At 40.2% G+C, this 57,290-nt stretch overlaps 2 protein-coding genes across 2 annotated transcripts; one reads left to right on the forward strand and one right to left on the reverse strand.

Annotated features, from left to right (window-relative positions):
• Nucleotides 1-339: 339 nt before the first annotated feature.
• On the reverse strand, nucleotides 340-13,915 carry MFSD9 (major facilitator superfamily domain containing 9). Its single transcript, XM_074859107.1, has 6 exons — nucleotides 11,732-13,915; nucleotides 9,088-9,175; nucleotides 7,707-7,750; nucleotides 6,305-6,434; nucleotides 4,814-5,023; nucleotides 340-4,241 (listed from the first exon to the last, which is right to left on the reverse strand). The coding sequence occupies exons 1-6, from the start codon at nucleotides 12,002-12,004 to the stop codon at nucleotides 3,451-3,453; spliced, it is 1,536 nt and encodes a 511-aa protein (XP_074715208.1). The 5' UTR covers nucleotides 12,005-13,915; the 3' UTR covers nucleotides 340-3,450.
• A 9,072-nt stretch (nucleotides 13,916-22,987) lies between these two features.
• Nucleotides 22,988-44,312, forward strand: TMEM182 (transmembrane protein 182). The gene is made up of 5 exons (XM_074860960.1): nucleotides 22,988-23,299; nucleotides 23,665-23,764; nucleotides 25,170-25,268; nucleotides 33,907-34,044; nucleotides 43,315-44,312. Exons 1-5 carry the CDS (start codon nucleotides 23,159-23,161, stop codon nucleotides 43,536-43,538), a joined length of 702 nt encoding a protein of 233 aa, XP_074717061.1. The 5' UTR covers nucleotides 22,988-23,158; the 3' UTR covers nucleotides 43,539-44,312.
• The last annotated feature ends 12,978 nt before the right edge of the window (nucleotides 44,313-57,290 follow it).

Consider the following 57,290-nt stretch of genomic DNA (forward strand, 5'->3'; position numbering starts at 1 on the left):
AATTATAGCAATAACAGCACAGTCGAGTCTTGGGTTTTCAAATCCCAGAGCGCTGAGCTAAAAAGCCTCACTTACCCAGGGGTATTCCACAGCACCCATAACCAAATAGGGGCTGGCAGCACCTGAACATACTCACAGAGGTTCCCATCAGCTAGAATGCGATGGCATTACAGTGCTTGAAGTAGTGAGCAAACCAGTTACTAAGCAACCCTTGTCCTGTTTTGTTGCTGCATTATCTGCTCAATAATCAACCCATTCTCAGAAAATGAGAATGGTACTGACCTCTGTGACAGTGCTGCGGTGAGTAAATTCAGAGAAAAGCAGGACAAGAAACTGAAATCCACGGAACAGGTAAGTTTATAAAGGACCTCTTCAAATGTATGCAGCATACACGACATGGAATAAAACAGATTTGCTTCATCATTTAAAACCAACAAAATCAGTACATATCATATGCTACCAGCTGTTTTACAGAAATAAATTACTATATTGTATACACAGCCTCTTCAACATCATCTGATCATAATGGGCAGAAGAGTAGCCACTGTTAAAAAAGTGGAAGTTTCAAAAGGCAAAACCACCCCCAACGCTGCCTACAAGCCCAAGAAAAACAACCCCAAACTAAAGTAACAGCAAGCAAGAGGAAAATCTTAAATTTTCAGTAATTTGCAGGTAGAAACTTTTTTCTTTAGCTCATATTCAGATCTGTTTTGTTACAGTCTTCAGATACCACAATTGGATTAAAGAATCTGCTGAATAATTCAGTAAAGCCCAGTAGACTGAAGCCAAAGATAGCTGCAACTGCTCCTCCCTCAACTTAAAAAGGGGAGTCACATCTCATCTCCAGGGATGTCATTTACTCATCACCCTCTGAACTTGCACGGTTATGGCAACTAAGAGACAACACAAGGGATTCAAACATCGTCTCCAGGCACTAAAACAGTAGCTTTTAGCATTCCATCTCCAAACTGCTAAGTTCTCTATTGCCATTTATTTCTTCTGTTTCATTCACTGTCAAGCTACTTCTTGGTTGAATCCTTGGCTCTTGTGCCTTTTATGTGAAAGGTAGGCAGATTCAAATGATCACTTTAAGAAACAGCTTGAAGGAAAAAAAATAAAACTGCACTTCATATTGATGCGAACACCTCTATTCCGTGCTGTAGTTTTAGCAGGGGAAAACACACACCGACAAAATGATAGACATGGAATGTCACTTCATTTTACTTCTATTGCTTAAAAAATAAAAAAAAAAAAATAGTGGAATTTTTCTGTAACTGAGGCTTTACAAAGAAGAAATGTTTCTGCAGCACTTCAGAAATCATTTTGGCCTACAGGTAAAAAACTTTTTTCTGTAACATCAGTTGCAACGTGTCCCTGAGACCACAGCCTTCTGCAGAATTCTCAATTTGATTATTTAATTTTTATTTAGCTTATATGGAGAATTATTTTTCAAAATAAAAATATTTGGCGACTGTGGAAAGCACATTTTTCACTTATGTATAAACAAAACCAGTGAAGTTTTGAAGTTTTTATAAGCAATATTCAGGCAGCTGTTAATGTTAGTATATACTGAATTTTATGGTATTTACAGAATTCAGCTTTAATCAGTGCGGAAACTTAGAAGGGAAAATGTTATGTTAGCTCATATAACAAACAAGTATGTGAAAAATTACTAATATATATTAATTTTTGAGGGTTTTTTTCCTACCCTTTTCCTTTACCCCTTGATATAGTTGCAAAACAGAAGTCCCTGACTTACAGAGAGGTGGTTTTAAGTAAAAAAAAAAAATTTACAAGGTGGAAAGAAAGAAAGAAAATAGGAAATTTTGGGCAACAATGTTTTGGGGCATCTACCAAGCAAGGCAAGAGTAGATAAGATACCTGAAAATGCCTCAAGTTCTAGGGAGAAATGAAACACATATTATTACAACAAGGAACTCTGAGGATATGTATTGAAATCATAGCAGCAATAAGACACATAGTCATTATGTCGATATATAAAATTAAAACAACTCAGAGTTCTATACATATGCCCATAGTGCTGCCACTGGAATCACTGACGTTTCAACAAGGATTAAAATGATAACAGGCACTGGAAAATATAAAGAAGAAAATAAAAAATGCAAAATACCATCTATGAGTCTCCTGAAGCAGCAACAGTATTTGCACAGATGTGTTCAAGGGGATAACTAAATTGTTTCTAATCAAAAAAACCCAAACCTCAACAATTATATATTGTTGACTTTGTACTTTCATCAAGTACTACTAGGAAAAGCATACGGAACATTATCAGTGCAAAATATATTTTTCGTATGTTTCAAATGAAATGCAAACAGTGGTGACTGGCAAGTATATGAGTTTGAACAATAAATAGCACAGGAGAGTGCTACAACTCCCAGTATAGCTCTGAGAGTAACCTCTCATTAGTTAAGGACTGCAGATAAATGAAGACTAAGATACCAACAAATAAAGTTTTTCTCTTGTCACTGAAATGTCACTTACGCCTCCAGAGATGAGAAAGAATGCACTACTCCAGATCCATGAGCTACTGCTACTTGCTCCAGCACACCTTTAACAATCATTCAAAAGAATTAAGAAACAAATTTATTCTTAAAATGAAGGTAGAAAAAATGCGCAGGAAATATTAACAAGTAATTTATGACAAAGTTGCTCAGTAGAAGTTATTACTAAACAGGAACCACCAGTTCAAGTTTCAATAAAGCTTACATCCAGTCTCAGTTTCACTCTGAATGACCCTGTATTATTCTAAAATTGTCCATTTTAGGTCTTTTAATACACGAAGTTAGAATATAGCCAATTCTGTTACCTGGGAAAGACCAGGAATCAGCAGGGGTCAGATGGCTACCCCAAGGTGCCTAATCATGCTGTGCAGCAAGTTTTGTAGACAAAGTATGCTTAACAAAATCACATAAGCAAACACTCTGTTAGTTAAGCTACTGTCAGAGCAGACAAATGGCAGCAGACCACAGCATAAGAAATTAAGGCTAACGAGCTATATTGCAAATCCTCCTTTTGATTAAATCATGAAAATTCAACTCTGATTAAATAATAAGAATCAATTTCTTTTAACAATTTAACAATCTAAACACCATTTCAAATGTAAGCTACAAGCAGGATTTGTGTATTTCATGTCATTCTTTTTTTCCCTCCAAAAAAGTTAAAAATTCATTAAAAAATCCCAGCCAGTAGTATACAGCAACACCAGTCCCTCTCACAAGTGTTCTAGTGGTACCAGTTAGAGTAACATTTGTCTAGGAGTTAACATCCCTGCAGCAGAAATACTTGTATGTACTTGCCTCTATATGAACATAACGTGCCCTCTTAAAAGATCCCATTACTACTGAACAAGCCTGGCAGGTGTAAGCATCACCCCAGGCTGATTCACTTTGCCTCTCCTGTAAGATACACCTATGCAATCCAAATTTGCAGCTATTGATTTTTTAACTTAACATTTCCATGGCTACAGTATTTTTGTTTGTTTGCATTCATTATCAGAATCGCTACTAAAGCTAGTCCAACCCCTAGACTTGGCGGGCCACAAGGACTGAACTCCTGAGCAATTCCAGAAAGGAGAGGGGCAACTATACGTCCCACTGATGTCACAGACTGTCCAACACCTAGGAGCGTTCCACTGGCCTCATTCCCACCAATGGTCAATTCAAGATCAATGATACAAGTACGACCTATAGTAGTTGAAAAGGCTAAGAATGTGGAAGACAAAATGACCATCCATATACTCAGCGCTGATGCATACAGGAAAATCAACGTGCAGGTAAGAGTGCTGGAGTGCAACAAAAGTCTGTAAGTGTTGTGCTGATAGAGTCTCGTTATTGGTCCGAGCAGACAACCAGCCAGGACTCCAAGTGCACTGCTGTAGCTCAATAGGTATCCAGAGAACAAGGCTTTCACCCCAAATCTCTCCTCCAAGGCCAGACTAAAATTACTATAGTACAGCAGTATAGCAACAGACATCAACAACCGCACTAAAAATACATCCCACAGATCAGAGCAGGCAATTCCTTTAATCCTCTTCAGCACTGTTGCAACTTGGATCCACGGAGACTGGAAAAGACTATCGCTTGCCACAGCTCCATTAGTTCCTGATTTCAAGTGCAGGTCATGATTTGCTTTTGCCGAGAAGCTGTCTGTTCCTTTGTTGCCTTGTTGATGTTCCCTATTGCCAGTGTTTTCTTCACTCCAGGGTAACATCCAGACAAGACCTAAATAGGGCAAGAAATTAGCTGATTTCATTCAATTACATGAACTTTACATGGAAGACATTAGTTTGATTGGAAGTTTACTTAAAAAAATAAAAAAAATTTGATTAAAAATTTTACTGTAAAAATCAAAATTTAAAAAAGGACTTCAACAATCATTCCACTTTAAAAAATTACAAAGATTATGTCTAGTGTAACAGTATCAGTTCAACTTTAAATGCGGTAAAAGCAAGGAAAACACTGAGCTGCTGCACTCGCAACATATAAACGTATCTGAAGGCTAAAGCCAAAATTCTAATTTCTGGTCTTCATCTTTGGGCACATTAAAACTTCCCATTCCTGTGTCTGAATGTAAAAGTGATATATACAATACAAAGGAGAAGCATCTGGAGGTTATCTGTTTCAAAATTCCCTCTCTTCCACACAGGTTCAAATTCAAAAGATAGTATCAGTATACAGAACACGTATGCCATAGATGATAAATGCATCATGAATTCAAGGTATTACAAATAGCATAAAAACACAAAAGTGAGGAATGAAGGGCTCAAAGATGCAAAATAGGACATGCAACTTACCAGCGTTCAGAAGGAAGATAGAGGCACAGATGAAGGATGCTTGATAAAAGCCATCTTCCAACTCTGCAAGGTAGCCGCCGACTACAGGCCCCAAAATGAAGCCCACACTAGAGGCTGCATTGAAGCGCCCCATTACTAACGGGCGGTCTCTCTCAGAAACCAAGTCAGAAAGCAGAGCTTTAGAGATGGAGAGTGTGTGTTTGAAAATACCTGCAACATAATATAGGCAAAATAATAAACATGTATTGCTCAGTCCAAAAGATTAAAAGAAGCTATCTGAAATATCAGTGGTCAAAATCTCTAGAATTGATAATTTTTTAAGATTCCATTAACAACAAATTTTTCAATGCTAGAGTCATGCAGCACATTGGGCCATGACCATCATCCTGACTGTTCAAAGATTTGGACTTGGAAATCAAAATTGTTCAGTCATCTGTGTCGAAGGACTGCTCCTGCAGCCTTGCTGAAAGAAGTAACTAAGCTCAGTGCTGAAGCACACTAGGAATAAAATAGCTGCTAAAATAGGAACTTGTGGGTGGGTTTGGGAACATGGGGTAGGAATGGCTTGTCTGTTTATGAACATAGCTCTGTACCAACTTTGCTGAGTATGAAGATTTCCAGCACTGTAACACACCAAATTCATATGGGAAACTGGTGGGTGGCAAAAGAAGAGCACAGAAGGGTAAACATACTGCAGGAATACTAATAATGCAATCTTTTATGTTCCTTCCCTCTGATCAGGGCAATGCTGCCACAGTGCTGTTAGCATTGAAAAGTATTACCTCTACTGAGTAATAAATATCAACCAAATAATTCATTAGCAAATTGTATTCAAATTAGGAAACAATATTAACAGTTCCTAAATCAAAACTATTGGCCATAAAAGTGCCCTTTAGTAGATGTGTTCATAGTAACAGCAACGCTTACATCAGAATATATGCAATAGGTGTTCAGCTATTTTACGAACTCTGATACCAACCCTGGCAGAAACTTAGCTTCAGTGCTGCAAACATATGTGCTTTCACACAACTTAAATATTCTGTTGAAGCAGTGACCTAAAATTTCAGCCAAATTTTGTTGTATCACTTTGAGGTATATTTTCAGCATGAGAAAAAACAGTAACACACATATCATTCCATTCTCCATTGCAAGTGTAGGCCAAGATTTCCAGCAGTGACCTGGTGTATTGTGTACCTGTTATAACCTTACAATAGCCTTTCAAGGAATTGCTGCACTCCTGTTCTCACAAAATTTAGCCATTCAAGGTGGCATAAAACTTGTGACAGTTGTTGACTATACATTTCAAATTATTTCCAGAAAAAAAGTAACAAGAACATTTGATTTGTAGAGATTTTTCCATTACTAGGGTTCAGCTGGTGCTGCTGGGTGATGATGCTATGTAGCTATCCACATACCATGACTTCTCTAGTAGTAATTCTCAAGCTGAGACTACAGCGAATTTAAACTGCAAAATGCCAAGTCTTTACTCACCTACAGGGACTCTAGAAATGGCAAACAGGAGAACAGTGGTGGATGTTCCAAGAAGGAAGTAACCCAGTGCACTGAGAAGAATACATGCAAGCAAGGAATACCGTCTTCCTACTATATCACTCCAGCAGCCCTTTCACAAAACCGGAAATTAAGATTAGCTTTTTATAACATTTAACTATGTACAGTGAACAACCAGTAATTCTAAATTAAATTGAGAAAAAGAGATCAAAGGACTGTCAATGAAAGCTTAATAAGCTTATTACACAATATTCCTAAGTGCTCAAAATCTGGAAGACATAAGCAGAGTTCTGCCCTGCTGGCAGTGCACTTGCTGAAAGTACGATTCCATTTAATGTCATGCACAGAGCTTTTTAAAAAATAATTTATCTTTTTAAAAAATAAATTCCTGCAATAAACACCATGAAATATTAGTAGTAGGAGCCCTCTGAAAATGTGACCACAATCAACCACAAGTATTTGTTTGCATCAATGGTCACTATGTACTTAGACACTTGTTGAGCATCCTAAAAGGAATGATCTTAGCTACAAGGAGCCTGTCATCCCAGAGCAGACAAGTAGCAAGTAGTTATGAGAAGGGCAAACAGTAAACTTGCATGTCACATGTTTATAAATCAGCTTGATTCCAAACAGGAAGTAGGTTTTTAAGACAGTAGGCAGTGGACTTCCAGTTCAAAGAAAATACCACAGGATTATAGAAGCAAATAATCCCAGGTGGCCTGCATAACAAACCCTGAAACAGTTTTTTCATGAGACACTCCAAATCTGCTCTCTTGAAAGCTAGGAGGTACCAGGGTAATATTAAAGGTGCTCCTGGCTAAATATAGGGATTGATAGGTAAAGCATGCATTCAAGAGATTTAGTCTTTGCACTCTTGCTTAGATTAGGATATAAAAAATCAAAAGCTAATAGAAAACAAACCCAAACAAAGCTCAAAGATGTAACACATTCATTTAGGCCATATGTCAAATTACAAGGCACTGTCCATTGAGCAGGGAAAGCAAACTCTAGGTGACAGGCTTACGAGGCGCTGGCTCGTGAGACTGCTTTTTGGACAGGCTACTGCACTGAAGGTAACTGCTTTTACTAGCACCAACACTGAAGACAGACTGTGTGACTGCGACATGCTCAGTAATGTATCTGGATTCTAGTTTTTGTCTAAAGACTGTATTCTGTTTAGTTCTGAAAAAAATGGCAATTTCCTATAAACAGAACAAACACTTTCCACACAAACTAAAAACTGGATCCTCCAACCAAAAATGCTTATATGAACACTATAAACATTTTCAAAATGTCAAGAAACACTATTATTAACCTCATCCTTTTCGCCCCCTAAACCCCACAGAAATACCAACATACTCAGGAACGCAGTGTTAGAACTCACCACAAATGTGCTGGAAAACAGTTGCATTATACCATAAAGAGATCCTAAAACAAACAAGTAAAATACCAATGTTAAAAATTAAACTCACTTTTTATGTGAAAGTGAAAACTGCACAAAATTTTAAATGAGGAAACATGAGAGAAATTCTAGGAATAATTTACTAGAAGGATAGGAAGCGGGAGCAGGACAAACCAAGGGTGGAATTTAGCACATAACCAAGGAAACAGTTTCAGAAATGACAAAAAAAAACAAATGCTGAAAACTTATAAAACTATGTAATGTAGAAGGATGTTGCTTCATATGGTGTATTAAACAAAACAGACCTTGGCATTTATAATCGCTTTCTCAGAATCAGGAGAGAATTTCATTACTGGGAGGCACTAATTGCTTTCCACTTGGCACTTCAACCTATAACAAGGCACCACAGAAGCCCTGAAGAAACCACAGACCCTGCTCCTTTGTTTTGGAGGCTAAAAGTTTAGCAGCAGTTAGTGACAGAAGAGAAGCACAAAGAGAAGCATCTGCCAGGCTCTTTCATTTATAAGAATACACCTCAAAACCCAGTTTCTTTTAAAGTTAAAAATCAAAGCAGACTGTTGAAATGAAAACATATTTTTGATGAATTGCTGCTTAAAATACTACCTTGTCAACTCAGAGCAGAACTGTCAACTCAGAGCAGAACCAGAACTATTTCATGAAAAGTGCTAAATTTCATCCAAAATAAAAAGCAAGGTAATGAAAAACTGAGTAACAGAGCCCATGTCAACCACACATAGCTATAAAGAATATCATGCTTGTATCATTACAAACCATAAACAGTACTGTAAAATATAAATAAGAACTTTAGAACCACAGAATTTATCTTACTACTTCATTTTTTAAGATAAAATTCCACACCTTCAGAATTTACTTGCAAACATTCCTTAAAAATGTGCCAAAAGGCAGCTCCAAGGAATTTAACCAAACTGGGAGCAATCATAGGCATTGGAAGGCTCAGGAGAACCAGCTGCAGAATTACTGTTTGCAAAGTCTGTAACAATAAAAATAAAAGCAACACCTCTGACTCCCCAGGTTGCTGAGCTGTGAATTCTTGGATGCTGGAGAAGCATCTGCACAACTGTTACTGCAAGACTTCCTTATTCTTTCCAAGAATGCTCTTTCCCAAGCACCTGCTTTTGTCTACTGTCAGTATGCAAGGCTGGACAGCTCTTTGGGTCTAACACAGTATGGCTGCCCTCACAGTTTCACTTGGAAATTGGCCTGAATTTTTATTATGCTACTAGCAAGGAAGAGTTATATTACACTGTCCAACTTGCAGTAAGGCATAATCCAGTTTACATTACCTTATTCTTTGGTAAATCAATTGAGTACTGCAACTCACCTATTATTCCAGCAACTGTATGACTTGCTCCCAGAGATTTGATATGGAGGTTCATTAAAGGAACAACCATGCTCACACCAAATAAATCCTGAAAAGAAGGCAGGAAAAGTTTTAATAACTAACCATTTCTACAAAGATGGTGGCAACCTGGCTTAATAACAGTCAATATTTAAAAAAAAAAAAAAATTCCATATCAATGCAAGATTAAAAGAAAATTTTTCATGGCCAATGTGGTATGTTGTAACCTCTACAATGCATCCTGTATGTACAAAATTACAAAACCACATAAACTGAAACATAAATAATTGCCTCACAGAAGAGTGAAAACTATGATAACAGCAGTTCTCTTCCCCCTCCAAATACAATCATTCTGAAGATATATATTTAAACAGTTAATATTCTTTAATATATATTAAACTTTATCTGTTTAACAAGAAAAGTACTTGGTACTATTATTTTGAATGTAAAGTGATCTGTAATTTCAATCACCCAAAAATACTTTTTACTTATGCGAAGAGAGTATATTTGGAAAGTCTACGGTATTTTAACTTTCAACCACAATGGGGAAGAAGCTATGGTAGATCTAAACCTACCTAAAAACTGCTTTTGTGTATAACTAAAGAAATGCGGCGAAAAGACAGAAACATGAAAAAAAAAGAAAAAAAGCAAAGCATAAGTGAAAAATGTTTTGCAAGAGGAGGCGAAAGGACACTGCCCATCCTGAACAGTGTAAGGATCTCCTACTCATTCCTTTTGATTTTTTATCTTTTGTTAAGATAACCACATTGACCCAATAGTTCTTTCACTACCTACTATCTGGCAAGCCTTCAGTGTTCTGTATCAGAGCAGAATCTTACAGAAGATCTATTGGAGCAAGATCACCTTTTATCAGTGACTGAGCTGAAACAGACTAGACATTCATTGTACGCCCAAAGACTGAATAACTGTAACAATGGGTATCATTAAGTAAATTCTCACAGTCTGTCATTATAAGAATCTTTTGATGGTTGAAATTGAGACTTACAAGGTTAGAATCATTATTAAATACATTAGCATGAGCAAAGAGATCACACGACTTATGAAGATCTTCAATAACACAATCTTAAGTGTCATCTGCAAACCTGAAGAGAGGTTCAATGACCTCATCCAGGTCCTCGATAGAGACATTAAAAACGACAAGTCTCAGAATATACCCTGGTAGTACTGGACTTGTCATGGGCATGCAGGTAGAGCAAGACCCATTAACTGCTATCCTCTTATGGGTAGTTATTTCTCATTTCACCTATAATTTCTTATGTCAAATAATAAGTATGCTGTATTTGCTTCGTTAGAGGAAGCTTGCATCGCAGGCAACAGCTCATTATTACAATATTTCACCACACTCTACACGCTCTAAAAGGACACTCACTTGGGCTGATTTCAGTGTGTACTCCAGCTTGGTGTCAGCAAGGTACTACAGGGTTGGAGAACCACAGTGTTTAAAAGTGAGCTAAGAAGTAAAGCTTGTTCCAACACATCTTTTCCTGGAATATTTGCTCCAGGACACAAACCAACCAGACTGTTTCTATTGCCCAACCTAAAGGTAGGTAAGAGAATATATCTACATTTTGCTGTGCAAATTTGTACTAATTTTGTATTAATTTTCCAAGTTATCCCTTTTAATTTTAAATTAATTAAATGACTTTTTCCCAAGGCTCATGAATCACTACAGAATACAAATCTTTTATAAAGTACAGAAAGAACTCTATGTTCTTTCAGTAAGGGTCTTTTCTCTAGAAAAAGCATGGATTTTTTTTTTTTTGTTTTGTTTACACCGACCACTGGTATTTCAAAGAAACAAGGACCAGCTCTCTAGTAAGAATAAGGCAAAACTTTAAGGGCGCTGCGCTATTCTATCTCACCCACGGGATAAAAATGATCCCTTTGTATCAAACTGCAGGACTGCTTGCACGGATAAAACAATACAGCCGCGACAAGCCACTATCGCCACAAACATTCCAACTCCAGAAAAGCAGCTGGAGTGATGTACCTCAAAACCCGGCAGCTTTATCTGGGGCGTGACGGGGGGAGCCCGCTATGAGCTGGGACGCTGAGGTGCCCACCAGGCACCGGGGGCCGTGGGGGGTGTGTGTGTGGGGGGGGGGGGAGGGGTGTGGGGGGGGTGTTTGGGGGGGTGTGTGTGTGGGGGGTGTGTGTGTGGGGGGGGGTGTTTGGGGGTGTGTGTGTGGGGTGTGTGTGTGTGTGGGGGGGGGGTGTTTGGGGGTGTGTGGGTGGGGGGGGTGTTTGGGGGTGTGTGTGTGGGGTGTGTGTGTGTGTGGGGGGGTGTTTGGGGATGTGTGTGTGTGTGGGGTGTGTATGGGGGGGGGGTGTGGGGGGGGGGGGGTGTGGGGGGGTGTGCCTGCCCGACTTCGCGCTTTGCAGCACCTCCTGACAACCCCGCGGGCATCTCACAGCTCCGGAGCCGCCTGCGGGGCCGTCCCCCTCTTCTGCCTCCAGCACGGCCTCTCCAGCGGCTGCCCCGGAGCCGTGGGGCCGGGCAGCGGCTCGTGTGGGGCGGGGAGAACTCCCCTCCCCAGGCACGGCCGCCAGTCCCAGGCCGCGCCGGAAGGGCCCGCGCGCCACCGCTCGCCGCCTCCCCGCTTACCAGGAAGCCGACCGCGTAAAGGCACCGCACGAAGCGGCCGGACGCCGCCACCGCCGGGCTCCCCGCCGTTGCCTGCCCTCCATCTTCCTCCTCCTCCTCCTCCTCCGCCATCCGGCCGGCGGCAGCGAGCCCGCGCCCCGTGGCGGGCGGCGGCGCGGCGGCGGCGCCGGGCATGCGCAGTGCCAGCGGCGCGGCGGGAACGTGGAGGCGGAGGGGCAGGCAGCGGGGCAAGCCCCGGTGTGTGGTGTTCGCGTTCACGACTGTGTTCTTCATGTTGTCTTTTTTTTTTTTTTTTTTTTCAGGCGAGGAGGAGTAAGGATCTCTGCGGGTTTTGGAGGCCGTCGGGATCCCTGCCCGCCCGCTCGTGCCCCCACCTGTGGGACTTTGCCCTTCCTGCCTCTTCTGGCGTGTTGACCCCTGGAGAGTTTTGCAGCTCAGGCCCGAGGCGCTATAGAGAGCAGGGAGGGCTAGATAGTTGAAGGGGCTTTGGAGGCAGAAATACGCCCTACGAACGAGCTAACAGCCCCCTTGCACCGCTCCCTCGGTTGCTGTAGGATGGCTTTTGAACCCGGGCACCTCCGAAACTGCCTCCTTCCTTGGGAAAAGAGGCCCTGTCCCACCACTGCTGCTGTTGCTCGGCCCTCGCGGGGCTCAGCCCAGTGCCTTCATCAAGTGTTTCTGATGGCGAAGTGTTTTTGTGCCTTGTTACATGGCTGGCAGTTGTGGTACTGAGCCAGAGAAGAAGGGCATCCATCCCTCTTCCTGATTCGTGCATACACTGCTGTGCTGCGTTTCCATTAAAATCCGGGATAGATGGAATGGTGGATAGCTATTATGTTATAACGTATTTGCATCCAGAGAAGTAAAACTGCATTCTTAAATCTCTGAGATGCACGGGTGGAAGGGACTGTCACGTGCAAAATAGCTTTACGCTGGAGACAGAGGGAATTTTTTTATACAGCTGCTGGGCCAGAGGTCAATGAAAGGGCTGCAGTGTTGAATACTTCAAAAAAATCCAAAAATGCACAAGGGAACAGGAGACAGTCTAACTTGTTCTTAATTATCGGTAAGAAGAAGCTTTTGAAAAATGATGATGACTTTTAAATTTTAAAAGTTAGCACCAGTTGATAAAGTTTGAGAACAATCAGTAACTGACAGTAGGATAACTTTAGTTCTATCTTTGTGTTTTCAGAAGAAATAAATATCACAGGATTGGGGGTCTTCAACAGATCTAGGTCACAGAAAAGAAGAAGGGAATGTGGTTTTCCTTGTGGTTATGAAGAATTAAAAAAACAAACCCCCCAAACTGAAAAGCAAGATGTATTTCTAGATACACAGCTTATTTATAAGATACCAAGGCAAAGCTTAGCCTAGCAGGTGTGTAGGGACAAAGACGTTATCAAGAGTCTCCAGAATAACTCAGTTGTTTAATATCCCAGTGGCTGTGATGCTTTATAGTTGGCTTAACCAATACATCCTATTAATTTAGCTCTGAGGCCACTTTGAATAACAAATCCTCTCAGTGAGATTTTAAAAATTCTGGATATAACATTAATGGAGATCATGGTTGCATACAATTCCTCTGAAATGAACAAAATGGTTACAAGAAATTGAAATATTAGAGCATCATGGGAATTGACACTACATTGTCTGCTCAATATTGCACTAATTTTACCCTTAGTAATTTTAACTCTGGAAGAAATGGAAAAGGCCTGAAAATTCATGAGAGGAAACTATTAAAGTGGTGGATGATTAAAAGATGTTGCAAGAGTTTGGGTACTATTCCTGGGGTACAAGGCAGATTGACTTTTGTGCAAACACTGAGCCCAAGTGAAATTTTTGAGGTTCTATGTAAATGTCAGTCTCTGCTCTAAGAAACCAGAGTTAGCAAATCTGTATTCTTAGATTTTGAAGACCAAAATGTTCTAATATAATGGGGACAAAATATTGTAGGCAGGAATATTGAATTCCCTGACAATGAAAACTCTTTCTTAGTTTTGTCTGTTATTTCAAGCTATCTCCGTGCAGAATGGCTTGTAAAGCAGAGACTAACTGAACTTTTCGATGCTCCAATAACATTGTCAATGCAAACTGTTTACAGAGAAAAAAAATATTTGGAAAACATACGTGTCTTCCTTTAACAGATCTCTTACTGCTTTTGTAATGGGAAACTTGATTAGATTATTAAAGAATTGTGCATATTACATGTTTACTTTTGCATAATATATATAAAAAGGGCATTATTATATAGTAATGTGGCAAATATCTCTATTTACCTTTGAACTGAAGGCAGTTCCTGCTACCTCAGAGGTTCCCACTTACGTTCTGTCATTGCAATTACAAAATAATTGCAATAATCCCAAATAAAGAAATCTTAAGCTAATGTTCCCAAATAAAGTGATGGTATGATTGATAATGGAATGAACTAACAAAGGAATGAAGTACAATGAAGACCATTTATCATGGTCTTAAGGAAAATAGAACCAGTGTAATATCTTTGGGGGAGAATTACATAGTTGGTTGATTAAAATGATACTATAAATATAGTATACTTACATTACTTTAAGATATTTGACTTGTTGGTACTTTAAGGTGTCCGACTTGTTACTGGATGATTCTTAAAGACAGTAGAGCAACACATACTCAGAAATGGCAAACAGCATGTAGGTTCAGAATTGTTTGATATGTCTCCAGACTGTATTTGTGAATGGATAATCTTCCCTGAAGAAAGGGTATGTCTAGATGTTCCTCTCATTTCTAACCCTTTTTCCATGACCTGGAAAAAGAGATAGAATCAAAATTACTGATTTTATGGGTAATGCTAGGGCCAGGAAAATTATGCAGACTACTGACACAACACAATCTGAGTACTCGGCTTTCCTGATATATGAGTATTCTAAGTGTAAAGGAACAGCTAGAAACAAAGCCTGATGCACCTTTAAGGGGGTGCACATCTCTGTTGTGGCAGTCAGTGATTACAAGATGAACTTGGTAATCATAGTAAATAACCGGTGACCATAAGTTTTTATTGCTATTCTGTAGCCCAAAAATCGAACTTCATCTTCTGGTAAGAAAGAGAGGAGCCTAAAGTAGAAAAGCAGGAAAACAGTTATTTGTTCTGAATACTAATGCAACATTGTGTCTAGTTCTGCTGTCCTAATTGAAGAGCAGTGTTGCATAAAGGGAGAGGGTTAAAAAAAAAAAAAAAAAAAAAAAGAAAAGTTACTTTAATGACAGAAGGAACATTTCTTACAGTGTTGGTCTGCTGGAGATTGGACTGTCCTCAGCCTTGCTTAGTAGGCTGCTCTTGCCTCAAATTTTGTGTGGGAGGAGAACTGGTCTGGGGGAGAACGTCTGAGGTTCAGTTTGCTAATGCGAAGGGGTGAGGGATCCGCAGCCCTTTACTAAAAACATCCACTGTGGTAAATGCTTGGTGTTACCTGCCAAGCAAGGGGTTGAGATGGTCTGCAGCTGCCCTTCCTCAGCCAGCTCAGTGGCTGTGTGTGCTCCAAGCCATGACAAAGTGAAAGCACTGATGGAAGTCATCTGAAATCTAACAAAGTTTTGAAAAAAAAAATGCTTTCATTCCTTCAACAGGGAGAACATTTTAAACCTTATAAATTCTTAAATAAAGTTTGTAAAATACCTTTGTAAGACAGATCTAAGACAACTACAGCAATTTATTGCAGTAAATGGAACATACTCTTGGATTCCCATATTACAAATAGGTAAGGTCAAGACCCCCAAATGTACAATTTGTAATCAAATTTAGCGAATCTAACAATGACTTATTCCATTCTGGTTTACCGCTTCAGATCATTAGGGTAACATTCAACAGTCATTTCAACTTTTCAACTTTCCAGTGGTCCAGAACATTTTAAGAGATACTGTAAATGAGTCTGATTAACTGCTGTTAATCTTAAAGACATTTAAAGTGTAATGTCTCTGAAAAGATCTGCAGATTTAAGGAATGTGGAAAGAAACCTTTTGACTCCACCCTCAAAGCTGTAAGTGTTGGTGGGCTTAGTGACTTAGAAAACATTTCTGAAAATCTTGTTAAAGGAAGGAATTAGGCATTGGGCCTGGTTCTCCCCTTCTGGAGTTTTCTATGGTAGCATAACTAAGACTACGTAGCTTTCCTTTTATCTTTCAATTAATGTTTAACAGATAAAATAAATATGCCAGGAATGGTTTAGATACTATTGATCCTGCTCTGGAGCAGAGGATGGCCTCTATGACTGCTTTTGACTCCAGTCTATTTCCTGTTATACTACAGTGCCCTCATTTCACCCCACCCCACACCCCCCCCCCACACCTCCAGCCCCCCGCCCTATGATTTATTCCTCCTGAAAAAAATCCAAAAATATGTGCCAAAAAGTGTCTGTGCAGTAGATAGAAGGAGTTACTGCCTCAGAGTGAGATCCATAAAAGCTCCCTGCTGTGGAAGGGCCCATGTAAGACAGCAATTAAAATGGTGAAGAAGGGTGCAGCTCTTAATTTCTGACTACTTGGGGTGCAGGCGCATAACTATTTCCATGGGAAACTGCCTGGAACACCTCCTAAGATTAGGCAACTCATTCATTTCTGTGAAAATTGCATGTTGGGTGAGACACTTGTTTAAAGCACTGCAGGAAACATTAATGCTATTGGCCTGGCTTTCCTATAATTGTAAGAAAAGTTTAGAGTGCTCACCAAGGATGTGAGGAACTTGGATGCACCTTCTTGTACCTCTGATAGTTCTATTTATCTTACCCAACTTGCAGGGACATGGATTCATCACACTTTGAATCAGTGTTATGACTCAATTAAAAAAATGTGCCTTCCCATATTTTTACTTATTTTATCCAATGTAGATTTGATGTAAGATATAATGAAGAATGGGATACATGAAACAGTCACCCACTCACAGTCATACTAAAGTTTTCTCTTCCTTTCTGTGACTGAATAAATCTGTGACGTTTTGTAGAGTGTCAGAGTCCTGAGCACAGAGAGGTTATGAGGCAGGGTCCAAATGCGATATGCACCCTGCAGCTTTGTTCATCTGGGTGGCTGCAAGTCTATCACATTTTCCTGCAGATGCTTAACAATGGATCCTGGATACATAAAAATGTGTAGATATAATGCCTCATAAAGAAGATTGTTCTTGGTGGTTTATTAGAGTTCCTGTTGAAGCTGTTGCTGGGATAGGGGCTGTTTCTGTCCTTAGGTCAGAAGGAGGGTACTTACCACTGTCTGTCTCTTCATGAGCTTGGTATAGCTTATGCGGAATGAATGACTCAGTGATACCTATGTTCAGAATGGCTTGATTTCATCCACGTGGAGGACTCGTCTACAATCTCTACTCAGGTTTTACATGAACCAACAATGTGCCCTTGCTGCAAGAAGGTGAATGGTATCCTGATCTGTATTAGGCAAAACATTACCAGCAAGTTGAGGGAGATGATCCTTCCTCACTACTGAGCACTGGTAAGGCCACACTGGGAGTGCTGGGTGCAATTCGGGGCTCCCCAGTACAAAAGAGACATGCACATACTGAGGAGAGTCCAGTGTAGGGCCACTAAGATGATGAATGGGCTAGAGCATCTGTCCTATGGGGAAACACTGAGAGAGCTGGGACTGTTCAGCCTGGAGAAGAGAAGACTCAGGAGGATCTTTTAAATATATATATAAATACCTGAAGGGAGGGTATAAAGAGGTGTTGTGGTTTAAACCCAACCAGCACCTAGGTACCAGGCAGTTGCTCACCCACTCCTCCCCCCTCCCAGTGGGATGGGGAGAAGAATCAAAAAAAGGAAAAAACTCATGGGTTGAGATAAGAACAGTTTAATAACTAAGATAAAATGTAACAGTAATAATAATAAAATATAATAATAATAATTATTATTATAATGAAAAGGAATATAACAAAAAGAGAGAGAAATAAAGTCCAGGAAAAAACAAGTGATGCACAGTGCAATTGCTCACTACCTACTGACCGATGCCCAGACAGTCCCTGAGCAGCAATCTGCCCCTCCTGGCCAACTCCCCCCAGTTTATATACTGAGCATGAAGTCCTATGGTATGGAATATCCCTTTGGCCAGTTCGGGTCAGCTGTCCTGGTCAGGCTCCCTCCCTGCTTCTTGTGCACCTCCTCACTGGCAGAGCATGGGAAACTGAAAAATCCTTAATTTTAAATAAGTGCTACTTAGCAGCAACTAAAACGTCAGTGCGTTATCAACATTATTCTCACACTAAATCCAAAACACAGAACTGTACCAGTTACTAGGAAGAAAATTAACTCTATCCCATCTGAAACCAGGACAAAAGGACAGAGCCAGGCTCTTTTCAGTGGTGTCAAGTGACAGGACCAGAGGCAATGGGCACAAACTGAAACACAGGAGGTTCCATCTGAACATCAGGAAACACTTTATTACTGTGAGGATGTCTGAGCATTTGCACAGGTTGCCCGGAAAGGTTCTGGAGTCTCCAGCCTTGGAGATATTCAAAAGCCGCCTGGACATGGTCCTGGGCAACCAGTTCTAGGTGGTCCTGCTTGAGCAGGGAGGTTGAACAAGGTGACCTCCAGAGGTCCCTTCCAACCTCAATGTGATTTGTGGCCTGATTTACTGTAGTATTAAGATTAAAGTGGTCATATCTCAAACTAGTTAATCCAGCCCCCATTTTTGTCAGTGGAGAGAAAAAAGCAATTGCGCTTTTAGGACATGATTCATTGCACATTGAAGTAGTCATCCAAAAATAGGTCAGATGGACTGTGCTGTAAAAGTGCCGATATGACTGTAAAGGAAACCTGAGGTGACCAGCTTAATTGGAGACAGCTACCCTGCAGCTGTCTAGTGTTAGGTAAGATGAATTCCAGCCAAAGATTTAATGGACAAAGTGTACTATACCCTGTATGTTTGCCCAGCACGCTGCTGACAATTGATTGTGTAGGTGCAATAGATAACATACTGCCCAGCTGGGGACGATGGACAGGATGAGGATCTGAATCAGCGGGTGAGATACTCCATTGGTGTTCAGAATTTTTTTCTTCAACAGGAAATGGTCACTGAGATCTCAGAAGGACTCAGCTCTGAGGCAGCTGCTGAAATTGTTTCTTGGTGTATAGTGAGACATGCAGCCAGTTGTAAAAGGCTGTTTTTAGATCATGGACATATCTGCCAGCACAGATAAGGAGCTGCCTGCCAATTCCAAGCACACACACAGGACATTTACTCAATCACACACAAACATAAACAAATAAACAAATACCCTCCCCCTCCCATAAACTAATCAAGCTTTTTTTTCCTTCAGATGGAAAAGGAAGAAAGAAACAGCCTGCTATTGTTTTGATTTGTTTTTTTCTTCTTTTCTATTTTTAAATACAAGGAGGGGCTCAGATACTATATTGAAGCTGAAGCTATTTAGACACATAAATAAAATATGCAGACATAGGAGTTAGTTTAGTCCCATCTATCTGGAAAATATACAGAAACAAAATCATAAAACTTTTGCCAGCTTTGTTAAATGAGATTGGAAACCATCCATTATGTGGGGGCCTTCTATCTTCACACTATGAATCAACAAAATCAATGAATGTTGGGCTTAATTAGCCAAATTGATTGTATATTAAAACGGATTTATTTACTTCATTGTCATTATAGTAGAGATAAATTTGGCTAAGTCATTTTGGTTTAAAATGCCTGTCTTTCTGTAGAAATTTAGGAGTTTTGGAAAGAGTTGGGGAATGACCTTATTTAAGATTCAGAATAATGATTGTTTTGGCTTGATAAACCTGGCCCTGTTTTCTCTGCCTTGAAACTTTCTCTCTTCTATTGAGAAACACTCAGAATTGAATTTATTTGAATAGAAAGTGCCCTGAGACTTTCTGTGAGTATTCAAGTAGTGGATAACATGAATTTTTAAGCTGACATAACAAGTCTTAACATGGCTTCTGATTCATTCCTGACATAGTGGGGCATAATACTGGAGATGTTAAAGTATTTGGAAGATAGCACTGCCAAAGAATGTGCCATAAATATAAAAGAGAATAATTAAATTAGATCCTCTCAGGATGAACATGCTAAACTGACACCAGAGTGTATGTACAGTATATTAAAAATAAATACTTGTACGACACAGGCAGTGATTCAGCTGTCATTTGAATTCAGTGAAACTTTTCACGCAAATTAATCTCAGTGAGGCTACCCATGACAGTAAGTTACTGATATATTTCTGACCTGAAGCCAGGTAGGTGCAATAAGACTGAAATCAGTAATTTTATTTATTTTATTATTTGTGGTTCAGTGGCTGAGTCAGGTGGCTGGAGTTCTCTTTTTACTGCGGATGTAACGTTGAAAAAGTCATTTCACCATTGTGTGCCGCAGTTTCCTTAGTTACAGGTATGAATAGCAGTGCATAACCATCTGTGAAAAAAGCTTTGAGAATTGTAGAGTAAAGCATAAGAGTGAAAAGTATTTGTATTATTTTCACTGTCAGAATTCACGAACTTTGGGTTTGTTCCCTTTTGCAGTACTCATACATAGCTCTGTCCAACTGGTATTTTGAAGGTTATAAACATATATCCTGTAACACTGAAAAATATCATTATTTAAGATGAGCCACATGGCATAATGTTAAACAGCACACCAGAATTAATTCAATTTTATCTGTTGGTTTTGTTTTTTTTTTTTTTAATGGATATCATGAAGAACTTTGTGTCATTGATTTTGTTTATGTTGTGACTATCTACATCTCTGGATTTCACTGAATAAAATTTCTTGAGCTTTGGGCCAATGCTTTGTAAGGCCACCCATACAAGAGCAAAATGGTTGGGAACTCCAGCCCACTGACTGGGATTCAGTTCCAGATTAAGACCTTTGTGTTCAGATGTCTCTGTGTGAAATAGGGATCTGTGCTGCCGTTAAGAGTCGAGGTCTGGTTAAAACACTTGGTAGTGCCTCCAGAATGACCTGACTAGCTAATGGAGACTGGTTTCAGCCATCTAAACAGAGGTATCTATCATCACTTTTGGATGGTGTGAACCTGGCCTGTAGTTGTCATTCGAGAAAGGTATGAGTCTCATCCAAGTCCCTTGTCATACCTGGCTACCAAATGTAGATGCCTTAGACATCCTCTAAGCATCTGATAGTGGGACATGACAATAAGGCGACTGTATCCCTCTGTCCAGGTTTGATTCAGTCACCATCACGTAGGGTCCTAGTGTCATTTGAGGTGAAAGAGGGTACCCAAGACCCCTGTGGGGGGCTGGCAGATATGGTTAAAACTGAGAGAGAAATATGCCCTTCTGGAGTGACAGCTGAGAGCCAGCAGGATACCCTGGGAACTAGCTAGAGCTAGGTGTCTGCCTGAGTGATTGAACTGAGCTGAGTCTAATGTAGGTTGTGCTGAATCACTCTCCAGGCTCCACTGACTGCATTGACTGGATTGGTATTGATTGTAATGGAAAGACATCTGGCTTTTGTGAAATTGTCTATATTTGGGCATGTTAGTCCTGAACTGGATCCTACCTTTTTTTTTCTTTTTCTTTTTTTCAGTTTTGGACACTAGAATAGAATTAGAATTAGAATTAGAATTAGAATTAGAATAGAATAGAATAGAATAGAATAGAATAGAATAGAATAGAATAGAATAGAATAGAATAGAATAGAATAGAATAGAATAGAATATTTGAGCTGGTAGGGACCTACAACAGTCTTCTAATGCACCTGCCTGACCACTTTAGGGCTGATGAAAAGTTAAAGCATTATTCTAACCTGCAAGTAATCCATTTTTAAAATATGCCTTATTTGCTTTTATAGCACATTCTGTGTGTTCTTTTTCCTGAAAATTTTTTTTCTCTGATAAACTACAATAAAACGTTGCTTTCCAAAGTGATGTTTCCAAATATCACTTTCTGCTATAGCAAGTGAACTTCATCAGTGGCTGTCAGGGAAAGCAAATATGGCAAAAAGAGTCTGTTTGACTTAAAATTCATTTACTGTTTTGCATACACTGAAACTGCAGTGCAAAAAGGCCACAAAATATCAGATATGCTTGTGTATGAAGTTAGTATAGTATCAGGTTTGAATAAAATAAGACTTGTAACAAATGCGAATATGGTGTTAGGCAGATAATGTAGTGTTATAAAAACACAGAGGACACATATCTGGTTCATCTGTTTAGAAATAAGGAGAGGTGGTAGAAACAGTCTTTTTCTTGTTTTCCTTGAGCACACTGCTACACTGTCCAAACAAATACTGGGATATTGGAAGTAGGGGTCACTCTGGAGACCAAGTCTGTTGCAATAAAATTTGTGACAAATGTTTTCTGGAGTAAACTGATTTCATCCTTTTTTTGATCCCATCACTTCCCAGCATGGGATGTCATGAAATATTTTCTACTCTGGTGATGGATAATGCGAATGAAATTTTATTAAGGACTGCAGAATCTTTGGTGCATAGTATAAACTCAACAAATCTCTACAGAAGCATGTCCTATATTCCACTAGAGATATTTAGGAAGGCCTGCTTGGCACGAAAAGAAGTTGTTCAAAAGCCTTTTTCTTGTGCCTTGGAATTGAAATGTGTTACCTCATCATCTTCTAAAATGGCCAAAGCACATGTATGGGAAAGTGTTGTCTTTTTTTAAAAAGTTTGAAGTTTCTTTATCAGGTACTGGGAGGAATTTTTAATTGCATGCATTTCTGATATATGCAAATAAGATGCATCTGAATAAATAAAGCAGTCAAATGCTTAGTTTAGTGTTGTTAAAGCTATTACTTTAAGGGTAAGATGTAAATTTTTAAGCTAACTGTATTTGTGATAAAGGTTAGGATTTTTCAAAGGCATCTCTGCAGTTTGGCTACCATATTTTAAAGTTCCATAAAAAAATCTCAGCCTTCATTTAGTAATGTGACTTATAGTAACTTCCAAAGTGTTGTGTCTATTTCCTTCCCTGCTAGCAGCCAAAGAAACATTCACTACCAAACCTGAACTTTGGAAGTCCTTGCTACTACTATGTGCTCCATAACGCAGTTCATGTGGACAGACAGAACCATTGCAACTCCTCTCCATCTCCACTGATGTTGATGCACCAGCTGCAATAATATTTCAAGTCAATCCCTGATTAGTTAGGGGAAGGTCAGCTATTTCTGACTGGCCTCGCCCAGACAGAGAAACAGAATGAAGCTCTGCCATCAGTGTCCTAAAATAGAAGGCCCTCTTCATCTGTCAGGCTTGAGTCAGCCACATGGAACACAAATTAGGAGATGCAAATCAACTCACAGGGCATTGCGAAGAAGGGCGCAGGCAGAAAGTCGAGTGAATAGGAACTTCTTCAGATATGAACTGTATTCTCCAAACTGCTTTTTAGTCACTTTTTCAGTATTTTTATTCATTTTACTGTTTCTTCTTAAGTAATTAAGCATTTTTTTTAAGATAACTTCGATAATGAAACTGAGTGTGGGGATATTTTTTGGAGGCTTCTTTGCTGCTCTGGGTGTTTTGCTTTTTCTGGTGGCATTTGGAACTGATTATTGGCTTCTTGCTACAGAAGTAGGAAGATGTTCAAACGCACCTGAAGATGCTGGGGTTAGTACAGACATTTTTATTTAGAACAAGAAGAATACATGTAGGTTTCTTGGATGTGTTTATTTTCTAAGAATTTGTGTCTGTATGAACTTCTGAACTTCATTTTGACCTTCTACAAGCCTGCTTCAAAACCCCTTGTTATAATCAACTCTAAAATGAATTTGTGATACTACTTTTGCAATACGACATTCTTTCAAAGGAAGTATGTGTTTAGATATGCTATAGCTAACCTATATTCAATCAGGCTGTGTTTCATTACGATGGTGGTGTTTTTTTAGTTCAATGTCTAATTTCAGTTGAACTTGATTCTTTCAGCCATTTAAAAATTGTATGATAATGGCTTCTTTTTTTTTTTTTCCCCATAGGGAGAGAAGGCCACTTTCCATCATGAAGGTTTCTTCTGGAAGTGCTGGTTTAGTGGAAATGTAGGAGAGAATAATGCCAGCATGTGGAATTTCTGGTATAGTAAGTAACTTCCCTTTTACATTATCTACAGTGGTTTGGTCTCAAAATTGTTGTATTTTTTCTCTCTCTCTTACAAATCACCAGATTTCATATGGCTTCTTTGGTGATCAGGTTCCTCAACTACCCTAAAATAAATTATTGGCAAACAATTTTGTAATCTGTACTAAAGGAAACCCTGGGACAAAATGATACATATTTAACTACAAGTTTACGCTGTGAGAGTTATGGCTGCCCTGTTAATCTGAGTCCATTCTTATCTGGACAGTCTCTTGCCACTTATTGTTAAACAGACTATTTCTGTGACATTGTGAAAAAGAGCTTAGTGGTTAGGATAGTCCATGAATTTTTGTTTGGAGAGTTTCTCCAACTAGCTCTACGTGTGGGTTAAGGAAGACATGGGCAATGCCACTGTGAAAATAGTGTAGGACACACCATCCCCAGAAGAATTCCTCTACTAAATTCACAGATGATCCTTTGCTTTCTTTCACTACATGCCAGGATTCTGGAAGATCAGATAGTATTTTATACCCAAAATCTTCCATGATGAAGAGGTCAAGCAAAACTTCTTTTCCTGTCTTTGACCCTACCTCTAATGTACAGAGCTCCCTCTCTTTATTTCAAGATTTCCACAATCCTTGTGAAAAGCAGGTGCCGTAATACAAATTTGACTTCAATAACCCATAATTTGCTAAATATATTGCTTGGTCTTACATGGCAAATGTAATATTCACTGCAGTTAATTTCCCTTGTTATTTATCTGGAAAATTCTGTGGTCAGGAATCTGAAATTTAAATGTGGTTTAAGCTATATTCAGACTTTATCTTTTACAAGGAAGAAAGTGATAGTTTTATAAGCGTTTAATATAAAGGGTGAAATTACCCTTCTCAGGAGATATCAATTCCATAGACTAAATTCATATTTGTTGAGACTCTAAACTTTCTGAAGATGCTTCATATTTTCACTGTTCTTTCACAAGAGAAAAAGTAATTTCCCGGGCTGTTTTTTTTGTTTGGTGTGGTTTTGGTTTTTTTTTTTTGTTTGTTTGTTTTTTTTTTTTTTTTTTTTTGTGGGACATGCAAAAATGAGATGGACATAATTAATCCTCAAAAGAGAAAGTCACATGTGCATAGAAAAGCATACGTATGCACTGCATATAAATTGCAGGGTGCCTTCAGCAAGGCTGCTTTACTATTCCCATGGTACAAATCTCTGTTGCCCTTTAAGGAATATCCTTGGCTGGATAACAATGCTGGTGCCTCTTACCAAACCAAATCCACTGTAAGCATTGCCTGGGAAATAACCTGGAATCTGGATGTATGAAACTCTGTTTGCCCATTTGAAGAACAGGCTTAAAATATTTTATTAGTCAGCAAAATATTAATCTTTAGTTTTCTTTCACTTTTAGCTAACCAGTCACCTTCCAAGAATTGTACACATGCTTACCTGTCACCATTTCCTCTTATCCGAGATGAACACAACTCAACTTCCTATGACTCTGCAATCAGTAAGTACTTTTTTGGCTGAAGATGGATACAATGCCTATAGTTTCAAGAAAACAATTTGGTTGCTTCAGTATAGAACAGCCTTATCACTCTACACAGTTTAATTAATAGAGTTTTGGTGTTTCATACGTCTCATAACATGCATATTTAAGCCACTATTCAGCAAAGCACTTAAATCAATGCTTAGCTTTAAGCATGATGGCATAATAGAAGTAATTTCTAAAAAAAAGATGCATTTCCATTTTTCTCCAACATAAAAAGTGTCTTCCTTGTGCTGAATGAATTAAACAAGTACTTCTCATATATTCCAATAAAGCTGTTTTTTTGTTAAATAAATAACCACATGTGGAAATACACTGCATTTTTTACTTTATGAGGAGGGAGGAGAAGGACCTTGATACTGTCTAAGTTTATTCAACTAACTCAGATATACTGCACCGACTGCTGGATGTGCCAGCTTCTTTCCACTGACACTACAGGGAGCTGAGGGACTGAAATTACTCTGAACAGTGTGTGCCATACATAAATAATGTAGCCTAAGACTGCAGCAATGGGCAGTTCTGTTTTCTGAACTAAGCTCTTTTAAAATATATATATATTCTCTTTAATAGTTCAAAATACTTACTATGTTAAACTGAGCTATTAACACTCAAAAACTAGTGCTGTAACAGAGATACACACACACATATATATATGGAAGACATAGAGTAATTGAAAACCTATGTTTGAATAATGCCTGGAAAGCTCTGGTTTTACAGCTCTTAAATGCTACTTAAAAATATTGGTCACATTTCATCAGATCATGCAAACATATTTGAAGTACATCGCTCCTACCTATTTCATATGGCTTTTTAAATAACCCATGGTGTGTGGATGCTGCATGACTCTAAGATCACTGACTCAGTGACTTAAGTTATCCCTTCCTGTCCTGAAGCTGTAATTATACCTTTGCTAACTTAGAAGTGTGTTCAGAATCCATTTTTTATGCTGCAGACATGAAAAAGAAAATGAATTAGACTGATGATGGTTCTGTTAATCTTTAGAAATTATGAATAGTTTGTCCAGGAAGAATTTGGTCCTCACCATTCAGAGATCTAATCTGTAACTTTACAGCACATCTAGAACAGTTTATCTTTCCATTTGAAAGTGACAGTCATCAGCTCCTAATAATCTAGACAGAGTTTGTATTCCACCATTCACTCATACATTCACAAAGGATCCTCAAATTATATTCCATGATTACACAAAAGTGGACAAACAAAGAATAAGGAAAGGAGAAGGAATATCATCAAAAGTTTAATTAATTTTAGTTAATGTTTGCCAGAAGAACCACTGCTCAAATATAATTTTCCTATCTATATTTCATATTAGGAGATTAAAAATAGGCAGAACTGTACTATAGATGCTGGCCCAGGTAGAGTATATTCAGAGCCATTCCTGCTATATAAATAGATACAGTTGGATTGCTTTTGAGCTCATTAAAACTGAAGAGGGTTTTTTTTTATGCCTCCAGCTCATTTTCAACATCCAAGCTTAGTTATTTACTAGGGCAGGTATGCTTGTTCAAGAACCTTTCACAACTTTTTATGAAGAAGGTTATGTCATCGTCTCTTCTGTTAGTTCAAAGCTTATTTCTCCTTTAGTCTAGTTTGATAGTCCTGCTCATGATATTTGGCAAACAAGTTTTTAAAACCTTGCTGCAACTGCAGTTTTTAAATTAAGAAATGCTAGAAGATTATTATCTTCTTCTTGATTCACAGTGGAGGAAATGCTTCTCTGTAAAATCCAGTGGTAAAAGCCCTTGGTTTGCTTTCATAAAGAACAATATTTCATCAACTATTTGTGTATCCAGTTGGCTGCATCTAACACCTTGCATCAGCTAAACATAGAACAAAAGGAAACTACTAAAATATTGATGTTATTGTCCCTTTTTTTGCTTCTGCCACTGTTTATTGATACATTACCATTTTCATGTCTTGTAGCTTTCTCAACATACTCAGTTTTGGGGATAAAAAAAAGAAATCTCCCACACAGGTTTATCACTGTGTTTTTAGTGCGTCCCTCAAGTCCTATTTTAATTAGGAGTGGATAAGAAGAAATATTCTGTCATCTGAAAAATACTTAGTTTGCTCTTTCATAGAAAAATAAACACCTGCATAAAAAACTTTAAACTTCATTAGAAAAATCAAACATGTATCTACAACACATTTTTCTAAAAATGTTTAACTTTCTGTTAACAGAACTGTTAGTTTCTGAGCAAGCAAAGACACGTGACTTGTTTTAGAGACTGTTTGGCCTAAGAGACTTTGGGACCTTATCAGAGAAATTTGGATTTAACTCCAGCCCCTAGTGGAAACACAAGTGTGGTTTGTTGGTGGAGTGCCATGTTACTATCTAGTCAGAAGGGCTCAGGCAAAGATACATTTCCTGAGGATCATAAAATCTCCGATGATTTCTGAGTGCAGTGACTGGACCAAGGTCTCTGTTGACATAACTCCTGTGGCTTTAGTATCAGTAGGAATTTGGCTCAGAGCTTTTCTGGGCCAGAATTCAAAATAGGCACAATTTATCCCCTCTTAGCTTATTTATATCTTTTTGTATGTTGGTTTTACAATGTTTGTATGGTAGTTCCCAAAAGACTTAAAACACTGAGAACCTTGAAGTTTAGTGTTATAGTACACCTTACAAAGCTTTAGACCAAAGGCTTGGTTCTTCCTGCTGTACAAACTTGGACTGTGAGCTCTTGGTGTCAAGAATTATAGCCTTAGATGGAAATGTAAAGACAGAAAAGCCTATAGTGATGCTTATATTGGAGATTTGAATTCATGTTTTAATGTCTCAGATTTCTTTTCATCATTACTGTCAGATGAATGATCAGCTTCGAAGGGTTGGATAGCACTGCTTGGAAATTGCAGCTTACTGTACCTTTTAATCACAGTTTTAATGGTTTTGTTCATTCACTGGTTTTGTGATATATGTTGGCAGAGTGGGAAGGACTTCACCTACCTGCAGTGTAAGGTGTGGTCCACAGCTGTGCTAACCATCATTTATCGTTAATGCGCTTAAAGACATTTGTAGACCATGTCATTTATCTTAACCTGAAAACAGGCATCTAAACGAGCTCAGGGCAAGCCTGACTCTAGTGACTTTCTGTGATGGTACAGTGGTTTATAGTGACAGCTGGTATAGTGTGCAGCTCTTGAGTAGACTTAGACAGCACCTCATTGTGTTGCCAGCAGATTCATTTATACGATGATTCAGAAACATATCTGCAACAAACTACAACCTAGGAATAAAAAAAATGAAATTAGCCCATACAATACAAGTGCCAGAGTAGTGACCTCTACATTCTAAAATAAACATATATTTGTACAATCGTAATCAGATTGGTTATCCCATCAGGCTATTCTGAAAACATAATATTTTATTACTTAAATAATAATTCATTGCTAGCTAGATGAAGGCATGGTATCTTGTCATTAGATTACTTAACACTGACATTCAAGGACTATCACACATAAAATTCTTTTACTACATAACAATACTACGCCTGGTTTTGTAAAAGGTACAAAGTCCTAACTTGTACAAGTAGTCCCCTTGCCTATAGTGAGATTATTCCTAACAAAAAGAAGTGCAAAATTTAGCACTAGAGTCAAGTAATTATTTTTGAGATTTTTTTTTCCAACTTTATTTGGAAATAAACAATAGTTTCTTAAAAGTTGTAAATTGCCTGAGTGCCTTCTGAAGCTAAATTGGAAGCCATTTAATAGGGCTGCACTGACACATTAGTTTAATAATCTGATTTGTAGCTGATAATGCTTTTTTTCCTAACTATTAGTATCTTATTTTGTCCAGTACTGGTCACATTGCCAGCATTTGAAGTAGTGCCTAATATAATGTAGAATATACAATGTTTGTAGGACTGAAGCAAAATTCTGGTTCGGCAACTGTTAAATCTGAAATGGTGTGATCAAATTCATTGGCAGGTTTATTATTGGGTTTAAATTAACCTAAAGTAATCTAGAAAATATCAACAATGAAATCTGAAAATAAAAATTGTACAGTGAAATGTTAGCAGTAGCCTATTTCTAGGGGAAAAAAATGCTGTTATGTAATCCAGTCACATAATTGCTCATGAGAGACTGTAATACAGTACATTTACTAAGGGAGAACTCCCCACCCACCAAGCAGTGATAAAGCAAGAAGTATTTAAAAAAGCTATGTATTCATACTGTTAATATTGTATTTGTTTTATTGTTAAGGTTATTAAAAAAAAAAAGATTACTACTACTAAGGGATAATAAAGGGTACTGAGTGAAACTGAGAAAAGTCTTGCAAGGTTTACTGTGTTGCCAGGTCTTCTGCACTGCTGTTGAGATCTGTGGTCTCATTTACAGCTGTTTAGCTGCAGAGAAGATAATCCTGATTTAGAGCAGTTCAGACACTTCACCTTTCACTATATTTTATATTGTGGGTGGCAGGACTCTTGTCAAAAGCATTCTGATATCTGTTATGTTAAATAGAGAGGTAAAAAAGACATATTCTAAAATACAATCCACAGTCAAATCACAGGAAAGGTTCACTTTAGGATGTGAGCTTGTGGGTGAAAAATCAAGGCAACTTTTCCAAGTCATTTTGCCTATACTTGGTAATGTTTATGTATCACTGTACTCACACATGCTTCAAGAAGTTTTTCATCTTTGCAGTGCTTAATATTTCATATTGATATTAAATTTAACATTAAGTGATGGGGTTTTTTTTTGATAGGCCATAGAAAATGGGTTGATGTCTGAGATTTTAAAACACTTGAAGTCGGCAAAGGCAATAAAATATGTGGTATGTTTTAATGCAGTTGATGTTAACATCTCCAACAGTAGATGGGTGTCGCATTGTGTCGTTAGCTAACCTGCTCCTGAAAAACCCATTATGGAGCTTCAGAGGTGTGCACGGCTCCTACACAACAAGTGTGTGTTGTAGGTGACACAGCTGTGTAACTTTGTCAAATATATTATTGCTTCTCTTTCATATCATGCACCAGTAACATCTTAAAATATAAATCTGTGCCTTCACTTTATAATCAATGCTGGGGTCTACTATACTAGAAAAGGGTGATTTTGATAATCTTCAGCCATTTCTCCAAAATTTGGTCCCTTACTTAAAACCAGATACTTCTAGTTTTCAAATGATGCAGAAGTCTCCAGAGGCACCTAAATTAGGATCTTTAGGGAGAAAAGCAAGTAGCAAGGGGAAACTACAGGTCATGTAATTTTGGAGGAATATACTGCAGCTATAATGTTCCCATAGTGTACAGGCCAAACCATGCAGAGCTCGAAGACAAGCATACCGTGTGTACTCCTGTTTTGCTCTAAGTACTATTTTATTTTTAGGCCTTCCTGTCACTGCCAAGGCAAATGTTGTACCCAACAAAGGGGCAGCTTACCAAGACAAGTTACAGAACCTTCTGTTTAGCACTCTTGCAACACAGAGCACTGGTATCTAAGATTAACACTGCAGATAAGTTTACCTCAGACTCTGTGGTAGTGCTTGTACATTATTTCTTCTATTGTAGGAAATACTTGGAATAATGCATGTGTTTGAGGTAGTTAACTCAAACGTATCTGTGAAGTACCTTGCAGAGAGAGACAAGGGTACTCATCATCTGGACCAGATGAACTGCCTCAGTGAGACTTCTGTTAACACTTTATATAGGTGCACTGAACCATTATTTCTTGAAACAGGCTGCTTGGATCACAGTGTCAGCCCTTTTCATGGGATATAAAGAAGCATAATTCAAAGCAGCATCTTCTGTTGCATTTTATCTGTCATGGTTAACCTCAATCTCAGAGCAGCAAAGTCTTTGACTTGAAGAGTAAATTCATTCTTAGGAAGGTTTAACTTCAACCATCTCTTTTGTGTTCATCTGTAGATACCAGCTAAGCTGAATGATAGCTGTAGGGCTGCATTGTAATTTTGAATGATTAGCCCTGTAGGAACTGATCTTGCCATCTAGGCAGAGAAGGTGGAAAATGTGGGCTGAGTAAAAATGATCTGAATATAAGTGAAACCTTCTTTTCAGAAAAATGGTTGCTTTTTAACTCCCTTACTAAAGAAAAAGTCTAAATGCTCTTAGGATGTTTCCTCAGACCTGTGCCATAAATGATCCAAATGACTTACTGTCTTGCAAATTAGAGGGGGTAGTCTTTTGCTTGAAAAGTCACAGACTTGGGAGCATTGCAGACTTTTTACCTGTCAACTGTACTGTTTTCTAATTGATATTTAATGATGGAGTTAGCTAGATAAACAAGTATTAGGATCATCAGAATTTATCCATGATTGTCTAGAGTAAATGATTATTTCTATAGAAATAGAATGGAAGATTATTTCAGGTGATAGCTAGGTCAAATCAGTATTTCACATATAATGCATAAAATAGTTATGCTGTTGGAGCAGAGAAACTGCTTTTCTCTTGTGTAGTTACGGAGAGGTTTAAACAAATTTTCATCAGGTACTTTTGTACTCCCTTTGTGTTCCATTTCCAGGAATATTTGAACAAATCAAGCTTTTCTAGTAAAATTTCACTAAAAGCAGACTTCAAAGCTTCCTGTATGAGGAGCAGATAATGAAATTGGATACTGATTTTGTAATGCTGGAAAATTTTGTGTCCTCATCCATTCAGAAAATAGAAACAGTGCTGTATGACTTAGGTGACTGACCATAATGATATCAAAGAAAGCTTTTTCAAGGTCCATTTTGGCCAATGTGTCCTATTATGTAGCATGACTTTGAAATACCTTGGGCCATCCATGTAAAAGAGTTGGGTGGTTATAGACTGATTTAGCGGTATTAGGTTTTAAATGAGGAAGTAATGTCCCATGGACTTGGGGACTGCGATGAAGCTTAGCAAAGTAGCCCCATGAGTAAAATAATACAAAATTGCTTCAGAGACCCAAGACTGAAAGACTTGAGAGATTTACCTTCCTACGTCTCCATTCACTGTCCATTTGCATTAAGTGAATCATTTAACTATGTGTTTAACTTTAAACAGGTGCCTAAATCCTGTAAGAGGTAGAGTACTTAAAGCAGAATACACACTTAACTGCTTTGCTGAGCCACAGCCTTATTTCTTACCTGCTATTTCCATATTTTTTTGTTTATGTGAAAAGAAGACTTGTATTGGATATGAACCAAAACACAGTTTTAACCCTCTGCCAGCTACTTTCAGACACATTCATCCTTCCTATGCCCAAATCTGATGATCAGTGTGGTGGAAAATTATGTCTTAATGTTTGCCTGGATTAAAAAGGATGTTATTTAAAAAGTGTGACTAATGTGATGTGGTGAACGTGATCTAGCTAATACATTTAGAAGGCTGATAGAAGCAAGATGGTGTATACTTTAACATGAGTTAAGCTGGTCACGTTAAAAACTATAGATTTTTAGAACACATTAGTGGAAGCAGGAGCTGATAATGTCTAGTGCACCTTCAGATTTCAGATGAGAGCAAACATGAATTATTCCAGAATAGTTGGCTCTAACAAGCTGTATGAATTTGAAACTTTCAGGATATGAGCCAGTATAATAGTTGCTTGGTTCTGTTTTGCCATAACAGTAAGTAGGTGCTGTCAAATGATAAGTGGCAGTTTCTTTTGTGACTCACTTTTCCTGACTTGCCAGCTGGCTTATATGCTTTCCCTCAGTTGGGTGGAAATGTTTTTCACTGACTGAATTGTCAATGCTTCAAGATTTTCAGATCTGACGATGGAGATCTTTGCAACTCATAATTTTACTAATGGGTTGTGTTAATGTACCAATTTTTAAATTCATGGGAGAAATTTATGTCACTCTTGTAGCATTTGTAAAATGATGACTTTGTTAAATGGATGTGCAATTAACCAGCTAAAAAATAATTGTTAGAAAGACTCTTTTGGCCAGAGTATGTCACAAAACTCTCGGCTCATTTATCACCAGCTGCATCCATTAATTCAGCACTGCTTGGCACTGTCTAACAGGGGCTTCTGAAACATCACATTTTAAATTTAATAAAATACAAAGAGCTTTAGAGCAGGAACAGGCTGTTTTAAAATACTTAACTGTTTTTCAGAAACCCAGGTTACATTTTTTGAGTTTCTCCCACCTCCTGCTTTACATTTCCATCTATTGAATATGACTATGTGTAAGGAGAATTACCCAGTTGTAAATTACAGAGAACTTACAGATTGCTATTGGTGATATGGTCTGACCACTAACAATGTCAAGATATTGCAGCTCTCTGCTTCTCCCAGACAATTTTCGTCAAACAATTGTATCCTATCAGTCCAGTCATTTATCCCAAAGAATCATTGCTACAGCTTTGGTGTGCCATTTTCCAAAGAGCATAAATTTGGTCAAGTTGCTATCTTACAAGGCACTGCTAAATATTAAGCACATGAGTTTCATTCGTGGCAACTTACAACCTATTTTCCATGATCATCAGATAAGGACTGGCGTTCAAACCTGATTTGGTCCACATGATATACAACATATATGCACAATAGAATGAAATTCATTTGTTAATACGGCAAGTGAAGAGAGAGGGGAAAAGTCACTTATTTAAGTTCTAAAAAGTGTTGTATTATTTTTTTCCTTTTTTCCTTTCTCCAGTTTATCGAGGTTTCTGGACAGTTCTTATGCTCCTGGGAGTGCTCACTATCTTGATGGCTAGTTTCTTCATCATCTGTGCAGCTCCTTTTGCCAGCCACATTCTGTACAAAGCAGGAGGAGGCTTTTTCATCATTGCTGGTGGGTATACTGTTTGCTCAGTCAATGAAAGAATAGAAAGGATGAGGTATTTCTTTCATTTTCCTTGACCAAAAATTATATTAATCATGGTTAAAAGAAAGAAAAAGCATGTTTCTGTTCTTTGGCTTGTGGAGTGCCTGCCTTGGAGACAATTCTTTCCACATCTAGTCATGAAGCTATTCTAAAAGCTACTTTTGGATTAAGAATAAAAAAATCCAGGACAAATCATGGAATTACACTGCAATTTCAATATACTTTTTTTTAACAGGAAAAAGAATCCATATTTAGGGATGCTGCCTTATAGGATTCTCAAGGTCTATTATCTAAGGAGAGGGTTTTTTTTTTTTATCAGTGACACAAAAGGTGATCACTGTGGGTTCTAAAGAAGTTGGAAGGCAGACCACATTCACATGACCAATATAAGATAAATGTTTTGGATGTGATTGGAATGCACAAAATACTTGTCATCTATGAGTAAGTGGGAGCGCTAAACCTCTGTGGATGAAAGATAACAAATAACTGAATACCATCCTTCCTCATAACCCACACGTGCTGTGGAAGATGCACCCTCCCAGGATTCAGCTGATGTGGGCAGCTTTCTGGGACGCTGTTCGGTTAACCTTGAAAAGTTTGGGAAGACATCACACTGGTGTGTAAGATATGGTTGTGTAGGATGTAATTGATAGTATGTACTCAATCACTGTTCTCCTTTGTATAAATCCTGGTGAGAGGCAGCCCTGTGAGAGCAGTATTGTGTTACAGGGTAGAGCCACTCGTGTCAGAACCAAGAGGCCTGGGCTTTCTTTCTGCTTCTGTTACTGACCTGCTGACCTTGCTTACCCACTTCACCTCTCAGCTCTTCATATGCAGCTAGTGATCATTATTCCCTTTTAAAGGACTCTCAGTGAAGTGTGGGAAGTATTTTATAATATTTTTTGCTGAAAAAACTCCTGCATACTTGCATTTGATCCCTTGAGAATGACACCTCCACACTTTCAAGAGACATTCAAAAAATATTCATAGTCTGATGGAAATCCTAAGATATTTCAATGCTTCTTGTCACTAATTTGCAGGGTAAGATCCCATGTGAGTCCTGCACTTTTTCTGCATTTGTGATCTGTAAAAAACCTCAGCTGTCACTAGAAAGTAGCAGAGGCTGTTAGAGAGGAAAAGGGCACTTGAAAGACACCAGGAACCAATGGGTAGAGATACAAAGCGATGTATGTGTTCTTCACTCTGGGTCAGTTCATCTGCCCTCATTTAGGCAGGGGAAAGTTAGATCCCCAAGTCTGTGCTAGTCTCCCTTGGCTTCCCTAAGAGGCCTGCAAGAAGCAATAACATTCATTGGCAGTAAAAACAGTAGGTTTTTAAGAAGTTCCCCCAGCTGGGGATTCATTTCATCCTGAAAGAGGGGCCTAATTGGATCAGATGAATGTGCTATGGAGGAACCCTATACCTCTCTTTCCTTTACTGAGGGAATCTAGAGAGACTATTTTTTTAGGTGTGTGAAGTTAAGTGAGCTCTATTATCCCAGTGTGTGACCTTGGGCCTATCTCTTTGCCCCTCTCACCCTTTGTCCCTATAGAGCAGATGTTCTTCAAGGGAAATTCTGACTTTTTACTCTCTCTATATGTAGTATCTTTCAACTTCAGGACTGTTCTCAATCAGGGCTTCGGAGAAGAGCTGTGTTATTTTTACTATTACCATTGTTGTTGTTGAAAAGCAAAGATATTTAGCAAAATCCTCCTATGATTTCCCAAAAGGTAGTGGTGGCAGCAGAATACAGGACCCTGGAGCTCTTCACCTTGCACAAGATATTTTGGCTTTGGTAGGGGCACATGGTTCCTGACCAAGCTCTTCTGCATCTACTCCAGTCTCACCAGTAGGGCAGGGCTGCTTGGGGAAGGTGCTTACTGTACATATCATTATCCTATCCAACACTTCTGATCACTCACAAAAACATTTAAAAAAAAGTGTGGTGCTGCCAGCTTTTCTCTCAAGTACTCCTGTAGCCAAGATGAGGGTTTAACTATATCATGAATTAAAATCATGCTAGTGGGAGTGACCATACTGACATAAGAAGAGCTTATAAATACTTTTCATTGTCAGTAGTTAAAGCTATGTCCTGTGGGGTGTATTGGGCAACAACTTGGTTTTCTGTGGTGTTACTGATCAATGGCCCATGATGTTAAATGGAGAGTAAGAGGGATTCTCTGACCCAAAGATATGACAGCATGAAATTGCTCTCTTTCTCTCCCAATAGGAATTCCTTACAATAGTTAATATCTTAAATCTGGGATAACTTAGGGGCAGAGCAAGATAAAGTAGAACCTGATGCAGAAGACGAGTGTTTTAGCCTGACTCTAGAAGTCAGGATGGTGTGCTCTACTGTGTTCCCTGCTGCTCTGACCCTTTCCTCTGTCCATCTCCTTCAGGACTAGAGAGCCTGTTTGTTTACTACCTCCCAAAGGAAAACAGAGCATGGAAGGGGAGTGTGATGAGAAGTTGTCATACCAACATGTGATCAGGATGCAGCCAGGATGTGCATCTATTTAAACACAGACCCCATGGGAAAATGAACAGATGTAATGTGATTTAGATCATAGGTGAAGTTTGAGTTCTTGTAAGACAGAAACCAGCATATTGATTTGAAGAAAAAGAGGAATTACATACATTGTTTTGAAAGGGCCTGGATGCTGTCTTACACAAAATTCAAGGAGGTGTAATACTGGCGGGAATAGTAGGCTTCTGAGAAAGAAGTTAGACGAGGTGGTTGTTCTGTGGAAGTTTGGAAGAAGATAAGAAGATCAGTCATTTTCCTACTTACATATCTTTAAAGAAAAATGTTAGATGAAGCAATTTTAATACCTGTTATTGGACTGAAGTATCTGTATCCTTTTGAAACTTTAACTGACAAAAAAGGTAGCAAATAAAAGCTCTGCCTTAACTAAAGAGAACAGGTTGTAGCATGGTCTGTTATGCCATTGTAGGGTTCAGAAAGCAGCTGAAGATATTATTTGGAATGGGATTCATGCCAACTGTTCAGCCATCTGAAAGCTAAGTGTTTTGTATGAACCAGCTGCTTAAACTTCTATTGTCAGTAGTAAGAAACACTCTCAGAGGGACACTTCACCTTATCTGTGCTAAGGCACATAGACTTGCCTTTTGGAGGAACCTATGAAAGGAGGAACCTAAACAGAGATCCAGAGTGACACAGAATAAATTTAAGTTGGAAAGGACCTCTTGTGGCAATCAAGTCTGACCTCCCATTCAAAGCAGGGCTAGCTTCAAAGTTAGATCTGGCAACTCAGAGCCTTATCCAGTTAAGTTTTTAAAATCTCCAATAATTGATGTTCCACACCACCTTTGAGCATTTGTCCCAGTTTGACCAATTTATTTGTGAAAAATGTTTGGTTTTTTTTTCTTTTTTTCTTGTATCCACCTGAAATTGTCCTTGCTGCAGATTGTGACCATTGTGTCTTATCCTTTCAGTGTGCAGATCTGAAGTGTCTATCCCTGTCTTCTCTATAACTCCATTTAGGAAGATGAAGACTGTTTTGTTCTCTAGACTAAAACTCCCCAGCTCACTCAGCCTTACCTTGTCCTCCATCCCCCTAACCATCTTGGTGGCCATCACCTCAGTTTATCAGTATCTCTCTTTCACCAGGGGTCCTCAAACTGGACACAGTTTTCCAGATATGATGTTACAAGTGCTGAGTAAAAGGAAATAATAGTATTTTCAAGCTTGATTACTGTATTTTTCTAATGCAGCTCTGTATGAGGTTAAATTTAATTTCTGACAGACCTGCTTGACATCTTGCACACTGAGAGGGACCATTCTTGTGCTTCAAGGAAGTTGTCTGTGAGGAACAACCACTTCTTCTGGGCCCCTTTGCCCTTCAAGACATCTTTTGTCTTTCAGAGCAGCCTGTCTTGGGATCCTGCCTACCAGTTCCCTGAACAGGCTGAAGTCTGTTCTCCTGAAGTTCTGGGTCTTTAATCTCCTACTCACCTGCCATATTCCTCCCAGGATACTAAACTTTGCCATTTCATGGCCATTTTAACCACAGCTAACACCATCTGTCACATTCCTGACCAGTTGTTCCTTATTTGTGAGTAGCAGGTCCAGCAAAGCACTTCCATTAGTTGGTCTGTTCCACACCTGTTTAAAGAAGAAGTTATCCTTGATGCAGTCCAGCTACCTACCTCCTGGATTACTTGCTCTCTGCAATGTTGCCCTTCTAGAAGATATTGGGGTGGCTGAGTCCCTTGTGAGAATGAGAAATCATAACTATTTTTCCAGTCCACTTCCTCTTACTGATTGGGTGGCCTTTAGCAGATGCCCATAATGACCACACCCTTTTTATCCACCTTGTTGATCTTAACCCATAAGCTCCTGTTACTTAGAAGATCTCTGCCCATTCAAGATATTTCTTTGTGCAGACTGCAGCCATCCCACCCCATCTTAACTGCCTGTTCTCAAAGAGTCTGTATCCATTTCAATCAAGCAAGCCATCTCACCATGTCTGTAGCTGCAGTGGCATCATCCATCATGCTGTGACTGCAAGAACTTGAATTCCTCCTGTGTCATTCTCACACTGAGTTCATTTATGTACATGCATTTGAGATGGGATTTCAGCCGTGCTGCTACCCAAAGAGCAATTCTGATGTCTGATCTGTGCCAGAGTCACACACCTGCCTTTTCTTCATCTCAATCTTTAAGAAAGGCTGCCCACTTTTCTTATTGAGTGGTGCAGCTGAACCACCACAAATGGAGAGGCACATACAATTATTAGTATTGGTGTCAGTTTACTGACTCGCAGCTTTGCCTGTTAAGCTTTGTAACCACGTAAGCTACCTGAGACTACAGATGCTATGCCTGTGGGGACAAAGTGCATATCAGTTCAATGATACCACAGTCAGTGACTTGAGTGCTGTCTTTGCTGTCTACAATATCAGAGGATGGACCAAGAGCAGCTACAGCAGTCCAATCTGTAAGAAGCCTTATAGTTGCTTCAAAGGTCACAGGAAAAGAAGGGGAAAGGTGCCACAAAGTAATCACTTAGAGCAGCCTTCAATAAAGTCCATAATTACCTTGGGCCTGTTCCTGTCTGGGTGGTGGTGAAAACTATCCAGTTGTACTGATGTCAAACAAGCAAGCCCCTGGATGTGCACAGAGCATTACAGAATCACACCCTTGCAAAGAAGCAAGATTAGAAGTACGACTTCTGCTTCCTGCCAAAAGAGTGAAAAAAAGCTATTATAATTCTAGCTCCTAGATGAGGACAAAAATCTGTCTTCAGAGATATATGCCAACTCCCATAACTCTTAAGTGGGATCCTCTGCATGTACTTCAGAGTGGAATGTCAACCATACTTTTTAAATAAAGGTCACAGGAGGCCAAGGTAGGTGGTAGAATCTGTACTAAGGACAAGGACAGAAAAATGCAATTGAAAAAAACCCCAAACATATACACACATACAAGTTTTCCTCAAGTGAGATAAAGAGTTCTAAACTTCTAGGCACAAGTAAAAAGCTCACATCATTCTTTCCAGCACCTGTTGTCTTCATGTCTGCATAGTAAAAGATTCATGCCATAAACAGCCATTCACCATTGACAAGTGAAAGGCATTTCTACGTGGGAAGAATAAGTACTAAAGGCCAGCAAACTGCTTCTTGAATTCATAGACATTTCTAAAGGTTCTGTATTCTTTCTCCTCTGCAATATGCACAAGTATTTGTTTGAAAGAAATTCAAAAGAATAAATGCAAAAGACAGGGAAGAGTGACCTCAGAGAAGTCCACGTCTTATCACACTGCACAGAGCTGTGTATCAAATGTGTGTTCTTAAAAAAAATGCAAAATGGAAAGAAAGAAAGAAAAAAGAGGAGGAGGGAAGTATTTATTTGTCTTAATCTCTCTCGGACATATTTCATGTTCTAGGAATAATTTCCTCCATCACTCCTGCTTTTTTATTTTATAGTCACTAAAAGGCAAGGGCAAATGGACACCTGCACACTATGCAAAAGGTCTAAATGCCGAAAATGTAGAAATACATCATAACACATATTGTTCCTAAAAATATTTGCTTCATGAAATTGTGGAGATTTTTTTCAATCTCAGTAATTTTGCCTTGGAGTTTTGCTATGAGAGTTCATGACATTCACAATAGATAGCCAGTGCAGGAACAGATTTCCCAGAATAAATATACATTCAGTAAACTCCTGTGCTTGACTCCCATGAAATCATAACTCTGTGAAAATTAGACAAAAGGAGCACTAATGAATGAAATGCTGTTGGAGGCAACAGGACATGGTCAGTTTTTACTTAGCCTGATTCTACTGTTCAAGACATTTCTTGAACACACTAAGCAATATATCTACTAATTAGCCTCCATTAGCAGATAGTGAGAACCCTTAAATACTCCTTTAGTGCCTTAATTAACTAAGAGAGTTTACATATTCTCCCTTTCTTTTTCTTCTCTTTTAAAGGACATTTATCTCTGTTTGACATACATTTTGTCAGCAAATTTCCATACCCAACAATTTGCCACACACAGGTATCAACAGCTTGCTGTGAAATCACTGGATGGATTTTGGCTTCCCTGAAGCTGTTTTACCACTGATGGCACTGGCTTGCTATTTTGCACCTACAGGGTCTTGGCTGTAGTTTCACCACCTAGACGGTGTTGCTTCAGACTGCCCAAAGAGCAAGGGGTGCCCATTTTGAGATTAAAGCACCCCTGACGGAGTCTCGTTTTGATGGCAGATGCTTCTAAACTGGGCTACTTACCTTTGTACCTGCTCAGGGTGCCCGATGTCATTCCAGATGTGCAAGGCCTGATTATACTTACCTACTGCTATAGTAAGGGAATATGCATCATTACTTTTTGTAATTATTATTGTTTTGGACTAAGTTTTCCCCGATGTAGAGAATAAATAGTAGACTACAGACATTTGAAAATGTACAGGCACAGCCATCTGAAAAGGTAAATTCCAATGTTCATATGGATTTTGCCATATTATTAATGCATCTTTCCAAATCTCTGGGCTATAATTTTTTTGTTGTTGCTGAAGTTTTGAAACCTTGACAAAACTCCATGCCTCTAATAACTCCATTTATGAATTTGGCCCTGAATGTTTTTACTTTTTACATCAAAAGTTGCTAGCTCTGTTTGGTTCTAGTTTTCCTATGCTGCCTACATTATCTGTTAACATTAGATGTTCTGTTACAGGAACTTCTGCTCAATTTGACTTATATTTGGAGAGTCTTTATTTCTCATTCTTTATGTCTGGCCCTATGGCCATCCTTCTCTCTGATTGTTTCACCAGTTTTATGTTTAATACAAGCATAGTACTAAATCCCATCAAAATCGAGTTTTACTTAGGTAAAATACTTTCAAAATTGAATTTATGCCTTTTAGAGTTGAGTGTTGTTTTTTTCCAAACTTTGTTAGGAATTTGAGCCCTAGCAAAAAATGTAATCCTGGAAGTACATTTCATAGATGGGAAATGTGTCTGCCTCCTTCTTTATTTATTTTTTCTACCTTCTTTCAGCCTCATAAAAATTGCAGATTCTTTGGGATTTTCAGTCACGTTTTGATTATGCTTCGGGTTAACTACTTCAGCTCATTTTTTGGTGGGCTTCTAAAGATAATGTTCACAAGCATTGAGTTGTGAGCTCTCACCTGTCAGATGTTCAGGATGTCCAGAATCTAAAGCTGTTATATTTTGACCATAAAGCACCAACAAGAATGTCATCAGATCATTAATTTAAACTGCTTCAGCTAACCTGTCTGATTTTGCCTGAAACAAATGAGGGAGTGATGACAAGAGTTGCTCCCTGGTAGGTGGTTAGAAGGACAGGGAAAGGAGGTGGTGAGGCAGCATCTCAGGGTGGGGATGGGGAAAGGTAACCATGAAAGGTTACCAGGACGGGTGGGTCTGGCAGCAAATGCCTGTCCATGGGTGCTTACAAAGTGCATTTGTGGGTTTTGCCACAAGTGTTACATTTGTTCAAGGTTGCATTGCAAGTATTTAGGAGGATGGGGAGAAGACCACAAATACCTTTGACTTACACTCTGCAGCTCTACAGCCTATAGACTCAAATTTGTCAATAAGTGTTCCCAGGAGTATGCACTGGCTTGTGGTTTTAGTGAGGCATCTAAACATCCCGGGATAAAAACATGGTGGGGTGGTGTCCTCCAAATATTTTAATGTTGGAATAGATAGTCCTGCTGCTGTGACTGTGCTGTGACAGCTGGAGCTCAGGGAGCAAGTGGGTACAGGCTGAAGCATGCAAAAAATTCAGACTTGTGCCCTCAGTTTTCCAGCAAATCTGCTGAAGCATCTGTGCTGCAGGTTTGCATTTCTCAAGTGTCCACATTCCTCTAAAGTGAAATGAAATATTAGAAATGCAACTGATACTTTGAAATGCACTTTCTTCTTATATCTCCTTCTGGTGTATGGTAACAAAGAGATTAACAAAGTTTGTAAGGACATGTGCTCCTATTACTATCATGTGTAAACAATCCAAGGGCCTTTCAGTGGAGTGGTTGGGAAAAAGCTGTGAATGATGTGAATTAATTCCAGGAAACTGTTGTATCCAATCTGAGGTTAATACCAATAGCCTGCTTCATAGCTATTATTTCCTTATTGCTGGGTTTTGTTTTTATACCCAGATCTTCATTTCTAATGTGGAGGATTTTGAATTAAATACATCTGAATTTGTCTGCAAAATATTTGAGTAGAATACTCTGAAGGTAGTATGTTCCAAACAAAGCCTTTTTCATAAGAAAAAAGAAGCAAATGTAGAGAGGTGAAGATGATAGAAAGATTTTCCACCTCTTTCCCCTTTTCATACCTCATCCAAAAGACTGTGGATAGAAACAGTGACAGAGTTTGGGAAGAAAAAGTAGATATTTTATCCCAGGTCATCCTGTCCTGTCCCCCCTCCTTCCCCCCTCCTTTTTACTTCTGAATTCAAACCAGTAAATAACTGCCTGAATTTTGTCCCCAAACACACCTCTGTTTCAGCCTGCCTACCAAAAGCAGATGTATCTTTTGTCGTGGGAGTATGCTTTTCAGTGGAAATCAGAAGCAAGATGGAGATAGTGCTTGTTAGAGGAAGCCAAAAGCAAAAAATATCCAGTGGTGGCTGACTGTGCGTTGCAGATGGGGCCTCAAGCATTAGTGGGTTTCTAGGTGTTGCAGTAAATGCACTCAGCACTTGTCTCACTCTCTGTTGTTAAAACCTGGTGTTTCTTTTCCAGGTGTCTTGTTTTCACTGGTAGTCGTGATGTATGTCATCTGGGTCCAGGTGATGGCTGATCTGGAAAACTACACAAACATGAAAAAAATGGATTGCCCAGACTTTGCTGTTTACGTACGTTATGGCTGGTCTTTTATGTTGGCTCCTATAGGAGTATTTTTTTCTTTATTAGCAGGAATGCTGTTCTTGTTGGTAGGGCGTGCCATTTATTTACACTCAGACTAGTCATACGCTGCTGAAGGGAATACAGGAATCCTAGTGAAACTTCATGACAGTTGTAAACTGGAACACAATTTTATACATTATTACCATGATGGCAATCCTAAGTGTGCAGGCAGACTTCTGGAAGTTCTTCTGTTACTTGTTTAAGGGTAAAGGACACAAAACTCAATACAGGAAGAAATCACCTTTTGTCCCAAGTAGTTGTTTTTAATTCTTTAGAAAGTACACACGTGGTTCTCCATATTGAACTATTAGCAGCATTTTTGCAGTTTTGCAAACAGAGGAAGGCAAAAGTTTTCTGCAACCAAAAGCCCAACATGAAGTGGGCCAAATCAACATTTTATACATTTGTCTTTTAACATTTACTGTGTGCTTCTTCTTGTGGAGAACGGTACAAGGTAGAGGAGAACAAACATTCAAACACTGTAATTCAATCTACCTCCTCTCCTGTTTTTCACTACTTGCCTTATCTTTAATACAAGCAAACATGTCTGCACTTTATAAAAATAGAGTGCAGTTGTTCATGCAGCATTCATGGGAAGAGGATGAGAGAGAAGACAATTGCCGTGAACAGCGACCTGGTGCTAGTCTGTACATGTAAAAGTTTAACTGCCTCCCTTACACGTTTTTCTTTTCTGTATGCATTTGAAAGCTGTGTACTTCCGTATTCTGAAATCCATGTCTGTTGCATGATTCTGTAAGCCAAAATGCTGTAGTTAAATCAGTAGCTGAAGTTATGCTGAAATTAAACTTTGAATTATAGTATTAATATTTTAATCAAGTTTTAACCCTTTTATTTTTGAATGGAATAATTGACTGCTCCAACAAACATTGTTCTGGTTGTGTAAAATGACTTTTTTATTACAAAAGGTTTCTTATGAAGACAATATCTAGGACATGAAAATATATGTTTTATGTAGCCTTCATTTTCCCAAATATTAAAAATCTGCATTATAGACCAAATCCAACTTGACTATTAGTCACCCCAGGGAAAGCAACGAGCCTAGCTAAGACTGCAGGGGAGATGGATTTGGTTCTGTATTGTAGGAGTGATTGGTTCTCTGTGTATGTGTGTGCATGTGCACATATGTTTGGAAGGTGGGATGAGGATGGGACTGTATGCATGGCATGGAAAAGATGGGGTGGAGTTTTAACAATGGGGAAACTTTGTCTGGCATTGGGCCCAAGTTGAAATTAAAACCATCTGAGAGTGTGTTGGTTTTCACTTTGTAACTCAATGCAGAATAGTTTGGGACTGATGGGGAAAAAAAAAGACTGCATGTTGGTTTCTTCTTGTTCATAAGGCCTAATTCCACAGCTGTTATGAATACTGAAAGCATCACTAAAAGGCAGGAAAGGAGTGCCCACCTAGAAGATGTGGTGGGCCAGATTGGATGTTGCTTCCATTTCAGGAGCTTTTGTGATTGGAAGCTTTCCAGCCTTCCCTGCTACTTATTTTTCCATCGTCAAGATTAGCTTTATATGTTATAGAACAGGAAGAAAACAAGGGTGGGGGGTAGGGAAGCTGGGACTATGAGGTTTGGAATAATTACCAAATCACAAAAATATTTTTATTGGCAGCTAACATGGTGTTTTTAATTACTGTGTCAGAGAGTATGATGGGTGAATTTTAACCAAATATTCAGAAGTATATATATGAACTCCATATAAATGATAGCCATCCGGAGAACATTAGGGTTACACCATAATGCCCTTGGTTAGTCAGGAAATGCTGAAATTAACCCTGTCCCTTGTGCATATGGTATAATATTCCTGGCCTTAATTACACAATCACATACTGTTTCTCAAATAATACAATCTGTTGGTATTTACCCCCTTTACAGTCTAGGATACTCGCTGGTAATTGTGGAGGTAAATTCAATAATCAAGAGCTATTTGACTAGGTACCCCCCCAAACCCTGTCTGCTTCTCTGCAGGGGAGAATCCTTCTCCACAAGAGCTTAGAGGGGGCAATACGCTTGAGCCCCTTTCTTGCAACTTTTAGAAGCTGGAGGAATTGAGAGGTGCCTCAGAGCTGGACTTCTTCCAGCAAACCTAACCATGTGTGCAGCAGCAACTAATAAACTCTGCAAGGAATGAGCCAAAGGCTCCTGTGGAGGCCTTAATTCAGCCCATGTGCATCTTCAGAACTCTCTCCATTATGCAGCTAGATTAGCTACACTCTTGTGTATGAGGCGGCCTCTCTTGGAGGCAATCCTTTGGGTCAGACTGTGGACATAATGGCTGTTGAAGATCCAAAGTGTTTCTGAGTGTTTCCTTAGAAACTTCAGGAGGCCTTTCTGGCATCAGTAGAAATTGCTTGAGTACTCATAAATTCTTCACTCAGACTCACACTTCTGGCAATAGTCTGTAGCTCTGTCAATTTGATTTAATTGGATACCACCTTCTTCTCTTAACGGCAGAACTGAGAGTCTGAAACAGTGAGGACAGGTTGCTTGGGCCCTCCAAAACACTTATGTAGGTAAGCACATGATGTTCAATAAGTAGCTGCTGCAGACCAGGGAATGGTGTTGAGGGTGGTGGGGAGGCATTTCTGTATGGGTATTACCTAAAAGCACAGTCTAACCCTTGTTCTGATTTCATTAAAGAGCTATGTGCAGAGGAATGGGTTTGTAAGAACTCAGGGAAGACAGGCCAGCTAAGGAGACTCGCTCTGTGGCATTCTTCCAATACGCTTTTGTCTAGAAAATCCTTGGCAGCGATGCAGGGATTTTCATGATTAGAGCTGAGTAAAAGATTGTAAAGGGGATTAAATACTGTAATCAAAATATTCTGTGAAATTGGTCAAAGCACTGTGTTTCTCACAAATCTATAGGGTTTTGTGGTTTGTTTTTTTTTTTTAACTGACTCACTGGCTTAATGGCCTGTGGTCATATTGTAAGAAAAGAGATTTTTTTTTTCTTTTTTAAAGTAAATAAAGTGTTTGGAAAAGTGATGGTGAAAGGAAAAGGTAGGTAAGAAGCATTTTCTGATTACTTTTAGTCTGACAATCATCTGTTTGTCCAGTGTAAACATGGAGAGGACCATGACTGCCCACAAAGGAGGCAGTGAGAAAACGAGGGGATGGAGATGAGAAAGGAGGGAGGGAAAGGAGGGTGAGCATCCCTCTGTGATGCCCTCTGCCAGCCCGCTGTGCAGCTGTTGTGGATTCCTGGGGGACACACTGACACAACGTGGCAAAGGCAGCTGTGTACAAAACCAGAAAAGGATTTGCCCCTGGTTCATCCTTGGTACTCACTGGGGTGCCTGCTGGAGGTTTCACTGGAACTGACCTTCATGAAATATGTAGCTGTTTATTGACATTTACATTAATGAGGTAAAGCAATGTTCTCCTTTGAGGAAATGCAAAATAAAGCCTGCTTTATTTCTCTGCACTGTGCCTAGCTGCTGCAACTGTACTCTATAGTGTGCTAGTAAACTGCTAGTAGGACAATCATAAGTAGTGTCTGTATTGCTGTCCCCGTTCTTACAAAATCCTAACTGGCTGCAATGTGTGTTGTGCTTATTATCTTTTAAGAAGTCATATTGAACCTCTTAAATGTACTGTTTACCCTCTAATGCAACAGCTGGGTTTTCCTCTGACTCTCCTCTTCCTATTTGTCCTTTCGGCAGTGTGATTTACAGGCAGTGAAGACTAAATAAAGTATGTTCACATGAAATTCTACTGCGTTAACTTAGAGTAAGTCTGAATTGATGCTGATGAAGTCGGTGGAGACACTGAAATTGAAACCAGAAGTTGGTCGTCTATAATCAAAAGTGGCAGAAGGGATGAAGAATCACTAGTATTTACAGTACCACTTTTCCCCTCCATGTCTCTTACTGACGTTACCAGTTTAAAGTGGTCTATCTTTCCAGTCCACAATGTGGGTCATCTACCCAGCAGCCAGTTGACAGTAGGGATCAGGAGACCCATTTGACATGAAGGTAGGAAGGAATGGAGGACTGGCAACATCTCCTGTATTAGACACTTCTAAATTCTGCCCCTGATTTTTCCCTACATCCCAAAGAGCCCACAGAGTCCTCACAAAGTGCTGCAAGGCTCCACATTTTGCTCTGAGAATAAGGGGAGGGCCTAGAGCAGAAGTCACCCCATGTTATTTGCCATAGATCTGTTCCCTATCTGCTCCTAAAAACTGCCAAGGATGAATTTGGTACAAACTAGTGGGAGCCTCTGCACACGGAAGGTGTCTTTCATACTGGGAGGCAGCCACTCTGAACTGGGTTGCAGCAAAGGGATGGTCTCAGTGGTGCTACTTCACATTTGGCACACCATTTCCTCCCCTCCCTTGTGCCTGCGTGCCCAAGAAGGTGTTCTCTGAAATGACCTCACATGATTCAGGTTTTAAACCGGTTAAGAAAAGGACCTTAGATTAATGCATCTTTAAGATGGAAACACATTTAAAACAGAAAGAAACCCAGAAAGATAATGGAAAACGCTCCCCCCTCCTTTTTCTCCTTTTCTATACCACATCAGATTGACTTATCCTCTGTTATGTGGCTTTACTTTGAAACAGATCATTCTCATTGCAACACGTTTAATGCTGCCAGCCACCACATGGTTATTTGGCAGCTATTTAAAGCTCAGATCATATTACTCTGTCGCAGTGCTAGGCACCCATGTTCCAACTGGTATACAACTGATCTAAAGAGAAATCAGCTTCAGGTTTTGTTCTCTGAAATTAAATGTGACGGCATGATCTCTATGATCCTTTTTTCCCCTTTTTTCCCTTTTTTTTTCCCCTTTTCTTTTTTTCGTGTGCATTATTACTTTTTGGAACAGCATTTTGCTAGCACCACAGGGGAAATTCAGTTAGGTTGTCAGCCTGATATAGTGTATTATCAGACACGTTAGCTTTTCCTCCCTCTTACATTTGCTTAAGAGCTTATAAACCACAGAGAATAAAAAGTGCTAAATAGAATGAAATGACCTGTCAAGGGTAGATATAGTATTTGTGAATGACTTAAAAAAATTCCACCAGCTTCAAGCACTCCAGTCTCACTGACTGTCGTGCTATCTTGAAATTTGTCCTCTTTCTTTTTTCCCCCAAGTCAAGTGCTTTGATGATCATTGATCTTTGATGATTGCTTCTTAAAAAGGACTAATTTTGTCTTCTCATATTCAGTCCAGGACGAGATTTTGTAGCAGGAGAGGATGCCATTATGAGATTTGAAATAGATTTGAATCCTGCTCTTAATATAATGGGCCTAATCTTGAATTTTACAAAACATTGAACAAAGTCAAGACAAGCGACTCCCAAGAAGAATTAACCAATAAATACTTTACACTGCAGGAAATTTAATTATTTTATTAATGGAGAATAGGAGAATTTTCCATAGGAAATAAAGTGACTGATCTCATACCCAGGTCATTGTTAACCCTGATAGACATATTAAACTAAGGAGCTGGTGTGATCAGCTTGCATTTAACCTCTCTCAGGAAATATGCGATAGTGCTTACCCAGAAGCTCCAGTAGCTATTGATTAGGGAACTGAAGTTTCCAACGTAATCCTTCTTTCACTCCTTTTTCCTAAAGTCCTGCCTGTGTCATTCATCATTGTCCCCCCCCAATCCTCAGCAATTACATCAAAACCTTTTCCGGGTTTAAAGCTTTGCCCTGAACTTTAAATAGCAACTTGCTAGTCAAAGCAATATGAACAGCATATTCCTGTATGTTCCAGGACTAGTGCTAACGTTATAATGTAACTTGTTTCTTTGGCATGTGCATCACATAATCCGGTACAAGAGCACCCTTTCAGCCTTCCCCAAGGAGCAGGCTTTAGGGAGGGAAGTGTTAAGGCTCCCTCGGAGCACCTCATGCTTCGAGGCCGCGGTGTGCTGCTGCCATGCACACAACAGTCCCAGATGTGCCTGGTGCTGAGACGAGCCTGCACAGCTATGTGAGCTGCTCCAGGACCCACCCTGGGGTCCAGACGTGAGAGGATACAGCTTCAAATTCAGTCTCCAGAGACGTCTATGTAGCAATGCAGTGTGGACATGCCAACTAGCTCCAAAAAGCGATCTCATGTCCTGCGCTCTGCCAACTGATGGTGACTATGCTGTGGTGTGCAAGACACAGTTGGTCAAAGAGAGAGGCAGAACTACAGCCTGGACTATGCTCTCTGATTTACCCACAGAAACAAGGCCCAGTGTGCCAGTACTGCAGTACCATCACTGTAGCTCCAAATGCTTGTTTTGTTCTTGAGGTTGCAAAATACACCATTAATTCATGGGTTTCCCAAATGTTAGCTGCATCTGAGGAAATGAGCCTGGTGGGATTCAGAACAGAACGTAGTAATGTGTAGGTTTGGCTCTTCAGCTGGATTGGTACAGTCCTGTATAGAAGCTGTGAAGAGCTTCACATTCCCTTGGAAGATGTTTCAAATAGACTACTAGCTCTCTGTTATCTAGAGAGAATGTAATCCACAGGAGGCACTTGCTTCTAATCTCTATCAGGAAAAAAAGCTCTAGCCTGGTAAAAAGAAGCCCAACTCCTATCAGCTTAGTTTTTCTAGCCCTGATGAAAACCTAGTGGTACCTTAATGTATGAACAGTCCCATAGAAATCTGTCACAAGGCAATGACGTACATGCTCAAAGACAGGGTGGTGACAGCTGGTTCTAGTACATGAGACCCTCTCATAAGTCTAACCTGTGATTCAACCAGTAGGAAAATATTTGGATAACCTTTCTGTGGTAAGAAGTATTACTTTGTAATTCAGATGTATGGGAATATTAAGTAATTATATTCCAATTATCAAATGCTATAAAAAGGCATGTCTGACATTTTTTCTCTGCAGAAGAGAACCCCAACAAATTCTATGTGTATTTCAATGCCAGTGAAATACCCTTCAAATTGCCCTTGGTAATCTGTGCCCATGTCTCCACTGCTCCAGGGAAATGAGCACATCCCTTGAAGACTCTGCATGAATCAGCTATGGGCTCTTTAATTTAATAAGGACCTTCTGCACTCAGAAACAGAGGAAATTCATGAACGAGAGAGACCAAAGTTAGCAGATAATGCCCTACATCTTGGTATCTGAAACTCTTTGGTCAGTCGTATGCTTGGGTTATTTGGTCAGATCCTTATTCCAGCACAAACACACTGCCTGTTCGATTATCACCTGTATGTCTAGACACAGGGATATGTTTAGATGGAAGAGTGTCGAAAACCTGCTCAATAATAGAAAAAGAGCCCTGAGAGTGGAATTTAACAAAAAGAATTTGGCTCATGCCAGCTTTTCAGTGCACCTGGGTTCTGCTGATGAAGAATGCCACAGGCGTGGCTTTAAGTTTGGAAAGGACACTTGTACGGCGTGAGTTTCTGAACTACCTGTTCTTCCAGCGTAACACAAACGTTTGGCAAAAACAAACTCTCCCCTCATGAGACAGGAATGCCTGCCAACTGCTTTCTCGGTGAAAGAACTGCAGCCAGCATTGCGTTTATAGACATTTGTATTTGCTGTTCAGCTTAAGAGGGAACACAGGTAAAATCCACGCCACCCCTGTGCAAGCCATAACCCATATGTTGAACGCAGGATGGAAATCCCATCAGCTGATGCCTACATCTGTCAACCCACCACTGTTCACTCTCACCTAGCGACTCATAAAAGCGGGCTGGAGGAAGATGATGACATTTTTGGAGTGGGGATGTGTGGCCCAGGGGTGTGTGGCTGTGGCGAGGGCTGCCCTGGGCCAAGGGGCGGGTGGGCTGCGGCAAAACCGCGGGGTTCGCAGCAGAGCCGTGGGGCAGCGGGGCTGAAGGGCAGGAGCCCGGGTGCGGAAGCGGTGGAGGAGCGGGTGCGGGAGTGGGGCGGGAGAGGGAGTGGGGGCAGGTGTGGGAGCGGTGGGGATGTGGAAGTGGCAGCGGGGACGGGGAGTGGTGCAGGAGCGGGTGCGGGAGCAGCGCGGGAGGGGGAGTGGTGCGGGAACGGGTGTGGGTGGGAGCGGTGCGGGAGCGGGAGTGGGTGCGGGAGCAGATGCAGTGCGGGAAGCAGTGTGGGAGCGGTGCAGTGCGGGAAGCAGTGTGGGAGCGGTGCGGGAGCGGTGCAGTGCGGGAGCGGGTGCGGGAGCGGTGCTGGCCGGGCCGGGCCGGGCTGCACGCGGGCGGCCAGCGGGGGCTGCAAAGCGGCCGGCGGCCACCGGGGGGCTTCATTTCCCCTCGAAAGGAGCTCTGCCGGGAGCTGCTCCCAGAGAAAGCGCCTTGTTAGTGCTAATGAGAGCCTGGCTTTTCTCCTCCCGTCGCGGAGCATTTGCTGTTAGCTCAGGGTTTATCCATTTAAAGGTATCTCGGCCTCGCTATTTATTTTGGGGGTTTCAAGTCTGTCGGCCTTCACAGAGCAGAGGCTAATTCGCTTAAGCACGTTTTACCCTTCACAGGAGTCTTGCATTACCTTAATAACGACAAAGGCCGTTTCTGGGGCAGGACAGCCCCAAATGTTGTGCTAAAAGCTCTTTACAGCCTACCAGACTCCTGTTCCCGTGGTGCTGCTCTACTTTTTGCTATAAACGGGTGCTTCAATAATTTCTTGCGTAAATAATTAGCTGTGAGAGTAATACATATTAATAACTATAATACATGGGGTTTTTAAAATGCTTATATTCATTCATAAGATCTCAAAGTGCTTTTTAAATGAGGTCAGCACAATTAACCCTGTTGAACCACTGCTGGAAATTCTGAAGAATTTCCAGACGTGCTCATAACTGATGCTGTCACTGTGCATCAGCTGGGCAAATGGTCCCGTTTCTAACACCTTTAAGCCAAGGCTGGAACCAAAACTGAAACAGCAGGAAGCCTCCATATTAGATAAGGTTTTTGGTCACAGAAGCTGCTGCTGCCGTGAAGGAAAGAAGAAAACAGCCTGGGATCATTTGGAAACTGCCCCGCTGTGGTTAAAATGGTTGGGGATCACTGAAGAGCTGAAATGAAGAGAAGCAGCAGTTGGCAAAAACTGGAAGAGGTAGCAGTGAGAAGAAGAGAGAAGTTTCTTAAGTAACATGTAGCTTAGAGAGCTGTCACAGGTTTTGAGATAGGCTCCTGCCCTTCCTTGGAGAAAAACGTTCCCAGTGATCTGGAAGAGTGAGGGGGCTAAAGCCCTAAAAGGCGGCCTCCAATTTTAGAAATGTCTCTCCTCTCCACAATCCCTCCACTTTTATAACATTTTCTACGTATGACATTATACAAACTGCATAACTGACAAATCCTCCGTTTGCATTAGATTTAAGTGGCTTCCCTCCCATCACTCCTCACGGTTAAAAATATATTACAGAAATTACTATCCTGCCTAGGAAAATGTGTGATGACTCTGGTGTCTGTCGTTTATTTCTAAAACATTTTGGCACTTTTCCTGCTGGGTCCTCTTTTCCCTTCAGCTTTGAGTCAGGGAAAGGAAAGTGCAAGGTTAGGGCAAGATTTTTCCATTTCCCTGGTTATTGCATGCGTGTATTGCTGCCCACATGCCAGGCATGACGGGATCTAAATGCTGAGCAGGAGCAGTGAAATCCTCAGGATGAAAGGAGACTAGAAAGCACAGAGAAGCCACAGTTTGGCTGCTATCAGAATGGCCGTATCGAATCAGACCAAAGGTACTGAGCTGGGATCTTGTCTTCCTACAGTGACCAATATTTACAGAAAGACTGTCATTAAACAGCAAGTGTAACATGACCTTTCCTCTCGCGTGACCTTTCAGCTTCTGCAGAGGGGACAGATTCACCCTTGCTTTAGCCTTCTTGCCACATGGGCTAAATTTGGCCCTCTGCACCCAAACATCCCTCTGATCTCCTTTGCTCCTTTCTCCCGCAGCCCTCTGGTTGATGCTCCAGCAACCGCTTCTGAGGGGCTGTTTGCGTGGGGCGTTTCTGAGCATTAATCACGCCGCAGAGATCCGTTTTCCCTCTGATAAGAGCCTGGCTCAATCTGCAAGGAAAGGAGGGCAATCAATCTGCCTGATTGCCGTAGACCCTTCATTTTGCACTCCGCAGCCCCTTGACAAGCGGAGCAGCGGGGGAGTCTCCGCTCAGTTGCTCCCAGCAGGTGTCACTATGGAATGGGAAAATGCAATTCCAGAGCTGGGAAAGGAGCCTGGCTGCAGGCAGAGCATCCTCTGACACTGCCGCCGAGGTAGCATGCCGCCGCTATGTCAGGGAAAATTTCATAATTAGATCTGAAACAGATGTGCTGCCACCCTTAGCTTCTCCCCTTTTTTTCCCCTCCATCGCAGCAACGCTAATAGAGTCTTGGAGGAGTTTTCTGATTTTTAAAAAAATTGCTTAGCAATGAATGGACACCCATCTCCATGGATCACTACCCTGTATAGTAACACAGCACAATAGCGTGTAAAGTTTCCAGAACTGTTAGTAATTACTGATAAGCCCAGTTCAGCTCTCAGTTACATGCAAAGCTGAGTAAACAATGAGAGGAAAAAATTAATTAGAGCCCGTGTTTGCTAAAGCTGGCTCGCGATTCCATCTGATCACGTTCTTGCTCCTTTTATTCCCTTTGCACAAACACTTGGGTGGTCAGGTTTTTCTGACACCTAGGTGTGCAGGAGAAGCTTTTGTCTGTGCAAATAGTACATCTGTCTCAGGGCATGGGCCCTCCTGGTGAGTGCTCGCCCGTGCTCTGCCCTTGTGTTTGCAGCTGGGAAAGTGTTTGGAGGCCTGGGGAGGCAGAGGTTAAATGGTCACCTTTCCCAAGCAAAACCAGAAGTCTATACATCAGAAAAAGCAATGGGGGAAGAGGGAAGAGAGGTAAACCAAGAGTGGGAGACAGTGGGAAGGACACTCATCTGGAGACATTTCGCATATGTTTTGACCCCAGACTACTCTTGTGAAGTATGTCTTTTGTGACAGTAAGCACAGCCTATATGGAGAGGCAGAGGGGAATTCAGCACCTCACAGACAGCTCCTCTTAGGCATGATCTAGACATGCTGGGGACACGAACATTAGGCTTGGCTTGGATTGCCTCGCTTTCTGGGAAAACTGGCATGGGTCCACTTCATAGAGTTTTGTCCCAGCCAAATGGTAAGGCTTGATGTGTGCTACATGGCAGCTTGAACACTGCATGGGCCACTTGTCTCTCCCTGGTTCCCCATCAGGGACTTGGGCAGCTTCTGTCTGTTCCAGGGGACAGAGGATGTCAGAGGGGGTTGCGAGGGCTCTAAAAAGCATGTTCTTCTTCATGCCTGATTGAGCCCCCTCACTACAGTAGGTCTGATTTACTCATGTCAAAGCTAGCTCAGTCTTGAGAAGGTGGTCAGACCAGATGACCTCCAAATGTCCCTTCCAACTAAAATAACTCCATAATTCTGTGACTGTGGGATCCCATTTACTTAGCCATGTACTTGAGCAATGCCCTTATGTTTTCTGCGTGCCATTTACCAGTTTTACGCAGTGGCAATGCCTGTTACTCCTCTCTGCCATTCTCATAGTTCAGGAAGGCTCAATGTGATACCTCCTTGACTGATTATGAATCTGATGTATGTTTTTCGCTCTCCTTCAGCCTGGGAGGGACTCAGATCACTCTGCAGGTGAGGACCCTGACTGGTGAAGGGTGAACAGGGAAAGTGCTTCAGTGCTCTCAGTGTCATCTCCTGCCATGCTCTGTTCCCTGAAGTGCTCCCTCAGAGTCAGTGTCTCAGTGATTTCTTCAGATTCAGCTCCAAAGTGTAGAAACCAGATCAGGCAATCATGGGGATGGCTTGATGTTTTGCTGGCAACAAACAGATTGGTGAGACCTGGCCTCTGCTTAGACTCATGACGTGTTTCTCCTCTTGTGAAGAAATGCTTGGCAGATGGATCCATAAAATCTTGCCCTTAAGTGCACCCCTTTTATTGGTGTTGTTCGTGCTCTAGTGCACAAAGCTGTGTTTTATGGGGTGCTGAGAAAGGCTCAGATAAAAGCTAATGTGTTTTACCCATGATACTTGCAGCAAGAAGAGGAGTTCAAAAGATGGGAAATAATCTATGAAGACAATCAGGCTTCACATATCCTATTCAGTACTTTATGCAGAGTTGGAACCACAAAAAGAAGGGTTCTGGGCAGAGGCCTAATATCAGTCCCTCCCTTTTCCCACTAGCACGTTGGACAACATGCACCCTATCTAACTTAGCCTGCGGGGTCTCCCCTTGGCCTCCAACCACAAGCAGCTGCCGGACTGTGTGGATTTAATTAAATTCTCCCCTCTCTGTATTTGAGCTACCGTTAGGAAAAAAAAAATCATCCCTATGTTCCAATTTTTGTTTATTCTGAACACATTTGCTGGATGTAAGCCATTCTAATTAAACTGCAAACTTCTTTTGTAGAGAGCTCAGATTTTGCTGAAATTGATGTCAGACGTTACAGAAGTCTGTATCATTTGTACTGATCCTTCTAAACTCTGCTGGCATAGAGAAGGAGTAGCAAAAAACCCCACCAAAAACCAAAACCAAGGCCCCAGATCTAGTTACTCTTGCACTTTGGCTGTCCCTGGGGTCTCCATGGAATTTACGAAACTAGGAGCAGAGCCTGACTCAGGGCGTCAGCTGGCAAATGTGGGTGGTACTCGGGTGTCAGAAAAAACTTCATTTAGAAATGCAGCCGTGGAGAAGAAAGCTTCCTTCCATAGCCAGCACAGCCCTTGCAAATCAGGGCTCAAATTTGGTATCATGAAGTGAACAAGTGCTTTGCAAGTTGTTCCCCACGTGTAAATTACAGAGGTGATGCTACTTGAACCTACATAGTTGCACCGGGTGTCCAGCAGAAGACCCAGAGACACTTTGCTAACGGTGTGGGAGGGTCTGGGACATCAGCCAGCCGAGCTGCATACACTTGCTCAGACTCAATTAGCAGGTTCAGGCTGCGTATGTAATCCACGCTGCCTACAGTGCCAAGCCGCCAGTTGCCCTCAGCAGCTAATAATATAGAACTGCAAAGTACAGTTAATTAAGTAGGTACAATTTATTCCATAGTATGTTCCTACATACGAAGTAGTGTGTAGTTTTCTGCTAGTGATGTAGAATGTTGCTCTGAGTTGTCCCTCTGGTCCTGGCCTCAGGTGCTGATTGCTTCTCACATGTTCTGTGCAGGATTGTGGCCTGCACCCAGGGTAGTGGAGGACATAACTGGCATCAAAAATGTTGTCTTCTTTTGAACTAATGTCTTGGCTAGTCTTGGGGTCTGGACTTGTGATGGTTTTTCTTTGGCTATGTTTGCCATCTCTTAACTTCTAAACTAGGATCCCAAAGAAGATCTACAGTTGTAGTTCTTTGCTGATGGAAAATAACAGCATGGAGGTCAGGGGACAGGACAAGAAGGGTCACTTTTCTAGGCTAGCATCAGGATTTCTGTGGAAGCTTCATGACAATTGATCATGGTTGTCCCCACCAGGCTTTCTTCAATGCACTGAAACAGTACACAGTAGTCTAATGCAAGGATTCTGGGTCAGCTTCGGTCATGCACAGAGGCAGAGAGCTATGATTTATATGTACAGAGGATATATGGGAAATGCTTTACAAATAGAAAGAGGCTTGTTTTGTAAGCTGCCAGTAAGTCCCCTTTCAGAGAGAAACATGTTTTTTCAGGCTGTGTATCATGGTGTTTGAAGGCAGATTTGTTACAACTGCATTGTTAGTTATGGGGTGAAGAGGAATGCAGTGAAACTTTGTAAGGACACTAAAAATCATTAAAGAAAACCCCAAACCAAATCCACACAGGAGTTATTTATGGATGATCTGTGGGCTATTGTATGAATGAAACCT

The sequence above is a fragment of the Strix uralensis genome, chromosome 2 (genome assembly GCF_047716275.1).
Source record: "Strix uralensis isolate ZFMK-TIS-50842 chromosome 2, bStrUra1, whole genome shotgun sequence".
NCBI classification, from domain to species: Eukaryota; Metazoa; Chordata; class Aves; order Strigiformes; family Strigidae; genus Strix; species Strix uralensis.

Bases quoted from the DNA above. Each gene is read 5' to 3' on its own strand.
- TMEM182 (XM_074860960.1), top strand. From the start codon at position 23,159: ATGAAACTGAGTGTGGGGATATTTTTTGGAGGCTTCTTTGCTGCTCTG. The intron at 23,300-23,664 runs GTTAGTACAGAC...TTTTCCCCATAG, and splicing joins ACGCACCTGAAGATGCTGGG to GGAGAGAAGGCCACTTTCCA. The intron at 34,045-43,314 runs GTGGGTATACTG...TTTCTTTTCCAG, and splicing joins AGGCTTTTTCATCATTGCTG to GTGTCTTGTTTTCACTGGTA.
- MFSD9 (XM_074859107.1), bottom strand. From the start codon at position 12,004: ATGAAGAACACAGTCGTGAACGCGAACACCACACACCGGGGCTTGCCC. The intron at 7,751-9,087 runs GTGAGTTGCAGT...TGTTTGTTTTAG, and splicing joins TACAGTTGCTGGAATAATAG to GATCTCTTTATGGTATAATG. The intron at 6,435-7,706 runs GTGAGTTCTAAC...GTTTTGTGAAAG, and splicing joins TGTTTTCCAGCACATTTGTG to GGCTGCTGGAGTGATATAGT.